At 38.9% G+C, this 72,089-nt stretch overlaps 1 protein-coding gene and 1 long non-coding RNA gene across 3 annotated transcripts; both read left to right on the top strand.

Moving 5' to 3' along the window:
* The first annotated feature begins 26,379 nt into the window (after window positions 1-26,379).
* Window positions 26,380-50,922, top strand: LOC132151949 (rab11 family-interacting protein 4B-like). The gene is made up of 13 exons (XM_059560518.1): window positions 26,380-26,674; window positions 32,756-32,967; window positions 33,136-33,324; window positions 34,404-34,532; window positions 41,141-41,176; window positions 42,593-42,692; window positions 43,477-43,580; window positions 43,797-43,937; window positions 44,517-44,598; window positions 44,953-45,090; window positions 45,617-45,775; window positions 49,757-49,900; window positions 50,521-50,922. The coding sequence occupies exons 2-13, from the start codon at window positions 32,783-32,785 to the stop codon at window positions 50,635-50,637; spliced, it is 1,524 nt and encodes a 507-aa protein (XP_059416501.1). The 5' UTR covers window positions 26,380-26,674; window positions 32,756-32,782; the 3' UTR covers window positions 50,638-50,922.
* Window positions 50,923-58,737: 7,815 nt separating this feature from the next.
* Window positions 58,738-59,945, top strand: LOC132151321 (uncharacterized). Of its 2 annotated transcripts, none has more exons than XR_009436378.1 (3): window positions 58,738-58,912; window positions 59,331-59,476; window positions 59,583-59,945. It is a non-coding gene; the product is annotated as an uncharacterized LOC132151321 (long non-coding RNA). The 2 variants fall into 2 exon arrangements; XR_009436377.1 differs by having other exon boundaries at window positions 59,258-59,476.
* The last annotated feature ends 12,144 nt before the right edge of the window (window positions 59,946-72,089 follow it).

The raw sequence follows: 72,089 nt of genomic DNA, 5'->3' as shown, positions 1-72,089 counted from the left end.
AGTTGCCAATTGTGCTACTGTAGTATCACATTTTCAGTGATTTTCTCATATTGCCATGCTTTTTGGTATTTAATATGTTTGGTGCACGTGTTGTTCATATGCAGTGCTAAGTGTATTCTAGTAGAGCTTTTGTTATTAAGCCTAAGGTCGGGCAGTTATATTACTCTTGATCCTTGACAGCGTTAAAGTTGATTTCATTGTGGGTATTTGACTTTATAAGTGCAGATAATGGCAACTCGCCCAAAAACACAAACTGGTGATTCTGACTTTGACCCAGACATGGACCTTATATGTTTGACTGGGTATACTGTCCCCCAACGCACTACTGCGGACCTCGAAAACCAAGTTCAGGATCTGCAGTCGGAGGTTGAAAAGCTACGTGAGTGTCTGAACGACTCGCTGGAACTACAGCGAGGCTTACTTAAACGGTGGGATGAAATCCACTCTGCCAGTCCTGGTACTCAGCATCTGAAACCAACCCCCATGGCCACTTCAACCCCATTCACACCTGCTGTTACCAAATCGGGCCCCACATCAGATTCTGGTGCTCAAGGTAATCACTCAGGCTATTTTCTGCAGCCCCTGTCAGTCGAGCTGAGCAACACATCTAGAGTGATCGCTGCTGCATTACATCATGCAAAGCTAGAGCCCCTTGTGTTTGCTGGTGATGGTAAAGTGCCCCCTGAAGACTGGTTGCAGGCTGTCAACACCTACAGAGCTTCACTAAATTTGACAGACATGCAGATACTATACGAGCTGCCACGTTTCCTTGCAAAAGAGCCAGGTAAATGGTTTAAAGCTCTCAGTTCACATGTCACCACATGGGCCAAATTCTGCCAGCTGTTTAAAACTGTTTTTCTGCCATCTGACCGCCAAGAACGTGTCGTGAGAGGCATTCTCGACCGTGTCCAAGCACTGCATGAGCCCCTCCCAACATTCGTAGCTCACATGCTGGGGGAGTTTAATAAATTAAGGAGCCCACCACCTGAACAAGAGCAGATTGAACTGATAAGTAAACACTCTTTGGAAAAATATAGAGTTGCACTGTATGGAGCCCCTATCCCCTCAGTGATGGACTTGTTACTGCGTGCACATGAACTCCATGCGGTCCTGGGGCCAAGTGGACACCAGTCTCCTCCCCCACAGATGAGGAGAAACCAGAATAGTGAACCCCATTGCTATAAATGCTCCCGCCCTGGGTTCACGTCTCGCACCTGCCCAACCTGCAACACTGCATCTCAGGTGTCACCACTTCCTGGGTCACAGCCTGTACTGAATTCCTCAACCCCAGCACCTGTGTCTACAGATGTTGGTGTGCAGCGCGTCGAGACAGACAGCTTGTCTTTTGACACACCACCTCCATACAGGCAGTCGGGAAACTTCAGAGGAGGGAGGACATTTCGCAGAGGCAATCCTCCCTCCAGACGCTGACTGAGCCTCATCCACTTGCCTCAATCCCACAAGAACAACACGTCCTATGTCACGTTGAGGACACTGACTCCAAGGCTCCCTGGAATACACCACTGAGAACTAAAGTGAACTTTAATGCTGTGCCTGTGGATGCAACCTTAGACACAGGCGCTTCACTATCTGCGGTGCGCGCAGATCTCCTCTGTGTTAATGACTCTTATCCAAGGAAAACGCATCAATGGATAGGTCCAACAGTTAGACTTGCCAATAATGATTCATGTACACCTGACGGTGTGACTTGGCTATCTATTGGCTTCATGGGGAAACGCTTCTACCAACGTTTTGCCATAATCCCTAATCTGTCATCCCCTTTCATCCTAGGCATGGATTTCATGATTCGAGCCTCCCTGACCATCCACGTCCCATCCAGAACCGTCTTAATGGAGGACATCCCTTGCCCTGTGGTGGACAAAGATGAGGACTGTATCGATGAATCATTCGCTGCAGGGGGAGCCATCATGTCACTGGACGCCTTGCAAACCAGTCTCGGGTCCAAAGTCGCTGAGGCGAGCCTTGATGATGGACAGAAAGCAGCGATGCTCAATATCCTCACCCAGTTCGACGACATGTTTGATGGTCATCTGGGGCGCACTTCAATGGCTGAACACCAAATTGACACTGGGGACGCAAAGCCCATAAAACTCCCTCCTTATCGCACCTCTCCAACAAAGAAAAGAATAATTGAAGAACAGGTTGAGCAGATGTTACAAGACAACATTATTGAGCCTTCCACTGGCCCGTGGGCCGCACCTGTCGTTATTGTTAACAGGCCTGGCTCTGACCCAAGATTCTGTGTAGACTATAGAGGCGTCAACCAAGTCACACAAAAAGACTCATACCCCTTACCACGTATTGACGACTCACTTGACTTTCTGGCGAGGGGGCAGTTCATCACAACACTGGACTTAGCACGAGGATACTGGCAGGTGGCAGTTGCAGAAGAGTCACGATCAAAGACAGCCTTTATTTCACACTGTGGTCTCTTTCAATTTCGTGTACTCCCTTTTGGTCTCTGCAATGCCCCAGCTACGTTTCAGAGGCTAATGAACACTGTACTGGCTGGTCTCATTTACAAAACATGTGCGGTGTATCTTGATGATATTGTCGTTACTTCCCCCACCTTTGAGCAGCACCTGAAGGACCTGAAAGAGGTACTTGAAAGACTCAAAACCGCTGGTCTCTCATTGAAGCTAAAGAAATGTCAGTTCTGTCTGAGTGAACTCACATTCCTCGGCTACCGCATCACACCCTCTGGCATAAAACCTGATGAGGACAAAATACAAGCTGTGACAAAGTTCCAGGCCCCATCCACCGTGAAAAATGTCAGACAGTTCCTCGGACTGACCGGATACTACCGGCGGTTTGTCCCGAACTACGCTCGCCATGCAGAGCCCCTCCATGTACTCACGAGGAAAGATGCTGTCTTCCGCTGGGATGACAAATGTCAAGAATCCATGGAAACTTTGAAAAAGTTCATTACATCTGCACCCGTCCTGAGATTCCCCAACTTCACAAGATCTTTTTTCATTCACACTGACGCTTGTGACCTTGGGCTTGGAGCTGCTCTGATGCAGAAAGACTCAGACGGTCGAGAGGTCGCTGTGGCTTATGCAAGTCGCTCTCTGCACAAAGCAGAAAGGCCATACTCCACCTCAGAAAAAGAGTGTTTGGCTGTGATTTGGGCTCTTGAACATTTTAGACCTTACGTGGAAGGCCTCCATGTCACCATTTTCACCGACCACAACAGCCTCAGGTGGCTCATGTCACGCCCAAACCCCTCGGGCCGGCTGGCTCGCTGGTCACTGCGACTCCAAGACTTTGATTTCTCAATAGTGCACAAGCCCGGCACTCGCAACACTGTGCCAGATGCGCTATCACGCAACCCCCCGCCCCTGACTGACGACGCTCCCATAGACCTGTTGCCCGACTACGCTTTTATCGGCAGTTTGGACCTCCGCGCTCTACCCCCAGTGCTCTTGGCAGATCGCTCGCATTTGAAACAGCTACAGAATGATGACCCAGACATTGGCCAGCTTCTCAGAAATCTAGAGGTGAATCCGCACACTGGCTCAGACATAAACAGCCCCCCACAGTTTGTTGTTCATGATAGTCTGCTTTTCTACTCTGACCCGAAAGCCAGATGTGGTTTGCATCCTCTGAAAGAACTGAAGCTTTACGCGCCTACATCAATCCGTGGCACTTTGCTGTCCTATTATCATGACCACCCTACTGCAGGTCATCTCGGTTTTTCAAAGACATTAGCAAGGCTGCGATTAAGATTTTTTTGGCCCAAGATAGCAGCAGATGTCAAGCGATATGTCATGTCCTGCTCAGTGTGTCAGCTCACTAAACCAAGCCAGAAGAGACCGGCTGGTCTCATGGTTCCCATCTCTCCCCAAAAGCCCTGGCAGTACACAGGCGTGGATTTCGTTGGACCATTGCCCCGGACGGCATCTGGTAACTCCCACTTGCTGGTTTTTGTTGACTATTTCTCTAAGTGGATTGAAGTGTGTGCAGTTAAGGAAGCAACAGCGCAGGTGGCAGCAGGAAAATTTGTCAGTGAGATGTTTGCAAGACATGGTGCCCCAACCTACCTGATCTCCGACAGAGGTTCACCCTTTGTCAGTGAGTTGTTTGAACATGTTGTTTCCACTCTGGGATCTGTACACAGGCTCACCACTGCCTACCACCCTCAAACAAATGCGACTGAACGCGTTAACAGGACTCTCAAAACTGCCATACGTGCCTATGTTGGGGACAAACACACTACATGGGATAAATACCTGTCACAAATATGCTTTGCTCTGCGTACAGCCCCGCATGACAGCACAAGCCTCAGCCCCTCCATGATGCTTTATGGTCGGGAGCTGGACACCCCACTTGACCTCATAACAAACCCATCCAGTGACGGTGTGGATGATCCTGGTGTGCCGTACCCAGAGACGCTCAGAGCCTCTCTACAGGAAGCTCATGACCACGCAAGAGCGGCTCTTGACCACAGTCACAAAAGACAAAAACACTATTATGACTTGAGACGCCGTCAGGCCTCATATGCTGTTGGTGACCTTGTTAGGGTTAAGACACATCCCAGATCTGACTCACAGTCCAACTTTACTGCTAAACTGGCACCGCTGTTCACAGGCCCACTCCGTGTTAGTCAAAAACTGGGAGAGGTCAACTACAGACTGACTAAGCTGGACACCGGTGTGGATGCTGGGGTCTTTCATGTAGTTAACTTGCAACCTTTCCACACTTGGGACTCTGTTTCCCCCGGCAGGCGTACTGCGGCTGAAGAGCAAACTGAAACTTGGGCTCAGGATGACGATGAGCCCATCACCCAGATTGACAGACAGGCTCACCTCCCTGCTGCAGACATGTGTTTTGACTCGTATGGTAACACTGACTCTGGTCCAGCGCCAGTCATGGACTTTGACTCTGTGGACCGTTCAGCTATGAGTGTGTCTGACTCAAACCCTGGTAGCACTGACCGTTATGACCTCAGACCGAGACGTCGCCCCAGAATCACGTCTGGTTGGTCAGCCAGCAGATGGACAAATGCTTACCATACTGACAGACTTGACCTGTAATAAGCAAGGGTTTGTTATGCAACGCATGTGTTAAAGATTGAAATGCAATGCACCTTTCACAGTTCAGAGTTATGGTACTATTTTTTTTTTGCATACCTTGTGTTTACATTGTGTATCCTACTTTGGTGGTATACGTTTTGCTAAAGTTCAAATTTCCTTGCAGAGTGTTTCTGAAGTCTTTATCTCCTCATTTTTGCTGTGTGGTTCAGGCTTTTATAGGCCACCATTAAAAATTTTTTTTTTTGATTTTGCTAAAAACTATAAAATTGGGATATTGCACTGTACTCATTCACCTGATATGTTTACTAGGTATTTCTCTGTTTTAATTGGACACTCTGTTCATTGATATGTATATCTGTAGGCTAGTCATTGTGTCCTTCTCTGTGTGTAACAGCTAACTTTTCATCAAGTTCATGTATAATGAGGTGTTAAGCGTAGCTTGGCTGCTTCTTCATTTGTGTACGGCTGAGGACAGCCTTGTTATTACCAGGGGGGAATATGTAACAGCCAGAGTGTAGCGGAGCATTACCAGTTGACGCCACACGGTGGTGCCTCCTTTTTGTTTTTGTCACTGAGTATCACCTTTAACCCCCGCTCGACTTCCTTGACTCGAGTAATGTGGACGCTGGTGAAAGCTATAGGTCACGAACATTTCTGTCCGGTTATTATTTCTGGTGAATGTAATAGTTTAAATGCCGTGAGACCTGGCTTGTATGGTCTGTATCTGAGAAATAAATATGCAGTGTGGAAATCCCTCCACTTCGTCTCCTGCCTTGCTACTTTATTTCATGCTGGAGCTATGCTAATAGTCTCGTGGATTAGCTTCCCTCCAACTCCACGTTACACACTGCAGTCACCCGGATCCAGTACGTATCCAGACCAGATGGTGGATCGGCACCTAGAAAGGACCTCTACATCCCTGAAAGACAGTGGAGACCAGGACAACTAGAGCCCCAGATACAGATCCCCTGTAAAGACCTTGTCTCAGAGGAGCACCAGGACAAGACCACAGGAAACAGATGATTCTTCTGCACAATCTGACTTTGCTGCAGCCTGGAATTGAACTACTGGTTTCGTCTGGTCAGAGGAGAACTGGCCCCCCAACTGAGCCTGGTTTCTCCCAAGGTTTTTTTCTCCATTCTGTCACCGATGGAGTTTTGGTTCCTTGCCGCTGTCGCCTCTGGCTTGCTTAGTTGGGGACACTTCATCTACAGCGATATCGTTGACTTGATTGCAAATAAATGCACAGACACTATTTAACTGAACAGAGATGACATAACTGAATCCAATGATGAACTGCCTTTAACTATCATTTTTGCATTATTGACACTGTTTTCCTAATGAATGTTGTTCAGTTGCTTTGACGCAATGTATTTTGTTTAAAGCGCTATATAAATAAAGGTGACATTGACATTGACATTGACTGATGCGAGTTATTTTTAGAAAATAAATGTTTCTGTTGTTTCCTGCTAGTTAACTTCACATTTTGATGCAACAACAGTGTGATTACATGTTCATATTTTAACTATTGAAGTCCATTTGTTCTTCTCAGAACTCAAACTAACTTTGGAGTTAAGGACACAGAAGACTGCTGTGTGAGGAGGAGGCGATTTTCGAAGCTTCTTTGGAAGCGAGGGAAAGACAGTTTAAGGGAAGTGAACTTCATAATTTCACGTTATCAGTTTTTTTGATGTTGTTGTTTTTTTTTTGACCAAGAATATATTTTTCATTTTCTCATAATTTTATTAATCCATCGAGAGTCTAGATAATCTTTATTTTCAAGCCTCATAAATACAGAGTTATTGTAGAAGTAATCCATTCCGATATTTATATATGATTAAATCTTAAAATATATGATAGCTCACATGTATGTTCAAAAGAAAATCTCCCAGACTAGCAATGGAGGACAAAAATTAAGAGAATATTAAATATTGTAACGCTGTTCTTTCGTGGGAAGGAGGAGGCGGGAACCAGCGGACAATCAAATAACTTTAATAATAAAATAAAGACAAAACAGAAACCAAACACAACTAAAATCCACGCCTGGTCTTCTCTCGTCCTTTACTATCGTCGCTCCCCTTTCCAATCTCCTCCGTGGGACGCGAGACCTGTGAGTGTCGCAGGTGTCGTTCATTTCCAATCACTCCACCGGCCTCGCTCCGTTCCCACGGCTCTCGGCCCCGCCCCACTCGTCACAATATATTTATTTGTGTTTCAAAATTTGGTGAACTAGCCCTTTGAGGAGCAGCCCTCCACATACATGAAAATCTGTTAGGTATGTGAATGTCATTTCTATTTTAATGTTTTAGTAAAGTAGCTTTCTGAAAGCAATATATTTATTCAAACAATATTACATGCCCGCACACTAGTGCTACCATTATAGCACTCTAGAGCGCTGTGGTAGACAAAGACATTGAACAACCACACAAAGTGTTGAAACTTTAAAACTTTACTGAAGTGAATACACCTCTATCTGAAAATGGATAGTTTAATTAAATGTTTTCTTTTTTCAATTGTTTTTCTCTTTTTAGGCCACTGATGAAGAACAGGTGGTGACTGTGAGGAATGCTGGTCAAAGAAGAGAATGTCCTTTCCCCTAAACTGATGCAGCAGTGGTTTTAAAGGAGGACACTGCCCTGGATGGTGTAAAAGATGTCACATGTTATGCTAATGGGGCTTCTTCATGACTACATCAGTTATGGTGAAGAGATCATGAAAATGTACAGTGATGCATGATCTGTATTCATGGACTATGAAACAAACTGTAAGTGTATAATTTGTAAAAACGTAATGTTAAATGCTTGTTCTGTGTTAGTAGAAATGGAGTTTACACTCTGTCATTTATACACATGCTCACATTCTTTCACACACACAAACATGCGTCTGTTAAATGTTATAATATCAGCGTTAATGTTGTGGTTTATTTGTGTACTGTCATGCCAGAATAGTTTGTAAAAAAACGTAACTAATTGTACAATTATTGTATAATATTATTTTTGTATATTTTTATACACTAAAATTTTTTTTTACAAAAAAATCTAATTTGATCTTAAAAGTTATATTCAACAAATGTTCAATGCTTTCTTTATTAACTTTGTAGCTGTTAATGCCATACTTTTCTGCATTTCTTACATGCATGTTACTTTTTGACTGTTTTTAATAAATATTTACCTTTTGATAGTTATTATTTGTGTGTAAAAGTGATTTTAAAATGAACAAGATTTGCAGGTTTAATGCCTAGCTTAATTTGGGTTCATTTTAGCCTAGCAATGTAGTAATTTTAAACCATTAAAAAAGCAACCCAGCATGCTGGGTTAAACATAATAACCCAACTGGTTGGATTAAAATAACCCAGCGTTGGGTTGGTCCCTTTTTGACCCAGCGCTGGGTTGCCAAAATAATCCAAATTGGGTTGTTTTCAACCCAGCAGTTTTTAGCCTGTTAACTGTCACCCGTCCCCTCTGTGGGACGCCTACATTTACTTCACTATATTACAATTAAATCTAATCTTGACAAACTATATATCATTGGAAAGGTCTAAGACTCTCAAATATATATTTTACCAATATTTTTTGTTAAAAATTATGTAGGAAAAGTAATCGATTCTTTTTCTCTATCACATTTTAGAAATCATCAGAAATTATATATCGACTGAAAACTTTAAATCTCAAAATTCATCCTTTAAAACCCATTTTAAAATCAGACATTGCATTACCATGTAAATGGTACATCAATATCATGTTACAAAATATTTTCATTCATGAATTATAAAAATTTAAGTTTGGATCGTGCACTACAAAGTCAATGTTCAAAAATATGAGTGACAGTTAAGGGGTTTTAATGAGTAACTAATGAGCTCTTATTGTAAAGTGATACCTATTAGTCTTTATATGTTGCACTTTAATCTGTGTAAAACATTTAACTTATATTTTTCTGGATTGCTTTATTGTATTTAAATGTTCAGTTATTTTTGTAATAAGATAAAAGTTATTAAACCTGATATACTGCATTACACTCTAATATTCACAATGAGCAATAGCTACATTTGCTACAGAAGTCTTAGTTCATGTTAATTCAATAAATAACACAGTTGCAAATTTCGATTTTAACAATGTGATATTAAATATTGGAATAACTAAGATTAATGAATGTTCAGAAGAATTTTTAATTGGCAGTTTATGTTAACAAATAAATTAACTTATGTTAACTAATGAAACCTTTAAGGTGCCATCTGTCATATCTGGCAAAAAAATCAAGTCATACTCCACATTCCATACCAGATGGGGGCAGTATGCCTCAATAAAGTGAATTGGTCTACTCTAGAGTAACAAACAAGAAACGGCAGTCTCTATGCTCCGCCCCTACCTTCACAACAACACTAGAGCATAGCCGAAGCCTATAAGACAGCGGTTCTCAATTGCAGTCCTCGCGCCCCACTGCTCTGCACATTTTGAACGTTTCTCTTAGCGCTTCAGACATTTGTTCTATTCGAACATAAGTGCCCTGCGAAGTGGACATCACAGGATATTCAGCCATGATTCCAGTTCGAAGTGAACGTAGCTATATGTTCCAATCAAAGTGCATTAAAGTGTGCAAGACGTGAATTTAAATTGTATTGATTTACAGAGGTATATGATGTCACAGTTGTCCATGTTTAAAGACGCTGCACAGCACAAATCAGTGAATGAATGTTTCGATGTGAGGTAAACTTCAACAGATTTCCTCTGCTCAGAGAGTAGGGAGCAATGCACATTTGAAAAACAGTTCATGCACGGAGTTCATTTCTAACGAGCTGATTATCTGAATCAGGTGTGTTAACAAAGAGAAACGTGCAAAATATGCAGAGCAGTGGGGCGCGAGGACTGGAATTGAGAACCGCTGCTATAAGAGGACGTTTTGCCTCCAGAGGAACGTTGGGTGATGTCAAGTGATTTTGAAACATGACATCTTCAAGCTACTCCCCTTCACCTTTACCAGTGAATATGTTCATATTCGTTTTGTTCATATTACATTGAGTTGTATATACACATTATTGGAATTAAATTAATTTGACAGACAGCATTATGTCAACATCATTGGTCAACATCAGACAGCTGATGTTGACCAAGCTAGCGCCAACCAACGTAACCAGAGCTGCCAACTCTCACAAGCATTCACCGTGAGACACACGCAATTGACTCTTTTCACACGCTTTCACGCCACACATAAATTTTCTCACGTACAGAAAAACCACGAAGCAAAGAGGACACGGAGACCAACAGACTAGACAGAGCAGGTTACTTATGATATAAAAATATGGGTAAGTTATAGCTAGCTAATTATCAAACACAGCTACGGTTAGCCATCGCTAACATTAGCACGTTTATAGAACAGCCTTCGATACATTTCTATGTTATAACTTCCCGAAAAAAAATACACAAACATATAAAACAAACTTCTAGCGAAATACTAACAGCATCTAACTTACCAATCCAAAAGAAATGTTGCAAGTTCGGTGTCGAACCTCATTTCTTTCAGGTCCATCAGTTGTCTCCAGCGATTGAAAGCAGTGCCGATGTTTACTCTGGTTCGGCTCCTTTTCTTATCGGATTTGATTTGTGATTCTGAGCGCGGTTGTTTGCCTGTAGCGGGTGGGGGTCTCTTGCCAAGGGCTTCAACCATCCTTCCGCTTAATTGACATCAGGTTATACGTGCGAGTTATACGTGTATTGCAGGTTGGCTGGTGGTTATGTTGCCCGCATACCACCTTCCATGGCCGAAACTGGTATTACGACACCTGTCGGGCCGGGGCTAGTAATGCTACTGCTAATTAAGGTTGATATCTCTGCAGCACTATAACTTTACATTTTTTTAATGACATCATCGCCCTTATTTCTTCTCATACTTTTGATGCGTGTAGGTAATTTTTAAAATATTTTTAGCTCAATTTTTTGCACATGGCACCTTTAATGTAAAGTGTGAACAAAAAATAAAGAATCAAATCACCATAGCAAATCCACAAATCTAAATGGCTATTTAAATACATTTTATTTATGGGGTTTCTGAGTTAAAGGCTGCATTTTCTGCAGTTTAGCTCCATCTGCTGTCAGAGAGTGAATGTGCTTAAATTTAGCGTGTCTCTCAAGTGTTCTCCATGTAATTCTCATGCGTGTTTGTTTACACGTTTTTAAAGCAGCATACAGCGGTGTTGTGCGTTTTGACCAGTTGATGGGAAAATTATTCTTAAAATGCATTCCAAATTCTGAATAATTTGTAATATATAATTATTCACCCGATATTGGTAAGCTTTGCCCCCAAAAGCAAACCTCATAAAATTCCTCTGTTGTGGAAGGATGGATATGTGGAAGTATGTGTCCTTCAGATCTATCATGACAAACCAGTCCTTGGACCTGATCTGAGACACCAACCCGTTTGAGTGTGAGCATCTTGAACTTCAGTCACATGACTGAGTGGTTCAGTTAACGCAGATCTAAAATGGGACACAACCCCTAAGCCTTCTTTGGAACTATGAAGTACCGGCTGTAGTACCCAGACTCCTTGTAGAGAGGAGGGATGGCCTCGATGGCCTCCATCCTCAAGAGAGTGTTTACTTCCTGTTTCATTACCAGAGCCTGTTCGGGGCCCACCCGAGTGGGAAGTATCCTGTTAAAGCGAGGCTGAGGAGAACTGAAATGGATTCAAATTTTCTCAAGGAAAAAATCTCCCAACTAATGCTATAAAATGTAGCCTACATGAGTGTCATTTGGCCTTGATTCTGTTCAAATATGATTCTTTACCAAATGGCTGTAGGGCTGAGTTTTGAGACAAATTTCATGATTTGATTCTCATTCAGTATAGATTTTTATTTTATTTTATTATTATTTTTTGGATATATATCAGGTACAGTACATCGCAGATTTTCTCAAGGAAAAATCTCTCAACTAATCTTGGAAAATATAGCCTACATGAGAGTCAGTTGTTACATCATTATAATAATGAAGGATAAAATTGACAGATAAAATTAAAATTACACTGAATAACATTTTTTCAAATAATAAATTTACAATTATATTTCTACTTCATTTTTTTATATATACTATATAAACATAAGTTGGCTGTCATAAAACTTGATGGATTTATTCAAACATAAATGAAACATTGAAGAACAGTAACACTTATATTGAATATGTTATTTGGTGCATATATTTAGCAAAACGCCCCTCTTTACAGTTTATTCCTCTATCTGACAAATGAGTTTTTGGTCACCAAATATGCTTTTCTAAAGTAAATGTGACGTTATCTGACATTGTTTACAAGCCGTTATATTGATGTCTTGGCACATCTGAAACATTGATTGAGCGATTACTTGAGACAGGGTATGGCTTGTAAAGTTGTATCCTTTCTTTTAACTTACTTTGTATGTTTAGTCATGACTCATGTTAATTTTGTGCTGAAACTGGTATTAATGTGGAGATGATTAGTTCACGTGCACTACACACTGCGAATCTGCTGAACAGAGGCACTACAGCGATCTGTCACTCCAGATTAAACAATGGCAAAATGGTATTTATTGTTTGAATACTGCAATACAATGGACAGAATTTGAAATGAGACTTAGTTTCATATTAAAAGTACCAAAGCACATGCTTTTTGTGATATATTGGTTAGGAGTTTCTTTCATTGTTCCATCCATTAACTGAACGTTGTGAAATTGTACTCAAAAATATTATGTATGGCAATACTTACAATCAATGTGGTGATTGTCTAAATGATTATTTCAGTCTTAGAAGTCTTAAAACAGGCAATGAGTCTTATGTGCCCCCTACTGGCCAAGTATGGTACTTTCAATTGGGCAGCACCAATGAACTGGAGTTAACTTGTGAAATTTGGGTGACTTCCAAGAATATGACAAGGATGGCACAGACAAGTATGATGAATGGCCGTGAGGACACCTGCATCTAGGGAGTGAGGATGAAACCAAGGTTGAAATGGAAAATGGTTCAAACTAGAAGGAATCTATGATTAGAAAGTTAAACCAAAATGAGAACAAATTCAATGTAGCAAAACTAATGGGGCAAGACCAATCAGAGGCCGAGTTGTCAATTTTTGGTTGAAAAGACTGAACGAGTTATAAATATGGGTGCTTGGAAAGACAAAGAATTGCTGCTTTGTTTACAGCGGTAACAAAGGAAAAGCTATATCACAGTGCCACCTGCTGTCAGAGAGTGAATTTGCCCCTCATTCACACCTGCTGTTTTTTTTCATGCAAATATGTTTTATGTAGCAAAAAAGGTTAAAGTCAGACCATTCTGTTTTTGTTTTAAATCCTGAAATTGTACAGTCTACTCCAAACCAAAAACAACTGTAACATGAGACTGAATTTGCATCATCATCCCCGGGAACACATGATATGATATGTAAAAATTGATAGCCTGAATGTACTGTAAGTCGCTTTGGATAAAAGCGTCTGCTAAATGCATAAAAAAAAGAATTCCATTATTACCATCAAAACATTTCTCAAGATATATATAAAGATATATATGGGTTTATATATTATATTATTTACCAATTAAATATTTTTTTCATATATTTCGACCATTGTGAAAACAGGGAGCTGTTGTTCTCTGCATGCTACATCTCATTTAGACCTACTGATGTTTTTGTTTCATGCAGATGTTTTATTATCTAACCAAAAAACAAAAACTAAATAAAAATAAAAAAAAATAAAAAACAAACAAAAAACAAAGAAACGGCTAAATTCAGACCATTCTGTTTTTGCTTTAAATCCTGATTTTATGCAATTTAATAAAAATCCAAAATAATTGCTCATGCGTCATGCAACATGTGTAGCATCTTTGTTTGAGTCGTGATTAAGATGCAGTGGTTGCCTTTAATTTCAAATGCCTACAGATATTTTTTTAAGACCAGTTTGCTTGTTATAAAGAAAAAAGTAAATAAATGTGCTTAAAAATAATAATAATAATAATTCAGCAACCAGTATGAATCCACCAATTATCAAATATTTTTAACTTAACAATTAAACTCAGCACACCTGACGTCAATAGTTGGTGCATAGGAAACAAAGACCAACAAGATCAAAAACTAAAAAGAAAAAAACAAATCCTATCTATGCAAAAAATCTAAATATTTATTTATTTTCGGTCGCATGACCTTTATCAATAACTTTTTTTAACATGACATCACAAAGTACACACCATTTAAAAACAGATTCATGACCAATCACTGACCTAGGTCACATGACCTTGACCTAGACCAGCTCCACCTCTTTAGACATAATGGGATCCAGAAGTTGGATCCACCATTTTATCCAGAGAGGGGGAGATGGACATTAAGTTCCAAACTTTGGCTCTGCAGCAAGCACCTTCTCATTAAATTTTTGACCCGTGGACGGGGGGGGGGCGTAATCTACACAAAACTGCACACTCTGCCTAGGCTGTCTACTTATTTGAACTTTTATTCACAGTGAGCTATATATCTCTCAAGTTCACATATTAACTCAGAACTCCACACTTCTTGTCTTATTAAAAAAAGAGAAATTTAATATTAAGTCATTTGAACGCTTTTATTCAGTCTGTCCATGTGAATTATACTCTGGACTGCAAAGTCTGAATAGAATCACTGATAGCCTTTACAATGAAATGGGCACAAACCTTTAAAAAAATGCATTGAACAAATAGACTGCTGCCATTGGTTGACCTGTGGCCAAACTCTTTTTGAGAGAGCCCATAAGAGAAAATTCCTTTCCAGATAATTAGCTTTCATTCACCCATCAACCCAAAGAGCCTAATTTCTCTTTCTCATTCTCTTTTTGCGTCTACAAATCTTTTTATTTTTTTTAAATCAAGAAGCTAAAATGTGTAACAAAATCTGAGGTCAGAGTTAAAGAAAACTGACACTACTGTTTTTTTTTTCCTCTGATAAATAAACAAGATACCACTGTTCATGGCAGGAAGAATAAGAGCCATAAACTTACTAGTGTGTTAGTCCTGAACTTCCATCAAGAGGTTTGGCAGAAAGAACTGGCTGTAGTTTTATATGGTTTGGGGTCACTTGTATTAATGTGACGTGAAGTGAGAAACTGAAGAGAGGTGTGGATGAAGAACATTTACGTAAGCTAATGGAGAACACACTGAGAAAACAGGCTTTAGAAGTCATAGGTCATTTGCAGGGACGTGCACAGACATTTTGAGGGGCAGGGGTTCAAGTGAAATAAAGGGCACTTCTCATAATTAGTTTTTTTTTTTTAAACAAAAAAGTATATATATATATATATATATATATATAAACGCAACTCTGACTTCCTTTTAAAAAAAAAAAATTTAAAAAGTGAATTAATTTATCTTCCTCGAACTCACGCAATTGTTTCATTTTCAAAAGATGTCTACAAAATAATCAGTTCACAGAAACCATGGTCTCCTTAGTATTCACTAGGTTTATAGAGCAGCAAAGGAAACCATTCCACAATGTGCATGTTTTGAAAACATTTTCTATGCTACTAGTTTCAAGTATATATGAAGAGTTCAGATGCAAAAGCCTCTAAGTGCCATCTGAAATTTTCTTATGAGCTTTTTTTTTCAAGCTCGTATTTAAGTTCAGTAATTTAACTTAAATGACAATTAATAGGTAGGGGAGAGCGGGGTAAGTTGTCACACTTTTCAAACTGTCTAACATTTAATGAGCACCGTACATCACAATGATATAAATGTCATACCAAATGAAAGAATGAAGTCTTGGGCACATATGTTGTTTTCATTACATTGTCATATCTTATATCATTACGGAGTTGTAGACTGTTGAATAGAGAATGTGTACTTGTGACAACTTGCCCCATCGGCAGGTAAGTTGTCACACTAGACTATCTAAAAATAAGAACACAACTATTTATTCTGATTTTTGATTTTAACTTTAAAATTCAACCAGAACTGGAAATGTAAAAAAAATCATGCCTAGAGAATTTGGAAAAAACAATGATTTAAATCCAAACAATACACATTTAAATCAAAACACGTTTTAATAGGCAAGACCACTTTACTTTGAACTTTAAACTCAAACGTTCTCTGGCTTGCACATAGATCCATGATAACTGAATGAAATACTGCAGATAACTCGCTTAACTTAACATGTTTAACCTCTGAAAAAAACAGATTCCCTGTATCTGACTAATCAGACTCATCTTCAGTCACAATTCTGGCACACCTAAATTGCCTGGACTGAAGTGCAAGCATCATGGGCCCATTTGTTGATTTTTACACATTTTACCCAGGACTCTTTTGGACGAATGTTTGAAAAAGGCTCCACAAAGTTGAGGCAGAAGCACTCTTCATCATCTGATGATGACTCTTCTATTATTTTTCTTCTTTTAACTGCCTTGTTTTTAGTAGGTCCAGATTTTGACTCACATACAACAATTTGAAACCGCTTTTAGCTAGATTCAGCTTTATTCTTTTCTATTTCTAGTTGCTTTTCTATTTCTAAGAATTGCTCTGGAGTTGGTAGTCCGCTGTCAGCAATAGCATTGCTGGGTAAGGGTGAGCTGGTGATAGCAGAAGCATAACTGGGCATGCTAGACAGAACAGATTTGCTGCTGGGGCCTGGCAGGGCAGGGTTCTGAATGGGTCTATCTGTGACATAGGATGGTGCAAAACCAGTTTCCAGAAATACATCTCAATGTTTTTTGAGCATGTTCTATGTGTTTTTTTTTTTGTACTGGGGCAAGTTGTCATATGTGACGACATGCCCCAAAGTCATTGAGACAACTTGCCCCAAACTGACTTGTGTGCTAAAGTTGGCTGAATCTCAAGGTTAGCTCAATATAGCACGTCAGCTAAAGTATCAAAAGACACGTTATTGTCTCCTCTATTTTGTGCAAAATAATAATTTTTAACATTCATACCTAACAAAGTTGTATTGCATAACATTTAGAGTGAATATTTTTAATCTTTAAGCCAAAAAATAAGAAAATTTAGCTAAACTCAGATTAGAGCGATCTTGACCACATTTGAACAGGAAGTTGACTATAGAAGAAGAAGTCACACTAAGTGGCTATTTGATTTTTGAGATAGAGCCTCACGTTTTCGAGTTATGAACAGTGTGACAACTTACCCATGTGACAACTTACCCCGCTCTCCCCTAATTTTCATTGCCAGTAATGTGAAATAAGTGAACATAAACATACAAGCTTGATAAAAATTATCATTATTGAAGGAAATTTCAGATGGCACTTAGAGGATTTTTCATCTGAACTCTTCATATTTAGAATAACCTAAATAACTGCATCAAACAGAGGGGCGTGTTTTACTAATAATTTGTTTATTTTTGCACAAGGCACTACATCGTTTTAATTATTTTGGTGTTATCAGAATACATAACACTTTAAAATTAAACCTACCAAAATAATTGAGTAAAAATTCAATAAAAGCCAATGTCATGTATGTATTTGTGGTGGTATGGAATACTATTTTATAAAGGTTTCGAGGAAATAAAAAAAGTTAAGTTACTTAAATAGTTAACTTATAAATATTGTTATTTTTATAGTTTAATGTTAATTTATTTCTACTCAGTTTTATTTATTAATGTAGCCTACCAGATGCAGTTACTCAGATTTACTACATTTTTTAGAGTGTATCCTCCATCTGTTTGCATAGATTTCTTCTAAATTCACCAATTTAGATTTCTAAATTTCAGGGGGAAAGACTCTTGATGTAAGTCAATAACTGGGGACGTTCTGTATGCAAATTAGGCGTCAACTAGTTAAAATGCGCACATTTGCATCTAATTGGCAGGGAAATGCAGGTAAATAGGATAAACAAAATAACTAAAGCATATCACCTGGTGGTGATATATGCTTATTTTATTAACTTATTTTATTACATGGCTTGGTTGAATTCCAATGTAGAATGCGGTCTGTTATAACCAACAGACTGCTGCGCGGAGTATAACAGACCGTTGCCATGAAAAACAGAGCGTTGCTATGGACTCACATGATTCTAACCGTAGAGACGGAGCGGACTATTTTCTTTAGCGGAAGCAATACAATCGGGTTTAACCAAGCGTGCCGCACAAGCCCTGAAAAGTGAAGCCAAAACGTCTCGATCGCCCCCTGGTGAGTGGTCCTAGTATAGGTCATAAACCCCGCCTCCCCATGTTATTCAATGGGATGCGAGACCAACTAAACAATTAAATTACCCTTCAAATATCTTTTTTCCGAAGCTGTTTTTTGTCATTTACTGTAGTTTGTATCACGCTAATGTAAATTCAAGTGTTCGTTTTTAAAATAAGTTGTTTTTTAGATAGTTATTTAATGCTCTAAAAACGGTGGTGTGACGTCGTGATTGACAGCTGTGATTGACAGCTCTCGAGGAGGCACTGAAGCGTCAACAGGCTTTTTTCATGATCTTCGGAGGACTGAGGAGATTGTATTTACCTTATTTTAATGAGATTGGAGTGGAACGGAGCAGACAGAGTTCACAGGAGCAGGACTCCACTTCCAAAACATAGCAGATTACGGTATGTGCATTCTGCGAGGGAGAGTGAGGGCGGGGCACAGGGGCGGGGCCGTTGATTTCGCGGCTTTAAGGCTTTACTTCCTGCTTGCTACTGCGCATAGCTAATGCGCAGAACTGGTCCCTAGATCGCTATCTGCGCAGGCGCAAGTCCAAGATGTCAGCGCCATATCGGGACACTGGCGGCTTCAGTTTTGACCAATGGAAGAGAGCGAAGGCGAGTCGTCCATCTTTTTTTACAGTCTATGGGTTTAACAATCGGGGGAGAGGTAGTGATGGCAAAATCGAGGCCTCGTGAACCAGTGAAACAGTTGAACCAAATGTGCCATATTGTTTCGAGGCTTCGAATCAATCCGACACCCGTCTCAACGGTGACACCTAGTGGTCACTTGCAGGTGTTGATCTGAAACAACCTTGACGAGCCATTAAAAAAATGTGTTGTTTTTTTATTATTATAATGTTCTAATATGTGAAGCTTGTAACCTATAGGCTCCTCACTGTGCATAATGTTATTTTGGTCATGAAAAATGAATATTAATAAAAGAAATCAAGCCACAATGTCTCACTTTTTTAGAGATTTTATTCAAAAATATTAATTTATCTGCTGTGGAAGGACTTAGCCTACTTCTTTTTTTACAGATAATTTCTCCAGCCTTTGAAAAAATCCTCTCACAAGGGACACTTGTTGCTGGCATACAAAGATATTTTTTTGCAAGGACATACAAATGAGGAAAGATTACTGCTCTCTCTTTCCAGTAAGTTAGTGGATCATGAGTTCTGGGCAAATACGCATCGTTGATGTATTTTTTCACTTCCACTGTGGCATCAGCTGTAGCATTGTGTATCATCTTGGTTTGATGGATGCGAGTATCAAAAAGTTCCCATAAACTGTCCTGTGTTTCTACTGGTGTTGATGTTGATGGTGATGGTGATGATGATGATGATGGGTGTGATGTTGACATTTCTGGGTCTGAATAAAATTGAAAACAGCAATTAGTAACAAATCCTAAACTGACGGCATATATGAAGGATATATTATATTACATGATTCAGATTACATAACATAACACAGACTGAAACTGCTCACCAGGATTTGTGTTTGAACGCATCAGTGAAGCACACTCCAGTGTGATATGCTTTTCAGCTTCCTGGGCTTTGGCAGCATTTCCAAATGCCACATTTTTTAACCTTGGGTCCAGCAGTGTAGCCAGTGCCAAGGCTCTAAAACTCTCATAACCTCCACATCTGGAGTGCAGACCTTCTTGCAGATGTGAGCCTATGAGCCAAAACAGGAGAAACACATATTTATAATAATGACAATAATATGACAGTTATGGCCAATCACATGGGTAGTATGGTCATTGTGGCCTACCTAATTGAACAGTTGATTCCTGCGTTGCATTTCCTTTTTTCTGTGCAAGCTTGTGCTGCAACATCCTGTACAGTGGTATAAGCTTTGAAGCAGACACTCTCTTTTCCTCTGACATCTCTGTTGTTGCGAGTTTGAATGGTTGCAGTATTGACAATGATTGTTCAATAATGTCATAATCAATACTTGTCAGGGGAGCAGTATCATTGTTTAAGTTGGAAAGTGCAGCAGCCACTGGTTCACGTTGGTCATACAAGCGCTGTAGCATGTCAAATGTGCTGTTCCATCTCGTGTCAACCTCCTGTATCAGTTTCAGAGTTGGTCTTCCCATCAAGCTCTGCATCTCCACAAGCTTGTCCTTTGCTTTGCAGCTGGATCTGAACAACCCCACTATCTTTCTGGCCTTCTGGCGTATTTCATTGATGACTGGGGTTTGATCTAGTGCCTTTTTCACAATCAAATTTAAAGTATGAGCAAAACATGGGACATGGCGAAGGTGGAGTAGCTGGGCACTTAGGATCATGTTAGATGCATTGTCAGTCACCATGCACTGAACTTTGGAGGTTATTCCCCACTCAGCCATTAGCAAGGCTTTAGCCTCCATGAGATGCTGGGCTGTGTGGGTTTGGTAAAACCTCCTTACACCCAGTACAACAGTTGCCATTTTTGCCTCTGGTGTTATGTAATGGCAAGTCACACCAAGATATCCATCCATATTAATGGAGGACCACATGTCAGCTGTAAGGCTAACAAATTCGGCCTTTTGTAGGTCCTCCATTGTCTTCTCCTTGGCTTTGTTGTACTTTTCGCTGACCATTATTTTAAGCACCTTCCGGGATGGGAGGACATAGCTTGGATCAAGCTTGTTCACAAATGCCCTGAATCCCTCATCGTCCACGATGGTGAAGGGCTGCAGATCCTTCACCACCATGTTTATAAGAGCCTCATCCAATTCCCTCTGTCTGACTTTTAAAAGAGAAGACAAAACATACTTTCAGACAAATACATTGGAAAAATACAGCTTCAATTAGTACACATCTATTAAAAGTATAGCCTACTGGTTCATTATTTGGAAACCTTCCAGTGTTTATAATCAGTGCTTTATATAACTTATAAACTTTATAAACAGTGTCCCAAAAGGTTGTAATTATATTTCAATTATAATTATATCCCAAACAATGCATACCTTGCTTAGATGGCCCAGCAGTGTCAGTAGCAGGCCTAGGTACAGAGGGAATGCCATCCTCTGCACCCTGCAAAATGGCAGGATGAGTGCTCCTCAAATGGCGCATCATGGATGATGTATTGTTGCAGTAGGCTAGCTGCCTATCACAATACACACATCTCACTTTATTTGGGGTTTCTAAATGGAAATGCTCCCACACCACAGATGTACGGCATCTCTTCTGGGGAGCTTCCATTTTATCTATCTATCCAAATCTATCTATATATGAATCGATCTATGTATCTAGATATGTATCTATAATCTATGTATCTATATATGTATCTATCTATAATATATGTATTTATATATGTATCTATAATCTATCTATATATGTATCTATCTATAATATATGTATTTATATATGTATCTGTAATCTATCTATATATGTATCTATCTATTAATCTAGCTGTCTATATATATTTATATCTATGTATCTATTAATGTGTCACTATATGTATACTCTGTCTGTCTCTCAGTCAATGTGTTGTGTAAATTTAAATGTAAGTCTAAATTGCCTATAACTAATCAAATCGCACTATGTCACTATATCACCAAAAGTCCGCTATCTCAAAGTCAAACTCCTCTCACAAAAACCCACGAGGTCAAAATGCGTTTATTTAACTTTTATACAGATGTGCGATTGTGTGGTCTGTTCCCGACCGTTCCAATCAAACGCTGATTCGGCGGACCACACCTGATGAAACAATTAGTGAAACACTTCGAGGCTTCGTTTGGTCATAGTCACGTGACATGGGTGTTTCGACTCACGCTTCGGATCAGTGTTTCGACACATCTGCGCTTCGGGATCTCGCAAAGCTTCGGAACGACTGTTTCGCTTCAGCCATCCTTAGGGAGAGGGAGAGGGAGCGCTTCAGAACTCCTGACCTGATATTTAGATACTATATTTCAATAAATATATTTGTTTGACAGGGAAGCTGTGTGCAAACAGAAATATATATTATTTTTTAAAAAATAAAAAAAGCATCCCAGAAAAAAGGGCACTTTCTCTCCAGGAATAAAAAGGGCATGTGCTAAAGCCCCCTTTCATGTCTATGTGTGCACGTGCCTGGTCATTTGTTAGATCAGGGTGGGAGGTAACAGGACAGTTCAGTGAAATAAATTAGTAGGGATGTCCAGATCCGATCACGTGATCGGAAATCGGGCCCGATCGCGTGGTTTCAGACTCGATCGGAATCGGACGTTACCTCCCGATCAGGACTCGGATATATATATATATAGTGTTGGGGAGTAACTAGTTACATGTAACGGCGTTACGTAATTTCATTACAAAATTATTGTAACTGTAATTAGTTACAGTTACTACGAAAAAATGAGTAATTAAATTACAGTTACTTATGAAATTTTTAACGATTACAAAGGGGATTACATTTGAATATTTACACACATCCACATACAGATTTAACTGATTTCTTTCCCAAATTGCACTGACTGTTCTGAGGCATACCGCCCTAATAATTTCCGGGATGCGGAAATACAGTCTGGTTCGTAGAATCCAGTCATAAAAACGGAATGCCTAACGCGGACGGAATATGCCACATTTTGGATGACTAAATCAAAAGGTGGTCAGTACACTTGAATCAAAACATGTGATTTCCATGTCTGTGGAAATCAGGCGCGGACTGGACACCGGGAGAACCGGGACAATTCCCGGTGGCCTGGCAGCCGATTTTGCCCCACTATTTAATATCATTGTTGTATATTAAAGCGATCATTTGCGAATCCGCCATTTGATAATTAAATCTCTAATAAGTCATGAATTGTTAGTCATGACTCGCGCGCTCTCCGTGCCTCCGCCAAACGGGTTGGATCAGACTCAGAGTAATCAATGCGAGAGAGAGAGAGAAAAGAGTGGACTGTGGAAGCGCACAGCTGGAGCAGAGAAGCAGAACTACTGTTCAGGGTTTTAGGTCAGTTTCATCTGTAAAGATGCTTTTTTTGTCTTTGTTTTTTTATTTAATTAATCAAGCAGCAGCATGTTGCTCATCAGTCATCACTCAAAATACTATATAAAGGACATCATTATTATCTGTTGTAATGTTACAGTAGGAATTTAGCTGAAAAAAATTCAGATTTTTTTTTATAGGTTTAGGGGGAGCTACACCCTCATGCCCAAGAGAGGGAGGCCACGCTGGGCTTGGGTCGCTCGAAAAAGCCCCTGGAGCTCAGCCTTCAAATTTACAGAGAACCAGACTAGGGGGCGCCATCTCACTCTCATGCCCAGGAGAGGGAGGCCACGCTGGGCCGAGAGACAACACCACAACCCTTACGAAAATTAACATTTTTATATTTAACTATAAATCCAGAGAAAATGGTTACTATAGTTTAACTGTGGTAACCAAAAATGTAAAATTATTTTACAAATGTATTTATTTAAAAATAAATACAAATCCATTTGCAAAAAAACTAAAACAAAACAAGGTTATTTTACTTTTATAGAGGCTAATAAAAGCATGGTAATTTTTTGTTAGGGAAAAACATGACTCGTGTACAGTATTAGGATTTTTCTATAAAGATATTGTAGTATTGTAGAGTATTGTATTGTGAAGTATAGTTTTGTTCAATCTTGAGTATTAAAGTCATGAGAGAGATGGATAACAGGGCAAAATAAAAAGACTGAAGAGAAAAATGGAAGTGAAGGTGCAGTTCAGGAGAGAACTTTAAATTATTTTGCATGTCCCCAAATTAAAGATTTAAACCTTTTTTTATGTCAGGTCCATACAAAAAAATTGTTTTGTCCATGAATTTGTTTGTATGAGTTTGAATTTTCCAGTCTGAATTTTTTTCCCAGTCCGCCCCTCCTGTAAATTAATGGCAAAGACATGGTTTCATTTACTACACATAGGCCTACTGAAGCTCGCAGTGTTTTCAACCTCTGCCATCTCAATATACTGTAGGAGTACACGAGCACATAAACATAATTTCTAGAACTGCTCTGTGTCACTTCATGTGCATTTTACTTATTTTGAGAAAACTATCATCATATACAAAGAGACAGCAGTTAAAAAAAACCACCAATGTTTCAGGAGTTTAGTACACAGAATACGTCACATGCTTATTAGATAAATGTATTTAAGTTGATGTATATGCTTTCATTTATTATTCTTTAATTTTCACAAATTTAGAAAAGTAATCAAAAAGTACTCAAAAGTAATTAGTTACATTACTTTAATAAAGTAATTGAAAAAGTTACACTACTATTACATTTTAAACAGGGTAACTTGTAATCTGTAACCTATTACATTTTCAAAGTAACCTTCCCAACACTGTATATATATATATATATATATATATATATATATATATATATATATATATTCTCATTAATTTTTAACACATCTTTTGTTATGCGGTGGCACAGAGTTAGACCCTTTTGACTCCACACAGAAACAGCGACGCGTGCGGCATGACATCACTTTGTTTTCAAGAGCTGGTGTGAATAAATATAGATTCAAAATCAAAGAGACATGATAGTTTGCGCATGACCTGATATTTCATTCGGACTCAGGATACAGCGAGATGAACATCACAGAGCGCTAAACTCTCATGCAGTGTGTGTTTCATTCATACTCGAAGCTGGAGCGCGCTCTCCCGCTGATATCAGGAAATTCCTAATATGGACAAAAGCGTCCAGCTATGCTGTGGTGCGCACAGGAAAACAGAAACTTATGCAAACACGAAGACATTAATATACGATCACGACAATAAATTGTTCTTCAAGTCATCTCCAGCAGGTGATAAATAAAGTATGAACAATGCAGTGCTGATTGACATAGTATTTATTACAGTATAGAAGCTATTCTGCATTATGTGATAAACAGTGTTTGTAGTATATAAACAAATCATTGTTATTTGTTATTGTCCAGCATTTATAGATTTCTAAGCCAATTAAAAGCTAGAAATTAGAGAAAAAATAAAGTTGCCAATACTACCAGTCAGAAGTTTTTGAACATCAAGCTTGTTAAGGTTTTTTTTTTTTTTTTTTTAAGAAGTCTCTTCTGTTCACCAAGCCTGCATTTATTTGATCCAAAGTACAGCAAAACAGTAAGATTTTGAAATATTTTTACTAGCCTATTTAAAATAGCTGTTTTATATTTGAATATATTTCAAAATGTAATTTATTGAACATCCTGGATCTGTTTTTTCGCTCTTCTTTATTCTTTTTTTATGTATTATAGAAGTATCGGATCGGGACTCGGTATCAGCAGATACTCAAAATCAAATGACCTGGACTCGGACTCGAGGACAAAAAAACCTGATCGGGACATCCCTATAAATTAGCATTTCACAAGTTCACACTTATATATGATTAGATGAGGTATGGAATGCATATTTGCAGTGCTGTCCGGGGAAGGGCTCAGAGCTCGAGAATGGCCCAAACCTAGAGTGCACCCCCCTTCCCTGTCTAGTTGTAAAGTGAAGTCGAAGTGAGGAGATGGGGTGGAGGAGGGATGCTGATAAACCGTCAATGGATAGGGGGGTAAGTCAGCGGTATTTATACTGTGGTATTGATTCCTTGATTGTGGTCCACTGGTGTTGATTAGGCTAAGTATCTGACGTGTTCCTCCCGAACCTAGTTAATAAAACATCATTTAATGCTCTTGTGCATTTAATTTGTTTTTCACAATTAGATTTCAGAGCATATGTAACAGTAGTAAGAGTATGTTTCACTCTAGATGGTTGTAGATATAAGAGGGCTTTTTGAGAGAAGAGATGTTTCCAAGTCTGCAATAGTGCAATACAACCACAAATACGGTTTCACTTTTAATCAAGCGCAAATACAGAATACAAACTTGTCTTGCAAGGACGGAAGTGAAATTGTGAGGTTTGACACTTTTTGTGTGTGATGTGTTGCAATTAATATCATCTCCCCCAACTTCCCCTTTTGTGCCATTTCTGGTCATACAAATCCTTTGAAAGTTATCTTTACATGTGTTTAGATTTTTTATTATAATTTTTTATAACTGTATCTGAAAATGTTTCACTTGAATTAAGTTTTTGTAATGTTTTAAGTCCCAAAGCCCATCAGCTTTCAAACTACCGCACTTCTTGTTGCCACAGTGACTAGGTATGTGTACCTGCATATGTAAATACTTTAGACATGAGCTAGTGTGCAGCTTTTTCAGCTCCACCCACAGGACCTCCCCTGAAGCCGGTTGCCTGGCAGCAGCCATAGAGATAGAGAAGGGGAGAGTAGGAAACCCACAACTGCTGTCAGAGCTTCTGTGAGTGTGTGGAGGAAGGTTGTGTGGTCAAGCAAGTCTGAATTGTGCAGTGTGTTAGCACAAGTTTCAGAAACTTTTAGATTCATTCATGCAATGAGCATATAATCAGATAAGGATTCTCTCTCTCTTCCTTGATTATGGACTACAGTAGCTAAGGACTTTTGAACAGAAGTTTACTAATGGATGAGGCCTCACCTGTTTCGATTTGAGTTGGAGGTCAACAGTGAACTGTGAGGAGTGGAAGAAGAGATCATGGACACTCGGTTGTGAGAGACAAGGTAATAGGAGCTCTTTATATTGTGTTTGACAAAAGGAGGAAAGGACTTATAAAGAATATAAAGAATTCATGTCAAGTGCTGCTCACTCATGGATTACATTTACTTGTTCCCATTTAATTTTTTGTTGTTTCTCACACATCTTTACTACCACTTATATGCCTATACTATGTCTTTTGTTGATCTTCAATCTTGTTCTATGTTGTACCTGTCTCTCTCTTGTTTGTTAAACTGTCTGATTGCCCTGGAGTCAGTTGGTAATGAGATTAACTGTTAATTGAGGGCAGCTGGCAACTAAAAAAAGTAATTTATAGAAGCAGCAGACATAATCAATATGTAGGTCAAATTATGTTTCACCGTTTTTTCTGACCTTGACACTGACTTTTCTGCAAAACATAAATGTAATTTTGCTGTATGTGGAAGGTCCCACGAGAGTGATTGATATTAGAATGCTGTAACATGAATACTTTCCATAAAAACTTTTAGAACCTGCTACAAGCTAGGCTGTTACTATGTTTTGAATAGTTGAATAAAATACTGTAATCTCACAACTTTTACAAATTTACAAATGTAAGCCTTAATAATATAATTGCCTATAATTGTGTTCCTGGAACACGTAGAACACACCTCATCAGGTAACTAGACCAGCTTGAGTCATGACGGATCATTTAAAATGAATTCTATGTGAGTGTTTTAGATATGATTTGAGTGTCAGTGAATATGGGTGTCAGTTGCTTAAATATCTGGTCTGTAATTGAAACCTACAAACATAGAATTACCTTAAAATTGTAGCTGTCTAGTTTATCTCAAATGAAATAATGTTAAAACTGCTGCAGATTTTTTTAAATATGTCACTTTGTATTTTAAAGTTAATTGTTATTGGAAGTATTGTAAATGTGACTGTGGCAGCCCTGCTGTCCCTATCTGTCATCTCGCTGACATTTGTTATATCACCTGTCTCTCACCCTCGCAAACAGCCTTTCATTTTCTTTCTCTCTGCTGTCTCAGTTAGTTTGAGTCTGCTAAATATAGAGACGACAAGACCAGGGCATACTTGAATTTAATTCCCCACTTGACTTTCCCCACAGTTAAAGTATTGTGTAAAATGCACACTCTGAATAGCTGTCCGATTTTATATTTTGACCACTAATCAGACAAAAATGAAATTTGATATTTAGAACTCCAACATTTATTCAATATAAGCATGACATTTAGCAGCAGACGTGCTTTGAGAAATTTTAGCTTTTTTGGCTTTAACAGCTGTGCTATTAAAATTACTCTTGAAATCCCCATTAATCTTTTCTATACCTCTGTGTCAAGATATCTCTCACACAAAACCCTACAGCTTGAGTTACCACTTTAGCACAGTGCAGGGTTCAGTGCACTTTACAAACTGCACAGCATGGTCTAAACAAAGACCAGCTGTATATTTCAAAATGACTGAATACATCTTCAGTATAGCGGCCTGGCACAATCTACGCTATACATATAGCACTACACAGAAATAGTATGTTTATAAATATAATATTTTTGCTGATCCATTAAATAAATACTCTGTTTAAATATGAGAATTATGCATGTGGGACATAAACCTGGCCTTGGCAAGGAGTGTTTGCTATTGACAAAACTGTAATTTGAACACGTTGTGTGTGTGTGTTTTTATTTTGTTTTGTTTTTTTTGTAAAAAAAAATTGCAGTGCATCTCAGGATGGTGACTCATTGGCTCCTGTGCATCAGCTTGGCCTTGAATGATCTTTATTGTTTTTTTCCTGGGTGTGTGTGGGAGTGAAACTGTCTCCTCAGCTAAGTGAGAAATGTGAATCAGTATGATACATTATACTGTTATCATTATAAATATGAAAAATACACTCATCACTTCTGTTCAGTTTCAGTATGTAAGAAAATACCATGAGATGGGCACTTGGTCAAGATTTATATATGGCAATATTAGACGCCCGGTTTTACATGGCAATAAATTTTTACATATGATCTCAGCTCGCCTGTTCTCACACACAGTAGTTCCAGTGTGCAAATGCCTCTTGGGAATATTCTCTCCATCTCCTAAAATGATTTCACTCTTAGCTGAACAGGCCCTGAATCAGTGGTCTGAATATTCTCATTAGAACTTACTGTGTCTAACTATTTTCCCCTTTTCTAATGTCAGTCTCTAATCTGTCTCACATAAATTTATAATATGTATATGAATATGTAACTGTCTATCTAATAAAGGTTTTGACTTTACCCAGTTTAATAGATATTTTAATAATAGATCAATAACAACGATATAAGACAATTATCTTTAAGAAGTAGTGCAGCTAGTTTAGTTGTGACATCATGCTACCTCCCATAGTTCACTTAGTATTGTTCAAAGAGTTTCTGGTCTTACAGCTGACAAACAAGAGCATTCCATAGAAATCACTCCACAAAGTAACCACTCCTCACTTCATGCAATTCAAGTCTTCAAGCTTAATGGAACAGTCAGATTTTCTTCTATTTCTTTCTTAATGTAAAAAAAACAACTACAAAACTTTTTTTTGGAAACAAAAAAGTTACTTGTAAGTATGGTTAATATCAGTTTGGTTTGGCAGGATCAAAAAGTAATATATTCAGTTTTTGCTTTATATTTACTTTTTACTGAAGCTGCATTGATTATAAACCAATTCATGAAATAACAGAAATGTAAAATGTAGACTATAAAACAAATGTTGAACCACTGGAACATTAACTTAACCAACAAGTAACAATATTTTAGTTATATCGCATGTCCAATCCATGGAAGTTATTATAATGGTACATTTTAAGTTGTAATATCTAGTTAGCTATCGAACTTTCACCTCATAACCTCATAGTTTTTGAGATATAGTGACATCTTGATATAGTCTGGTGGTTAATCTGTGACAACAGTACTGTAGATCCGGTCTGCAATACACACATGTTGTGTGTGGACCTATACAGACTAAAAGATTAAGAAAAGTAATTTAAATCCAAGGTAAAATCAGCCATTGACTGTGTAAACTAATGAACTTAACCAATAATTTGAAGAGAGTTTGCGCTGTAGAGCTGTTGTATGTCTGACTTGCTTTAGTTAGTAATGAGGCCTGATGAGGATAGCTATGAATTCTCTAGGCAGTTAGCAGTTTAATGGATCTTATGATGATAAAGTGTTAATATGATGGAAATGAGAACAGGGCCCGGGGGCTCTTTGGTTCAAAGGCGGACATGACACATTACATTCCAAAAAGTATTCAAGAGACCCTTATGTACGCTGTTGATCCTGTCATTGTCTTTAGCTGTACCCATTCTGCCCTGGGGAAGGATTATGTTTTTATCATTTCTCCTTAGTGATATCATATGAGTTTACCTTTCTAAATTCTGTTGTTGAAGTTCATGTAATTACCTGACTATACCAGTTTGTTGTTTTGGGAGCAGTGTTTAACCCTACATGAAACAGACTTCTCTAAAAATGATGTAAGAGGCAGGTGGAGAGGTTTGTGATTGCTAACTTAAGCTTACTCTTCCTTGTCTTACTTAATCCTAGTATTGTGTTAAAAACCAGTCACAAGGTTGTTGTTTTTTTCTCTCTCTCTCTTTTCACTTCAGCTGGTTTCGAGTCATTTAATAATTGGTGCTTATCTTGCTTTCTGTCTAAATTAGAGCCTGCTAACTGTACATGTTCAAATGGTTAGTTAGGCCCATTTTAGTTTTGCTTACTGTATTCATGAAACAGCTGCCCACAGTGGCCTTGAAGCTGTTTGTCGAAAACCCATTAAAGCATTATGTAGGGGCTGGTGGGTGGTATGCTTGTGACTTACCACCCACCATCTGTCGAAGTGGACTGGTGGAAGACTCTCACGTCCTTGACTAGACAATAAGTCATTGCTACTTCACTGATTTTCAATCCTTAACCACATTGTGTTTGTGCTGAAAATAGCTTTAGATATGTACTCCATGACAGCTGGGAAAATCATGAGATGAGAACATAAATGAGGTCTAACTATGTGGTGTAACTATACAGTAAAAAGTATACCCCCCTCCCCCCCTCCCAGCATTTTTCTGCATGACTTAAAATATGCCAAAAAATGCACTCGTTTACACTTTCTTTTTTTTCTTCTTTGATATCAACATATTTACACACACACACACACACAAATATATATATTATCTTACATCATCTGGGATATGGAAGTTTAGAGAGAATTGACATGAATTTTTTTTTTATAAATGAATCGATAAATTATAATAAATGAGCATCACAACACTGGTACTGTGTTGTGATTGAAACATTTATATCGAGAGAAACTCCTGATCACTTTTTTCCTGATATCCTGATATGGCTACTTGAAGTGCCCTCATTCTCTGTTTACCAACTGGTTTCAGTTGATCAAAGAAAACGGTGGAAACTTTAACAAACTACGTCATCATAAACACAATTGTTATGTTTTCATACAGTCATGTCAGGTATCAGAGGTTCACAAAGAACAGCATGCCTTTTCAGTTTCATGTATGGTATATTGTCTGAGGAAGGGATTACGTAATGCTTGCTAATGAGAAGTGTTCTCAACATATGAACAATACACTTATATTCTGAATGTTAAAATTATTTGTATACCATTATGCTATCTTATTCTAAAGGGGCATTGAAATGTGAAATGCGATTGCCTTTTGTGCGTTTCACACATGCATAATAAAGCATTCAGTGTGTGCATGTACAGATCACTTTCTAGCATTTTAAGAGTGGATTTGTTTAAGAGCTTCCTGCAGGGCTTTGAATGTCATGTTTCAAGTTGCGGCGAGTTTTGTGCATTTATAATAAGGTGCTCAAGCATACAATAGGTACACATACTCATATGCTGCTGTTATGAGGAGGAGGATATCTATTCACAAATACAAAAGCACATAATTACCTACATTTTGTGACCTGTTTTGATTTTATCCTGTGCTACAAAAAGAAAAATGTGTGTCTTTTGTTTCTGAAAAAGAAGGTGGGAGAATAAGTGTCTCAAACATCTGTGTGTGTTTGTGTGTGTGTGTGCTCACTGCTTCTGTTCTGTGAATGTAGGACCACTCACTGTTCAAGCAGCCTGACCACACACTGGCATTTTGTATCCCTACCCCCTCATGTTCAGCACAACAGAATACTAAAGAACTTTTTTTTTTCTTTTTTTTTTTCTCACACACGCACACCCACCTGCTGTTTGCTCAACTTACAAAAGTGACTGTTTGAGTTGTAGAGCCAGTTTAGTAAACCACAGTAGCAGTGTGTGATTGATTAAAAATTGGGACGAGATTATGCTTTTGCAGTTATGTCCATTCTGCCCAAGTTTAGCCATTTAGCTTTTGTTTTTGTTATTTTCATACCAAAACATATTACGAGCAGTTTACTTCAATTTCTTTGTTGTATTTTCTTTATTTGCTATTCAGTGTCAGGGTGACAAAAACTTTCCTGATATCAGAATGAATAAAACCGCCTCATAAACAGAATGACATTTTATGATATTTAAACAGCATAATCTTTTATTTATATTTCAAAGTCAAAGTCATGTGTTCCAAAAAAATTAAATAAAAACATAAAATATATTTAGAATTATTAACCACATGACTGTATCAAGGTCAGTCATTTTCTGAAACGCAATGATGTAAACATAATTTTGTAAATTCATAAACCCTTGAATACTATATTTAAAACTTTTTGGAATATAATGATTATGATTTTTACTTGATGGTAACACATCATGCAGTTTTTAGTTACATTTATGTGGTATAAATGGTATGAAAATTTTTCAAAACTGTATCATACCAATATGAATAGAAGGAATATTTACATATTTAACACTAGATGTTTAATAGTTTTTTTTTCTTAGCTAATTTTACTAACATCAAATGGGAACTGTTGATATCCAACAGCTTGTGAGGCAACAAAATATGGCTAGGATTATCATAGATGAATTTAGTTGTCACTCCCAGAGATTTTATTTCTGTTAGACATCCATGCATCCATGATATTTTCATCAATGTTTCTATTCTTATGTAAACCAAGTTGGGTGTTGTGTGACTTTTCTAACAGTTTAATCTCTGACCGTACAGTCAGGACAGGTCAGGATACCAGTTATCATGTCCATCCAGGAGTGCCCAGAGAGTCCAATGCTCGAGGATGAGGAGGGTGAGGAAGGCATAGGGGTGGAGAGGGAGTCAGACAGAGACAGTGCAATAGACAGTGCTCTGTCGTCAGAGATCTCAGATGGAGGCAGAACTGCAGAAAAAGAGGATGGGATTGGACTTTGCCTCACAGGAGAAAAGTAAGTGTTTTTTTGTATACACAAGGGTGAATTCATGGACTTGCAAATTAATTCATGAATTGAATAATTATTGCTTTCACTGATATTAAGTGAAAAAACTAAGTGTACGGAAAAGTGCACAAAAAATAAATGCTTTTAGAATGTCCATTCCTTCTCTCATTTCTCAAGGTGTGGTCAGATGTATAATCGCTCCGAGACATCTGATCATTCTACGCGTTCATCTGCCTCATTAAATGAGGGGCAGTTTGAGGACTATGGAGAAGGAGAGGATGGAGACTACATTCCAAGCAGCCCCTTTCCAGATGATGAGATCTGCATTAATGGATGTTCAGATCTGGGCTCTTCTGTTTCCTCCAGGTGTGTTGGTTTGTGTGTGTGTATTACTAATTATTATTATTATTCATTTATTTATTTAATTTTTTATATATCTAACTACAGCAGCACTGTCTCTCCCTCTGACTGCTCCAAAGCCTGTTTTCAAAGGGATTTACTTTAAAATGAAAGAATGATTACTTTAGAAGTCCACATATCTGCCTTCATTACACAAGATTTCTTTCAGCATGTAGATATTAGTCACTGTATATTAATGGATGGAGCTGTCTGACTGTGGGAAACTTTTCCACTCACAAGAGATACAGCGTTATGGTTCTTTTTTATCCTGACACACTAACCAAAACACTATCCAAAAGGCTGGATTTTCAATGCCCCCAAAAAATAAAATAAATAAATAAATAAGCACAGAGTAGAAAACAACTTTTGTGCATTTAATTTATTGATCATATTTACTTGTTCTAAACATGTTTACCTGTCCCCCAAAACTACTACCTTCTATTTTCAGTATTTGAATTGAAAAAGGAAAAAAGGAAAATTTTACCCAACCTCATTTTTTTTTTTATCAGGAAGATGTTGATTTGTAGTAAAATCAAATTAAAATAATCTGCTTCATATGATACATGTTCTGTCATCTAATATGCATATCTGACTGCAAATCATATTATAACCCAGAAGTGAAATCTCGAAAGCTTTTTTCATCATATAAATGCTTTATATTTGTACACAATCTACTACCACCCTCAAAGGATGGTGGTCATGTATTATAACAATTGCATTCTTATACCCAATTTCTAAGTGCTCAAACTGATGGTGTTACCACCATCCCCCAGTCTTGGGAGAGTTGCATATAATCTACTTGGCTCAAATAACTGTTGAGGCATGTTTGAATAGGCATGACGCTTCTATGGGGGAGAGTTTTATTTATTTTTTTATCAGACTTGGCTTACTAGAAATTTTCTTTTTCTTTTTGTTTCCTTAGTTTTCACTATTGTATTTCTTTCTCTCTACATTCTAATTATATTGTTTATTGAATGTTTTCATAATGCTCATTTAATATGCCATAAATGTGTTTGACCCGGTTTCCCTCTACCTGATTCCTCCAGTGCTGGTCAGACTCCTCGGAAGATGCGCCATGCTGGTAACCAGATGGATGTGTTTTGCTCTCAGTGTTATAAGAGGGTCAGTCTGCTCAAAGACCTGGAGAACAGGCTGAAAAATCTCAAAACCAACAGGTGCTGCAAAGGCTACAGTTTACATCTGTTATGAAAGATAAAGTAATAAAATACTTTTTACTGGGTATAAAACTGGGTGTAGGCTCATCTTCAGGAAGACTTGTTGTTAGAGTTAAACCTTTGTTCTCTTACGAGAGTTCTCTCGTACTGCGTCTTAGCTAAGACGCTACGGGAAAAGTCTCTTTTCACGAAATACTGAAGCAAAAAATTATCCTTAATTTTGAATTTTTGTAAAGCGCATTTGCAGCAGTACACAGCCATAGGCGAGACGGCTCGCTCGCTCATTGGCTGCTCTGCGGCAAGTGCACAGCCTATCGAGCGCAGGCTGATGCCATATCAGACCAATAACGAAACGGGTGTGGCCCAACCTTATAAAAGGAGCTCGAAAAGGCTGACTCACCTGATTTTTCATCTCTTCAGCGAAGCTCACGCATCCCTGGATCACGAAGGAAGCAAGCGCCGTCTGATAGGAATCTCAGCGGGACGAGCCACTTCTGAAGCTGCTGGCCTTCGCCGCCTTCCACTGCCGTTCCTGCTGCGCTCTCCGGCGCACATATCCTTTCAATTCTGTTATATGCAACTGTTCTTTATGCGTGTGTGTGTGTTCGCCCTGCGACACACACTCGTAAAAGAGCTTGCGTCTTTTTTAAGATGCCTTCCTGCGGCTCGTCAGAGCCCCACTCAGCAAGGGAGACCGGTACGTCATCTGTGTCTCTTGCCTGGGTGAAGATCATGCAGTGCTCGCGCTCACTGACGGCGGATGCCCTCACTGCAAGCTGTTGCCATGGTGACTCTGAGGACTCGCTTGGCCTTTTTTTCTGAGCCTGCATTCTCCGCTGCGCTGAGGCGCCGTATAAGCGCCGCTTCCAGCGGATTCCGGAACCGTCTTCAGCTCAACCGAGCTCGCAGGTTCTCCCTAGAGGACACGCGCTCTCTGCTAGCTTCGGGCAGTGAGGGCTGGGCGAGCTCCGAGGATCTCGCGCCTTCTGCTCAGAAGCCCAGCAAACGAGCTGACATCGAGAAGGAGCCGAGGCGAGTGCTCACGCTGGCCGCGACGAGTCTCGGCCTCGAGTGGTCTGCACCGGCGCACCTCCTCTCGTTCCCGGCTGGATGGTAGTTTCCTTTCGGATGAGCGTACTTCTCAAAGCCCGCCTCATTTCTTCCTGAGCTTCACGAAGAGGTGGCAAAGGCTTGGAACGCTCCATATTCAGCGCGAACTCGTTCGCCTGTCTCACTAGCATTCTCCATACTGGATGATGCTAAAAACAGGAACTACCAGTCACTTCCGCCAGTGGAACAGGCGATAGCGACGCACCTTTGTCTTCGTCTGCTGGATGGCAGACGAAAGCGGTGTTGTCATCTAAAGCCTGCTGCATGACGTCACCTCTGCTCGCGCGAATCTTTTCTGCTGCTGAGCAGGCTGCGTCTGCACCACACACGATAGCTGCTTCATCGAAGCGCCGGTGTACGAGTTCCGCTGTGGCCGAGCTCTCACCCAAGCGCGCCGCTGTTTCAGTTCCAGGAATTGTGACTGTCTCAGCGTTTTCTGCAACGCGCAAGCCTGCACGGTTGCCCGCTTGCCTGCACACAAAAGCCGGGACCGCGGCAGAGGATTACGGTGAGGCCGGGAGCCCCGAAGCCGTCCTAGGAAAGCGCCGGTGTACGAGTCGCCGCTGCCGAACTCTCACCTAAGTGCGCCTCTGTTTCAGTTCCAGGGATTGTGACTGTTGCTGTACAGCAGATGCTTTCTAGGGGTCTCAGGCACATACTGGATCTAAGACAGCTGAACAAGGCATTGGTGAAACGCAGTTTCGGAATGCTTACGACCAGGAAGCTCCTCGTGCATATTTGCAGAGGAGACTGGTTCATTTCAATAGATCTGAAGGACGCGTATTTTCAAATACAGATAGCGTCAAGTCACAGGGGATATTTAAGATTCGCCTTCAAGGGCCAGGCATACCAGCTTACAGTCCTGCCGTTCGGCGTGTCCGTAGCTCCTCGTACGTTTACGAGGTGCATGGACGCAGCGCTCGCTCCTCTCAGACTCAGAGGCATGCGAGTGCTGAACTATTTGGACGACTGGCTGATTCGGCTCAATCACAAGTGGAGCACAGGGCCGTTTTACTCGATCACCTCGAGAAACTCGGTCTCAGTGTCAACTGGATGAAGAGTTCGCTGAACCTCATTCAGACGATACTGTTTTTGGGTTTAGCTCTGGACTCACGTTCCATGACGGCGCGGCTGTCACCACAGCACGCGTTGGACATTCAGCGCGTGGCGAGTTCTCTCCGCTGCGGCGCGACCGTTTCGCTCAGGGAATGTCAGAAGATGCTGGGTCTCATGGCCTCAGCATCTCCGGTTCTGCAGTTGGGCCTGCTCCGCATGAGCCCCCTGCAGTTCTGGCTGAAAGCACGGGTATGTGGTCGTCTGCGTCTCAAGGTCAATCAGGGCTGCGTTACAGCCCTGAAACCCTGGTCAGCAAACGACTGGTACCAATCAGGTGTAAACCTGGGGACTTCCTCGAAAGTGAAGATGGTGTCGACGGACGCCTCCACTTCGGGATGGGTAGCGCTGCTCGAGGACAGACCGTCCTTTGGCCTGTGGTCAGAACGGGAAAAGCTCCAACATATCAACTGTCTGGAAATGCTGGCAGTGGAGAACGCGCTGACGCGCTTTTATCCCCGAATCAAGGGCCTCCACGTCTTAGTCCGTTCGGACAACATGTCTGTGGTGTCCTGCATAAATCGCCAGGGCGGTCTCGGGTCCCGAAACCTGTAAAGGCTGACGGAACGCCTCCTGGTTTGGGCTCAGCGCAACTTGCGCTCGCTGAGGGCAGTTCATGTGCCTGGGCTACAGAATCTGGGTCCAGTCAGGCTGTCCAGAAGCAACATTCCCTCGGGCGAATGGTCTCTACACCCGCAAACAGTCCGGCTGTTGTGGGAGAGATTTGGCAGGGCGGAGATGGGCCTCTTCGCGTCCCACGAAAACGCTCACTGCCCCGCGTTCTTTTCCAAGAACAAAAGCGCGCTGTCACGGAGATGGCCGTGCTGCCCGCTTTATGCTTTCCCTCCCGTCTCCCTCCTTCCGCAGGTGATAGAACGGGTGAGAGAAACAAGATGTTCTATACTGCTTGTAGCACCTTTTTGGAAGAACCAACCATGGTTCCCAGATTTGATGCGGTTAGCAGGCATCACCCCGTGGCCAGTGCCATTGAGGAGGGACCTCCTCTCGCAGGCCAGGGGCTCGATTTGGCACCCTCAACCGGAGTTGTGGTCCTTCCATGTGTGGGCGCTCAACGGTTACCCGCTGATCTCTCAGTGGGAGTGCTAAATACCATCACTCAGGCTAGAGCTCCATCGACACGACGGTTGTATGCCTCGAAGTGGTCTGTGTTCTCCAGCTGGTGTACAGCTCGGGGATGTTCACCCCTTAGTTGTGAGGTGGCGGAGGTTCTCTCCTTCCTACAAGATCTGTTGGATAAGGGCAGAGCCCCATCCACGTTCAAAGTTTATGTGGCGGCCATCGCAGCGTTTTCTGAAACAGCGCTCGGTCAGTCAATAGGAAGGAACGATTTGGTCATCCGCTTCCTTAGAGGAGCTAGGAGGCTGAATCCTCCCAGACCTCCGTCAGTCCCTATACGGGACCTTGCGGCGGTTTTGGAGGCCATGAAGGGTCCCCCTTTTGAGCCTATCCAATCGATTAGCCTCCAGCATCTGTCGTTCAAGACGGTATTCTTGTTGGCTCTCGCTTCAGTGAAGCATGTGGGTGGCCTGCACGCGCTCTCGGTGAGCCAGTCGTGCTTGGAGTTTGGGCCTAATGACTCAAGGGTCATACTCAAACCTAGGCACGGTTATGTGCCAAAGTCCCTCAACACGCCGTTTCGGGCTCAGGTTATTGCCCTGTCTGCCCTGTCGGTGTCAGGAGAGGATGGAGACTCGAGTCTTCTTTGCCCTGTTAGGGTTTTAAGAGCTTATGTGTCTCGCTCCGCTGTCTTTCGACAGACTGAGCAGCTGTTTGTCTCATTCAGTGGATGTTCCAAGGGAATGGCTGTTTCGAGACAGACTCTATCCAGATGGATAGTTGACGCCATAGCGTTGGCTTATGCTTCCAGGGGCCTTCAGTGCCCACTGGGCATCAGAGCACACTCCATGAGGGGCGTCACCTCGTCGTGGGCGTGGTCTACTGGGATCTCCTTGTAGGATATATGTATGGCGGCAGGTTGGGCCTCGCCGTCTACATTTATCAGGTTCTATAACCTGGAGGTTCCCGCCTTGCAAGCAAGACTGCTGTCGGTATAGCCAAATCAGGGCCCTGATGGGAATTCTGAGTTCGTGAGCGTTATGCGCTGCCGACTGTTATATGGGCAGTATTGCGTAAGACCCGCATTGCCACATTGGTCAGGCCTTGCCTCGACTGTGTGATGATTGTATTGCCGCATCTACGGGTGCTGCTAGATATGGGACGGAGGGCTCCCCCCCTCTCCTGTCCTGGGCTCTCTGTGAGTCCCTCGGGTGACTGTGCACTGTAAATCCTGGGCGTTTTACATGGGGTTCCCGTAACGTCTTAGCTAAGACGCAGTACGAGAGAACTCTCGTAAGAGAACGTACTCGGTTACTAACGTAACCTCGGTTCTCTCTAGAAGAGGGAACGAGTACTGCGTTCTCTGTCGTGCGTACGATTCACTCTGGTTCGCTTCGGCGATGAAATAAATCAGGTGAGTCAGCCTTTTCGAGCTCCTTTTATAAGGTTGGGCCACACCCGTTTCGGCGGGAAGTGGCGTGAAGGGCGCGAAGCGCCCTTATTGGTCTGAAATGGCATCAGCCTGCGCTCGATAGGCTGTGCACTTGCCGCAGAGCAGCCAATGAGCGAGCGAGCCGTCTCGCCTATGGCTGTGTACTGCTGCTAATGCACTTTACAAAAATTCAAAATTAAGGATAATTTTTTGCTTCAGTATTTCGTGAAAAGAGACTTTTCCCGTAGCGTCTTAGTTAAGACGCAGTACTCGTTCCCTCTTCTAGAGAGAACCGAGGTTACGTTAGTAACCGAGTACGATATAAGGGTTAAATGGTTATTGACTTGTCTAGTTTCTATTCAGTAATGTAAAAGAGTGATCCCTCACATCTGGGAAATAAGCTTTAAGTGGCTTGGGATCCACATTAGAGACACATTGGGAGGATTAGTGGTTATCAGTTCTTTATTGTCTTCTTGAGGGCTACAATAGACAAAATGAAAGTGACAGTGTAATAGAGGCAGTGTGTTCCTCAAGGAGTTAATGTGAGTATATGAGAACAAAACTGAGGTGGAGGAGCTCTGATATCTTGCTGCAGCCTCTCTGCACCATTAATGATTCACTTATTTTCCAAACATCATTCTGCCCACCACTTAGGAGCCCATTAGAGCTTTATTAGGCATCTGGAAGCAGACTATACACATATCCTCATGTTTATCTGACTCGGTGCATTCTGCATTTTGAATCATTCTTACTCACATTCATACACGAACAAACAGGAAAACCCTTCTGAGGCTTTGGATACTTTCGATCCTTTTCTCTTCTGCCAGTTTCAAAGATTTCCAGTGAGTTTACTTTAACATTTTAGTATTTTTATTTTGAGAGGGCTTGTAATTGGCTCCTCATATCTTACCCTCTCAAAACAGAGTATCAACTAGGAATTGGATCAGATAAACAGAGGGATTTTGGGGAAGAGAGTGCCATACTATACAAAAAAACTACAGAAAAAAAAGACTGGGCTACATGATAGAGAGGAGGAATGAAAGCTGAATGCCCTGTCAGCAGGCTGCTTCAAGAAATGCATTAGTTCACACCTCATTCTGTCACTGCTAGAAAAAGCTATGTCGGCAATAACTCTGTGTGTGTGTATGAGAGAGAGCAGGAGAGAGTTTTGTGTATGAATCTTTAGTATGTGCTTTCCTGTAGAAATTATTCATATTTGTTAATAGTTTTGAGTGGACAGTGAAGACTTTAACAGTTTTATAGTTTTATAGAAAGGAAACCATTAACAGTCACATCCTTCAGTTGCTTTCTGCTTTTGTTGTGTTGATCTCTTCTCCAGTAACTTGAGTAACTGCAAGTTTTATATTTGTAGCAGTTGTATATTTAAGCAATGTAACAAACTCTATTCAAAGATTTTTTGTGAGCTTTAAAGCTGGAGGTATGTGAGCTGATGTTCAGGGCCGACACTACTGTATATTGAAATATGTTGTGAGTGTATCTGGGTTAAATGCCTCTAATAAAGGTATAATTTGGTGTCCCATTACTTTTTAAAAGCATTAGATACACAAATCTGATGTTTTTGTTTGGAGAATTATTATCATATATAACATATAATTAACAAGCATGTCTGTAACACCCTATAATTTGGTGATTTTGATCTGTTCCACATCAGAGCACTTGACCATCTTGATTAAAATCATATATGTTATCATATAGTATATGTTGAACTGCCATTCAATTAATTGTTGTACAAATATATTTTTTTATTATATTTCTTAACTTTTTTTCAGCAAGAATGTAATGTAAATATCAAACTAAGGGATTTACACCTGTTAATATGAAGTTTCTAATTGGCTATCTTCTGTTTGTTTTCCAGCCCAAACAGAAAGATCTCCAGCACTGCATTTGGAAGGTAGGTCAATCAATATCACTCTGCTCCGTGTTTGTTTGTGTAGTCTATGCTGTTAATCATTACTGTGCTTGTTTCCAACTCCCTCGCTGCTTTGACTGTGAGCACCATGTGGTTAAATACATGTTATATGAATCTGTGATGTCAATATTAAGCTGGCAATATTAACCATGAGGTAAAGACAGTTTAAGAAAGGAATATCAGTTCTAATTTAATTGAGATGGTTTTAGTGAAACTTTATACTCCAGTGATAAGTCACTTGAAGATTTACAATACAGTAGAAACACATAACCATAGAAAATTCCCTGAATATGTGCTCTAGATCTGCCCTGCTTTTTTGTCTTATGTACCACAGCAGCCCCTCAGTAAGGGTACATCAAATCGGAACTGTTCCTCATATCAGCACAAATGAAATATAGTATGAAATCTGACAATTGCGGTAATGAGAACACCATATCTCTCTCATTAGTCTGAATCTGCTTGAAAATGATTAATTATTAATATTATAGATATAAAAAAGATTTTCATTAAGGTTCCAGGCTTAGCCCTGGATGGGTATCACTGCTATTGACAGTTCCCTTTGTGTTTAATTGCAAAAATCTGATCAAATGATGTGTGGGAGTGTAAACGCTGGGTGGTAAAAATTGTGTAGGTGAATGATGGTTTTTCTTGTCCCTTTGGCAACCAGTCTCCTTTTCTAAATCACAGTGACAAGATGAAAGTAGCCTGCCACACCTGACCTGAGTTTATGAGAGCGGGAGAAAGCAGAACCACAGAGAGAAACCAATGTGTGTAATTTGTATAATGGTTCCTCATGTGTGAAGTCATTGCTTTTAATGAGTATGAAACACAGCAATAAAATAAAGTGACAACCAAGATTGGACTCTGCAGAAGAGTTATGTAAATGTTAATTTGTGTACACGAAAGATTACAGCTTTCAGAAGCTAATGCAAGTGGCCCAAGAGAATAGTGTGTGTGTCTGCGCATGCACTTTTGTCTTTTAGATGAGTGCTGTTTGGTTCTGTGTAGGTGGGTCGACTGGATCGGACACTTCAGTTCTCACAGTGCCTGTACTGGTTAGTCCCTTCTCTCCCTAGTCACTGCAGTACTCCTATAGATGCTCAGGCATGGAATATAGAAGTGTGGTCTGCTGCAGTGATGCAGCATGGGTAGTGTAGTTTGTAGTAGTATTGATACTGCAGTGTAGTCCAATCCATCCATAGGTCTGAGCAGATAGGTAAGTGGGACGTTCCTCTTGCAAAATATAGCTCTCAGCATGGGATCTGAATGGTGAGGGTGCAAATAATTAACTGGTGCGGTGTGGGATGAAACAAAATATAAGGTAATTGTAATGTCATTGTGATGCATTATATTTTATCACTCACTTATCTTGTTTACATGTGTATTTTGGACCAACAGGCAGCTGCTCCACAACAGTAACCTCAGCAGTAGTAACGGCAGCACAGAGGATTTGTTCCATGACAGCATTGACTCCAGTGAAACAGATATTACTGAGAAGGTAAAATCCCCTCACAGCACACTCACTTCCTTCCTGAACACAGCCCTGTGCAGACTGCATCAGCAATGCTGACTGTCTTTAGAGTGTCTTTTAAAACATGCTTAGTCCTGACCTGCGCTCAGGAAATCACATCCGTAGATGTAAGCTTCTTAATCCAGGGGGTCAGATGGGTTTAGGTGATGCTGATGAATTAGATTGGATTTTGTCTGTATCTGGGTGTGCATTATTATGTCCCAATGGTTGGTTTTAATTTTACTTTAAAAACCGATTTCAGGATTTTTCCATCTTTTCAATCTTGAAATATAGAACATTTTCAGAAAATTGTTTCAATGAAATGTGTGTGTGTGTGTGTGTGTATGTACACACACACACAGACCCACCCAGTGTATATAATTCCACAACCACAAATAATACATTAAAATGTAATGTTCATTATAAAGACAATACAATACACAAACATAAGTACATAATTGAAGAAACGGTGGAAGTAGCGTTGTAGTGGAAATCGTGGATTATGATGTTTCAGAAAAATTACAGAATTCAGCTGCGATACATGTCCACTGTTGGACCATGTTAGTATACACATTAAATAAACTAGATGGTGTGTGAAAAATTTGTTTATTTTAAATGTTCAAATGGCCAAAAGTGCTCATAGTTGAAAATAAAATTTCCCCTCACCCCTTTTTATTTGAATCAGGATCACTATAGGTTTGTACACAAACCTACGTGCAGATCAACGGTTATGCTTACTGTAAGATTGGCATATATTGTTACTTTGCTACAGGTGAGTTACTTGGACAAGAAAGTGACAGAGCTGGAAAATGAGATTCTGATGAATGGGAATGTCAAGTCGAAGCTGAAACAGGAAAACATACAGTTGGTTCACAGGTAAATGGCTAATCAGTCACCCACTTATTCATTGGAACTATATTGTATGCACATCTATTTGAATACAAGTCTCTTTAAAGAGCAGATTCTTTCCACAAGCAAAACCTTCCATGAAAATAGTCCTAACAAAAGTTTTGGATTTGTTAAATGTTAAAAGTGGGCCTCAGCATGACTGACAAAATATTCATGATGTTGATGAGGACTGTGCTTCAACAGGATTAACGAGTTGGAGGAGCAGCTAAAAGACCAGGAGGTCAAAGCGGAGAACATGATGGACGAGGAGCTCAGGAGACACAGAGAGGCCTACAGCCGACTGGAGAAAGACAAAAACACACAGATAGAGCTGCTCACAAATCGGTTGGCTCATCCCAAGACCAGAACTGCATTTTTGTTTCTTGTTTTCCAGTTAAATTATCCAAACATCTTTAAAACAAGATACTTTTTCATATATCTAACGAAACAGGGAAAATTAAAACTAACTAAATCTATTATATAAATTTTAATTTATTTGCCTGTGGGATAAAAAAAAAAAAAAAAACTTAATTGTGTGTTTTGAAAACAAATTAGAATTAAGTAAATTTGTCTTGGTGTATTTTGGATGTTTAGAATTTTTTTTTTTTTTTTTGGAAAGCAGGGCAAATAAATATACTAATAATACTATTATTTTTTTTCATGCAGTAAATACTACAATGCTTTTCATTTTATTCTGAGGTTTTATACTCCATTGTCTCACACTTCTTCCATTGTTAGTGCATTATAAAGCAGTCTCAAAGGGTCCTTCATGAGGGTGTTGAGCCACTGAAGGAACCATTACATTTCATCCAGAAATCTCCATCTAGAGATTTTGATTCTCAGGGCTACTGTATATAGCAGTCAAGGTTTATTGCAAAAGTATGATGGATGGCTCATTTTATTTAATTTTTTTCCCACTGGCAGAGTATACAAGCTAGAGGAAGAAAATGGAGAGATGGCAATAAACATGAACAGACTTAAAGCCCAGTCAGAGAAACTGGATGAGGTAGGATATTTTTATTATACATAAACTGATTTAATGTTTTTTTTTAAGAGAAAATTAGACTATTGACTAAGATTGTATGGTTTTGCCAACTGAAAAAAAAATTACAACATGAACATTTGACTATGAAAGAAGTATAGCATGTGAAAAGTGTTTTTCTAAATAAACATAGAACCAAAAGTGCTCATAGCTGAAAAAAAAAACAAAGTTTTGATTGTATCTAATAAAATATTACATCAAGCTTATTTTTAAATATTGGGTCACAAAAAAATTACCCAGTAGTAATATATAGATAAATGAATGACCAGCAATTGACCTAACTGACTATGCATACAATTTTTGTTTGTGTATCTGAAGGAGAGACAGCGGTTGACGGATAAGCTGGAGGATACAAGCCTACGGTTGAAGGATGAGATGGATCTGTACAAGAAGATGATGGACAAGCTACGACAGAACAGAAATGAGTTTCAGAGGGAAAGGGATACCATGCAGGAGGTAAGATTGTATATGATAGATTGTACGTTTTCAGTGGACAAAATTGCAAAATAATTCTGAAATTAATTTCAGAAATGGCAAGCAAGTAAATTATTCAGGATTATTATTATTCAGGAAGCTGTCAAAAGCTCAGGTTGTCTTCTTGTGCCAATTGTTTTAAAATGTATGAAATCACACAAAATTATATGTACAGATAGAAAAAGAGTGGCAGAGCATTGGGCACCTTTATTCGGCCTCCCCTCAGTACACAGGATTGTGTATTTAAAAACCACAACTGAACATAACCTTAACATGCACGCATACAAGTCAAACACTGAGAAGTTGTTCCACAAACATAGAAATGACAATTCACTAGTATATTGAAATTAATATATTAATTTAGTCCAGAGCTATACCTTTATGTTGTATTCTGCCTAAAGGCTATACAGCAACCATGACCTTGACTGTCATGTATAAAATAGTAATGTTATCAGTTCAGTAGCCTAGTGCTTCTTATTTTTATGTTTTCTCTTTTATTGATGTTTAGCTAATAGAAGGCCTTCGGCGAGAACTGGAGCACCTCCAAATATACAAGCTGGAGGCAGAAAGAATGGGGCATGGCCGCAGATCTTCCATTAGCCTATCAGAATACAGCACACGAACACGTGAGAATGAGCTGGAACAGGAGGTCAAGAGACTAAAACAGGTGAGAGAGATGGAAAACCGGTAACTTTAGCAGATCTATTTCCTATGGCTTTGGCTATGGTAGTTCTGTGTAGTCAGATCTCTTAGAAACGAGTGCAAAAATGAGTGCAAATTAGTGGTCAACCGATATTGTTTTTTTGACAGCCGATATCTTGGAAAGCTGTCTAACACTCATTTTACCTACAGCACTCACTTATCTGACAGTGAGCAAATGCATAATGCGCAGCATAATTTGAAATCACGAGTTTAAAGTTTAATGCATTCAATTCACACGGACCGACGGTCACATAGAGAACACGCGGTCATGCTGGATAAAAATGCACACTTCACAAGGTTTGTGAAATTAAACGTTCATTAGCCATTCAAAGATTTGTTTAAATTATATAAATGCTTATTTGCTTAATGCTGACGGCAAACTAGAAAGTATTATAATGTTTGCCTTTCTGTTACTAATAATATAAAAGCAATCGTTATAATACTTTTGTAATACATTTAATTCCTTTTTTAAATGTTCTATCTGATTATTTGACAGACTTCTATCCATATTAGACAGAACTGTTAATGACGACAGCGAACAAGAGGGAGAATGTGAGCACTGTGCGCTCAGGCGCTGCTTTTCTCAGCGTCATCAAAATAAAAGTCCTCGAACACATCTGCCAGGCAGAAAAACATATCAGCCGATGCCGATATTTGAAAAAAATGCCAAATATCGGCCAATATATCGGTCGACCACTAGTGCAAATTATTTAGCATTATCATTTAAGAAAAAAAAAACCTTTAAAGGATTACTTTCTTTATAAATGTTATTACTTTTTAACCTCTTGGAACTGGATGTGATATAACTGGAAAAGTATATTTCCTCTAGAAACAGTCTCCACTTTTTGTTTTAAAAAGCAAAGAAAGCACCAGAAAACAATGATACCAAAATAAACTTTTTTTTTTTTAATGATCTGTCTCTTATTTAATCTTGTCCACTCTGTGTACATGCAGAGGAACGTATCCAAGGACATGCCCTTTGACCTTCAAAAGCTTGTGACACAACTCTGTCCGAGTCTGATGGTAAACTTTTATCCCTGTGCAGACTTAATATAATTTAATTAACCACTAATTTGTTCATTCACAAGGAGTCTTCTCATATAACATCTAACATAGCCACACTTATTTTGTAGGTGATAGATTTTGTAGTTCCGTGTTCCTGTCAAAAGAAGGGGATAACTACACAATACCACAGAATGCTTTTATTCTAAACATCATCAATATCACCTTTCACCCACAGACATGTTTCTCAGAGCTTTCTGTTTTCATACAGCTCTAATTTTTCATTTCCTAAACTCCACTGATGCTTCAGCCTTAAAGAAAACAAAACCCCACTCCTCACCCATGCAAAACTCCATTCACATAAGTTGGAGTGATACAAATAGTGAAATGGCCCAGTGCTATTATATTAAATATGAGCACACTTGGACACCACTTGACCAATCAAATTAGGGGGCTTGAACTAATTGTGGTATAAAGTAATGTAGCTAATGCTGCCGCATTATTGTAAAACTAAAGATTTAGTATAGTATCAAGTTTGGCTTATGTCTGTTGTAATAAGATCTGGTATTTTTTCTAATCTACAGTAATTGCATAACCATCTCAAACAAGATTTTCATAATTTGCAAACTTCTGCTTTCTTTTGCCAGCAGAAGCTGGCCTAACCAACTTCTCTTGTTTTAGTTAACAAGGCCACAATAAGCCCTTTCACACATACAGACTTTTCCGGAAAATTACCGGTAAATTGCCGTAAAGAGATCATGTGTGAACAGGATCTTTTAAAAAATACCGGTAAATTCGTTCAGGCAATTTACCGGTATGAGAAGTTGTAACATTACCAGTAAGTTGCCGGAATTCTGCTCTGTGTGAACACAGAAGGAAAATTACCGGTATGAGTACGTACGAGTTCAGAACGCGGTGACGTAAGACGTCTACTCCGGGCCAATCATAACAATGTGACGCATTCACGCACCGTTTAAGAAAATTAAATAAATGTCATCCAACTGAAGCGACAGTGAAATTAAAGCGCTCCTCCTTATCCGGGCGGATGAAGAAATTTGTCATCAATTGAGAGGAACTGTTAGTGATGCAGTGACGTATGATAAAATAACTGTTAACTGTCTCCAAGAGCAATGCATTCACAGGACAAAGTCAGGTCATCAATAAACTGAAAACATTGCGTCTTAATATCTAAAAAATAGACGACCATCACAAACGAAGTAGTAGTGGAAGTATTTCTTGTTCCTATTATGAATTTTGTCAATCTATTTGGGGATACTGCTACTCCACAAATCATGTAGCTCTAAACCAGTGGATCTCAACCCGCGGCACGTCATGAAATCACACGCGACCCATCATGTCGAACACAATAATAAAAAATAAAAACTTTTAAGTTTTACAACTTATTTTAGTTTGTACCTAGGGAAAAACACATAGGGTACAAACGAGAAGTCGGAGCAGTGACGAAGAGTGCTGGACATTCGGCATCAACTTTCAGTTTGCCCCGCAACACTTGAGGATGTTCAGCCCGTCTTTTTCCCCTATTCTCCCAAAACAGCTAATACTGTTTCAGCTATTAAAATAGTTCAGTTTTGTATGTTTGGAGCAGTTTTTGATCGTTAAACAGGCCTATAAGTTTTGTTTTTAAAGTAACAAGCGGCCAGCACAGAGAGGGAAAGTTGATCATAGCCTGTTTGATCAGTTTAGCCTTCTCAAATCATCACGAATTGTCTAAAATAAAATCTAAAGATATAAAACAGTTCAAGCATGTAACGATGTTTTAACGTTAAACCCATATAAATGTACACTATATCGAATATTTTGTGCGGAAATTGCAAGATAAAGCACGCTTTTTTGGGACATATAGGTGCCAGCGAGATAATAATATAAAATAAAGAAATATAAAATAAAGAAAATAAACATGCTTTCTGCCGTCTTGTCTTGAACAGGAGCGCTTACAAAAATAAACCGAAACTCAGCGAATACATGCCTCACAGACATGATACATATATCAGTAGAAAGCTTTAAATTACTACTTAACGAAATAATAAAAACAAACAAACAAACAAAAAAACTATTTTATTACAATCATAATCCATATAGAATGCGTGTCTAATAAGGAGATGACAAGTCAGGCAACTTCATCCTTGGGACACAGACTCAGAAAACACTAGTTTATTAGTAAATAATTCAAATATATATATATATATATAAATATATATATATATATATATATATATATATTTTTTTTTTTTCTATTTCCCTCTGTCACATTCATGGTAATTACTTTTTTCCGGTACTTTGCAACATATTTTTAACTCAATTTGAACGCAGAACTGTTTATCTGCGCTGATATACTAGCCTATTTGATATTAATTTGGATCAGCATATAGTTTACATTTGTGAACGCACCTTTTCTGCCATGTCGCGCGTCTTACAGACTGCAATTTACAATCGCCGCTTCATTGTGCTATTAATCCTTTCAAGACGAATTTCACTAAATTGGTCAGCTCCCTACAGCATCAGGTGTTTTATTAATGGTGAGTATAATTAGGCTATTCAAACCAGTCGTCTATTACGATGTCTCTGTAACAAAAGCAGTTGCAAGAATACTAAAGTTTGAAACAAAAAATGAAGCCATCAACAGAAATACTGACCATGTATTACCCTCCATGTTTAAAAATACAAGCGCAGCTGTTTAGAGGTTAATGACGTCACAGAATTTACCGGTATTTTGGAATGGATGTGTGAATGGTGCTTTTCCGGCAAAAAGACGGAATGTTGTTGACTGTGTGAACAGCGCATTTTTGAATTTACTGGTAAAGTCGTTCCGGTAATTTTACGGCAATTTACTGGTATTACTGTGTGAAAGAGGCTAATAAGGAAAGGGAAAAGCAAGACAACTCTTTTGATGTAAATTTTAACTCTACACTCTTTCCTATCACAGGAGAACCAGAAACTGAGGGAACAGAATGAAGATCTAAATGGTCAGCTTCTCAGTCTGAGCCTCCATGAGGCCAAAAACCTGTTTGCCACACAGACAAAAGCGCAGTCTCTGGCCATGGAGATTGATCATGTCTCCCGTGATCAGGTAAAATAAGTGAGGACTTTGATTTGAATATTGCACTCAAAGAGTACATGACTTTGATCTAGTGATAAAAGTAATCCTAGAGGAAGTCCATGAATAAAAACATCCGTTAATGTGTACCCTGTGAGTAATAAAAGAGTATTAAGCACTTTTTTTTTCTGGAACATTCTCTGAAAAGGGCCTCTGGTGCCATTTACAATATATGAATTTTGTGAGGTTCTTAAAGGAATAGTTCACACAAAAATATAAATTATGTAATTTACTCAATTTCATACCATTCTAGTGGAGGAGGAAAAAACAAACAAGCAAACAAAAACTAAACTCTACTAATGAATGAGCTTTCTGTCTTCTGAGGAGCACAAAATGAGAAATCAAATAAAATGTGTTCCAAAATGTCCATTAGGATAATTGGGACAAAAGTTTTCTGAAACCACCAATAATAGGAACATGTCAAAAAGTTGTATGTGTGTGTTAATCTTGACCTTCTCGGAAGTTCTCAAATCTCATTCAATTTTTTTTATTTTTTTTTCAGTGAACTTTCCATTTTATTTGAAACGTATAATGCATTGACAGGTCCAATTAACCAGTCCAGTAAAATTCTAAAATTGTTTTGATTTCCACAGTTGATGGAAGCCCTCAAAGAACAAGAGGAGATAAACTTCAGACTCAGGCAATACATGGACAAGATAATTTTATCTATTCTGGACCACAACCCTTCTATTCTGGAAATCAAAAACTAAGCTGTTTAAAAACTTAACTGTGGATCTAGAGCTCCCCCTGAGGTAGCACTGAACCTCAAATGACTTGTACCGCTGAATGCACAATAACTACAATGTGCTGGTGTTCTGTGCACCTTTCTCATGCTACAGAAATCTTAAATATACTGGTTAATATTTCATGCACTTTTTAAGGGCATTTTTGCTGCTCTGTACAACAAAAATGAGTTTTAACTGGAATGTAATTACTGAATTTCACCAACTAATATGCGTATACTGTATATGATACTGGATGATACTGTATGTTTTCTGAGTTTGCACTGGGATGTGATGAGAAAGGTTGAATGATAAAAAAAGAGAGAAATAACTACCTATTTGATGTCAATCGAAGCCTGTCCCATTCATAGTTGCTAAGTATGATCAGAGGACAGAGACATATTATATATGTTATGATTTTGGTGAGAGAGATTTAGACTTTTTGTCTTACTATTATACGATATGGCATGTGAGGGAATGATCAATTAGAAGAATAGGGGAGAGGTAATTGAAACTGGAACTGGAGCTTGATAACACTGCCTGTAGTAAAAGACATACATTTTAAAGCAGGGCAGTGCTAGTCTATGTTTGCAATGTAAAGGTGAAATGTTTATTCTGACATTATACATGCAGTATCTGTGATCCACAAAGGAGTGATAATTCAAGAGGATGAATGTAAAATGTCATTGTAAATGTACAAAACAAGTAGTATTTTGTAAATAGTCAGTTCATCAGCTGAATTATGTTCTTAATAGCCTTAAAGAACTTGCACTTGGTATTTTAAACTAAAATAATATTTAGTTAATAATTTCAAATGCAACATTTTCATGATTTTCTATAATGTGATTTAAATACAAATAAGCATGTACAATAGATAATGCAAATGTAAAACACACAGAAAACTGACATATTCCTATACCAAGAAGTTTTCATATTTTGAATGTCAGACATTTTTTAAATGTAAAATTAATCTGAAAATGGCAACTTTTTTTGAGTATCCTAAAAGTGTCCCCCACATTTATCTTATTCAGTCAATAGATTGTATGACAATATCAACCATCTGATTTATTCTGTGCTGATCTAGGCCTACGTTCAGAATCTGTAAATTAAAAAAAAAAAATAATAATTCTCACATAAATGCCTCCTTTTTCCTTGAGCATTGTGGCTTTTCACTCATCAGTTGAACCCTCAAGTAGACCCTTTATTCAGTCACACATTAAATAACTGCTAAGCTATATTACACTTTATACATGTGTGTAGGATTTTAACAATTTGTAAATTATGTAAAGAAATGACCTTTTTAATGTGTCTATTTTGTGAATAGTTTTAGTTTGTCGAAACACCATGAAAAGTATATGATTATTTCTTATTCTCTATATATTTATAAAAGGCACTGGAGAAGGTGGCAGTATTCATTTTGCTTGTTTATGAGAGAGCAGACTTACTCAGGCTCATAATGTCACAACATGCTGAATGGTGATTGGTGACACACATTCATCTAAAAATGGGGTATCTGTACACTTGCACAAAATGTATACCAATTGCATTTCGTGCATAATAAATGCATCTGAAATGCCTTGGCAATACTTATGACGGTGGGCTTATTTCTGTTTCAGATCTAAATTAGATCAAGGTGTGCATATAGGCGTTTTTGCATGTCAGGTGTTACTGAAGACTGTATTTGAACATGAGAGATTAACAAACTGATCTTTTAAAATAAAACCATACAAAATCTCATATGTGGGTTAAAGGGTTTGGTATGTACATGACATTGTATTAAAAACTGATGCAAATAGAATCGGCAGAGAGTAAGAGATTTATATAATATGAAAATTACATTTATGAATCTTGTAAGTGATGTACATTTGTCATAAGCATGGAGCAATAAGAGTCATATAGGTTATGATACAATGGATATATAAAAACAAATAATAATACCGAAAACCAAATAGTTAATCACAAATAACAGGAACAATGAACACCTGCTTTTGTCATGCCTACAATCTGCGTGAGCTTTTTATATTTTGCATAAAGGTGGAAAGATACATGGTCAAGGTATATGTACACTGGGATAGAACTGTTAAATGGCTTTAAAACAAATATCCTTTGCTGGAATACAACTACTGTAGATGCCTACAAGGCATATTTTTACTGCATACTTTGAATAACAATCTTAATACTTTATATTGTTACTGTTACTTGCTTTCATCACAGCAAAGAAGCTGAAAGGCAATGGTGAAACACTCTTGCTCTTGAGCTGATATTCCTGAGGCAGGCCTAACTTATGCTAAGTTCACACTTCACGACTATAATCGTCGGCAGATCGCTGTGCTGTTCAGACTACATGACTTGATTGTCTGTTTTAAATCATTATGGTGTTCACACTATGTGACTATGTAACTGATCCGCAACCGTGGGTTACACTACACAAGCTGACAACAACTCTGTCACTATCACCCAATGACTCTACAAACCACGTTTTGTCACGAAAACACACACGACAATTGGAAGGGGATTTACGCAAAGACAACATTTGAAACAGGAGTTGTTTATTTGAAAATGGATTTCGGGAAGAAATAAGCACTGCAATATGTTTGCTCAATTAAAATGTATTGTGTCCAAACTTTTCTTTAAGCCACGTTGCTGTTTTTTTGTGTTTGTTCGTTTTTTTGGTGACTTCAACCAAAGTCCCTTACTTCAGCCCATGCCTTGCTCTCTCATTGGCTGTACGTGAGCTGGTCACGACACCTGACACCACGTGATGTCGAGTCAGCCAACCGTTCCCAATATGCTAGATATATGTTTGCGTCAATGAGTGTCTTTGATACGTCGTTATGTAGTTCACACATAAAGCTTGCCAAGCGCCGATCACCCGCTGGATTACAGTCCGTGTTGTGCAAGTTCCGATGCAGTCGCGGGAAAACTTCTGGCCAGGTGGATGAACACGCTGCGTGGCCTTGTTTTCTTCTCTTTTTTTTTTCTTCTTTTCTTTTTAGTAGTAGAAGTAATAATAATATTAGATTAGTGTTGTGAAAAGTAGGTGATAGTGGAGGCCTATGGCATCAGGGAGTAGAAGGGACGATGGTGATGATGGTGGTGGGCATACGGTGGTTAAGGAAAAGGGGGGTTCTAAAAGGGAGGCATCAAGTGAAAGACCTGAAATGTCAGGAGATGAAGGAAATAAAGTTAGGAGAACGAGAGGTTCTGAAGAGTTAGTTGTGCTGTTTAAAGTCAAGGGAGCTAACCAAGGAGATGAAGGATTCAGGTTAAGGTGGAGACTTTGGTCCCAAGAGGAAGCAAGCAGGGTGTCAAAGGAGTAGTATATGGAATGTTTGCTGGCTTATTTGAAAAGGAAATCTTAGAAAATGTTAAGGGAGCCCAAGTAACGGATGTGGTAAAATTCAAGCGTAGAGATGGAGGTGGGGATCCGCCCATCCTGTTAACGTATAAAGATGGTGTACTGCCACAGAGAGTGTTTCTAGGGAGTATGGCATATTATGTAAGGGAGTACATTAAACAACCGTTGCGCTGCTATAATTGTCAGATGTTTGGGTATGTTGCTGGGTCATGTTGGGGAAAAAGAAAGTGTGCAAAGTGTGGTGGAGATAATATAATACAAAATTGTAAGTCAGAGACTCCTAAGTGCCCTAACTGTGATGGGATTCATGCAGCAGGGTTTCACGGTTGTGTGCACTTTGTTCAAGCTACGCGGGTGCAGGTTGTGAGGGATCAGAACAAGGTAACGTATGCAGAGACGGTTCAAAGTGGCTAGAGTGGAAATCGAAGTTCTGGTGAAAGAGAGGTGCTAAGAAACCAGGTTCCTATGTCAAATCTACCATCTGTATCTACATCTGACAAGTTAATTTTTAGTAAGGTGTCATTTTTGTCTTTTGTTTCTGATGTGTTGGTAGGAACTAAGAAAGCAACTAATCGGTCGGATGTCATTAGGTTAGTAGTTGGTGCAGCTGAAAGGTATCTGAGTATAAAAAAGTTGCCAGAAAAGTTGCATCAATACATGATGGAGAGTCAATTTATAAACAGATCGCAGATGTTGAAGGCTAGCGGTATGGAGGACGTTTGTGAAGTGGATGATGAGATTCTTCATTAATATTTTAATGTGGTATATTCTTCAATGGAACACCCAGAGTTTGATAGGAAATGGTCAGGAGTTAAAAAGGTTTGTAGATGATTTTAAAGAAGTACCAGATTTGATGATATGTATCCAAGAGACATGGCTAAAGCCCTGTTTAGATTTTGTAATTCCAGGTTATGAATGTTTGAGATTAGACAGGATAGATAGATCAGGCGGGGGTTGTGCAACCTTTGTTAAGAATGGGTTTCAATATAGAAAGGTTGACATTATTTCTAATATTGAGTGTTTGGCTGTGGAGGTTTGGAGTAGTATCAGTTCTATTATGGTGATAAATTATTATAACCCCAAGGTGTCCTGTTATATGGATTGGAGATTTTAATGCACACAATCCAATATATGGGAGTGATCACATGGATAAGAATGGTGTAATAGTAGAAGAGTTTTTAGATAAGTATAAGTTGGTAGTGTTAAATGACGGAAGACCGACTAGGTATAATATTGGGAGAAATACTTACAGCCATATAGATTTATCAATTTCTTCATCAAACTTAGCCAGAATTGGTGAATGGGATGTTATAGATTCATATACACTAGGAAGTGATCATTATCCAATCTTGTGCAGGTTTGGTAGGGATTTGAGAAGGGAAGTTGAAAAGAATGTCCCAAGAAATAACTTTTCTCAGGCCAAATGGGATAAATACCAGGAGAAAGCGCAAAGCTTAGTAGGAAATGTTGATAGTGAGGGTTCTATAGATAACGGGAATACTTCAATTAGTCTCATGATACATGAGGCTGCTTGCTATACTATTCCTGTGAAACAGGAACCTAGGTCACGTGTGCTGGTTCCTTGGTGGAGTAAAGAATGTGGCGAAGCTGTTAGGAGTAGGAATATAGCATATAGAAGATTAAGAAAATACCCAATGTTGGTTAATGTAATAGAGTACAAACGTCTAAGGGCAGTAGCAAGACAAATTATAAAGATGCAAAAAAGAAATAGTTGGAGGAAGTTTTGTGGTACGTTAGGTCCTGAGATATCAGTAAGGCAGTTGTGGTCAGCGGTACGTAGAATGTCAGTGTAATGAATTAAACCTTCATATTCATCCGGAAGAAGGAGGCGGGAACCGGCAGACAATCAAATAACATTTTAATAATACAAAATAAACACAAAACAGCGCACCAGCCCCTCACGGACGACTGGTGCGCTCAAATAAAAACCAAAACACAACTAAAAGCCCAGGCCTGGTCCTCTCTCGTCCTTCACTGTCGTCGCTCCAGTTTTATATCCTTCCATCTCCTACGTGGGACTCGAGACCGGCGGTGGGTCGCAGGTGTCACTGATTTGCCCAATCATTGCCGGCCTCACTCCTTGTTCCCACGTCCCTCGGCCCCGCCCCACTCGCCACAGTCAGGAGTATATAAAAGAAGATTGATACCAGTGTTACAGAAGGGAGAGGTGGTAGCAGTTTCCAATAAGGAAAAAGCAGACATGTTTGTTGAGAGTTTTCAAGCTGTGCATAGATCAAAGAGAATGGGGGTTGAGAGGTGTAGGAAGAGGGCTGAATTGATGGAAGTTAATCAGTGGAAACTGGAGAGGAGTTTAGAAAATGAAAATCCTATTAATTTATTCTTTTCTTTAAAAGAGTTAAAAGATGCAATTATTTCTGGGGCAAATTCTACCCCAGGGAGAGATAGGCTGTCTTATGAGTTATTCAAATATCTGGATAATTTTGTACTTGAAGAAATCTTAGCTTTGTTTAATGCTGTGTGGGCAGAAGGTCATTTACCAAAGGAGTGGAAACATGCAGTTGTGGTCCCTGTCTTGAAACCAGGGAAAGAGGCATCTGACCCTAATTCATACCGTCCTATAGCACTCACAGCAGTGACCTGTAAGATTATGTAAGATTATGGAGAGGATGGTTACTAACAGATTAGTATATTTTTTAGAAATTTAAAAGCAGGAAAATCAAAAGCTTGTCCTGACATTGTAAATGATATTTTGATTGTGTTATTTAGAATTAGATTTGTCTTCAACATCAGGTTTTGCTGGGTTCCCGGACATGCTGGGGTGAGGGGGAATGAGCGGGTGGATAAAATTACAAAGGAGAGCTTAGGATGAGAAGTAGATGTTCATGTATTATTAGGAAGAGTGGAACTGAGGGAATGAATTAAAGAGGGCTTAATAAATGAATAGCAGAGAGGGTGGGAAAAGGAAATTAGGGGTAGGCACTACTTTTCCATACAACATATAGTAAAGAAAAGATGTTCATGTATCATTTTGCCCCGCAGGGATTCAGTTAAAATGTGTAGATTGAGGTTGGGGCACTGTGCATTAAATTATTCTTTGTGGATTGTAGGAAAGCATGTTTCTGGATTGTGTGAATGTGGGAGTCTTGAGACGGTAGGGCATGTTTTCATAAAATGCAGAAAGTATAGGGCAGAAAGAAATATATTAATTTTTAAACTAGCAGGACTTGGAGTTGAGGCTTTTTGTCTTTTATCTTTGTTTGGTCACAGTAATGAGCATAAAATGATCTCCAAGGCAGTTCTTCAGTTCTTGCATGATACAGGACTGTATGAAAGAAGTTAGGTCAAACTTTGACCTGTGGAGGGCAGTAATACGCTCAGCAGCATCTAAACTGCCGGAGTTAAACCACCGTTAAACCACACATTAAACAACCGTTGCGCTGCTATAATTGTCAGATGTTTGGGTATGTTGCTGGGTCATGTTGGGGGAAAAGAAAGTGTGCAAAGTGTGGTGGAGATAATATAATACAAAATTGTAAGTCAGAGACTCCTAAGTGCCCTAACTGTGATGGGATTCATGCAGCAGGGTTTCACGGTTGTGTGCACTTTGTTCAAGCTAGGCGGTTGCAGGTTGTGAGGGATCAGAACAAGGTAAGGTGCAGAGACGGTTCAAAGAGTGGCTAGAGTGGAAATCGAAGTTCTGGTGAAAGAGAGGTGCTAGGAAGCCAGGTTCCTATGTCAAATCTTCTACAAGAAGAAGAAGAAGAAGATCACCCGCTGATTTTCCAGGGGGGCAGGGTTTCATATTTTTTTGAAGCACCCCTGGGCGCCGCCATTGGCTAGCGGACCCCCACCTGCTGTTAGCATTCCATTGACTCCCATTCATTTTGGCATCACTTTGACAGTGAATAACTTTACATCTGAGGCGTTTAAAGACTCCATTTGTCCATTCATTATTTCTAAAGAAACACGAAAATGTATAAAAGGCCCCATTACCTTGTATCTTACGTTGTGGCCCCGTAGAAGCAGTGTTTGTAAAAATAGGCTAACGATTGCGTCATAACCTGCGACTCTCTGTCGCACAGTAGAGAAATTACCGTATGGACAGGAGTAGAAGCTCGCAGACAATCTTTTACTGTTTATGAGGATATTGGGTTGGGGGTCATGGAGGCGTGAAGTCAAGGGAGAAGCCCATAAAACCAACGGGACACAATTATTCAACAACATCTGCAAGATTCGGTGGGTGATTCAGATTTCTCTTGGCACAGCGATTAGAAGACTTACAATTGTCAGACAGGTTGCTCACTTGACATTTACGTCATCAAGCTCAGTTTGAGTCGACCCTCAGGAAGTGTGTGCTTCTAATTGACTTCACTTGTCTCCATTGAATCCAATGGGGTCGCTGTGTCCATTTCTTTTACTGTCTATGGATTTTCTCCGATCACAGATATAACAGTTACCTGTCGTGAGCTTGTGAGGCCAGGACCCGACAGGCTTGCAGACCTCTGCTCTCCATCCTCGTGACTATTAAGACGTTATCTCTGGTTAAATGTTATAATGCTTCGATAGCACTTCATACTATTCATAAATTTTTTTTTTAAATATTAGAGTTCAGAGTACCCAGGTGTTCCTGTTCTCAATGAGTCTTTACAACACCCTGCAAAGTAAAACACTGGCAAGAAGAGCGTTTAAAGCCTACCGCTTTATCATGTGGTGTTTGCTTTGACCATTCGAGGGCGCTGGTTGCTTTAACAGTTTCAACTCGTTTTACCTTAATTGTTTCACTCAAAGTCAGTACTTGCTCGCGGTTGTTTTACCTCCGTTTAAACTGGACCACATTAAACGGCCGCCGCAAGAGAATCGTCTTCATTCGCCATCGTATCACTGATTACGAGCAATAGTTTTGAGGGAAAAGAGGTCGCCGCCGTGAGTTTAAATATCTGATTACTTAACAAGTTTGTTAATGATGACAAAACGTTTAGACAATGACAGATTGTCATACACTATCACAGTAACGTACAAGGGAGACAGGGATGTTTGGCACAGGGATAACAACTAATTAATGTCAAATGATGCAGGAAACGTCAACAAAACCCTGTCCAAAAAACAAACAAGAAAAAAATATTCTACGCCATAATTAGACAATTTTGAAAAATAAAAAACGAGTTAAATCAGTTGCAGTTGGGATAGTCACGATGACAATTTGAAATTAATGTCTTGTTTGCCTTTCACGCATTTTTAACATTTAACATTTCAACACATTTAACATAGGCTTAGCAACCGGAGGAAGAACATATCTCAGTTTCCTTTGAAGAGGTCAAAAATAAGAAATGCACCCAAACAGATGGAGACCAAAAAAAGTAAAAAGAAAATTCCCTCGGATGGGTAACCACAGCATCAAACCACAGCCCCCTGGTGAGGAAGAGGACTGGGAAAAGGAGTTAGAGGAGATTTCACAATGCATTGAAGAGCAGAAACAGCCTCCTTATGGTAATTTAATTCACAAATAAGGTTTTATTGAATCTCTGTTCCTTAAAAATAAGTTATAATAAACAATTTCTGTTGATCGACATTCATATCTGTATTTCAACCACAGATCCTGGAGATGATTTGACTACTGAAGTAAGGGAGATGTTTCATTGTAACATCCAGAAGGGCCCAAGTTCAAACCAGGGACACTACAGCCCAGCAATTCACCACATTCAACCTGTGAAATGGGTCTGGTTTATTTATGCTGTAGTGGACGACCTGTTTGCTGATGCCGAAGAATAAGGCTGTTGGTACCTTGTATCTTCTTCCTTACAGAACAAATATTTCACATTTGTTTATAATCTACTCAGCTCAGGCTAATGTTTTAAGTAGTACTTTTGTTGTTTTTAGTATCTGATGTTAATTTATAGAATTTTTTTTTCCGCCAGTTTAAACCAATTTATGTTTTAATCTCTGTCTAAACAATTTTTAATTTGATTACGGTTTCTGTATAAAAAACTGTATTACAATCTTACTTTGTATTAAAACAAAGTGATGGGAAGGAATTGTGTTCTTGTGTTGACTTAAGGCACAGTAAAAGATTTTTGGAATTTAACTAAAAATGATCACGTGTCATTTCACATGAGTTTACACTGGGTGGCAGTATAGGCTCAGTCTTCAGGAAATCCTTTGCCTTGTCCAAATATCCACACTTGCGCTTTTTGCACTTGATCACTTGACTACTCAAGTTACGTATTTCCTGTATTTGGCTCAAGTGAGCATAAAGACCACAAGTGTGTGTACAACTTTTCATTACCTGATGGGACACCCTTTCATTTCTGGTGCTTCTAAATAAGCGATAAAAAATATAATAGGATTAATGTATTCAGTTTTGTGAACTATCTGTGATCAAATAAACATAGCTTGGTTGAGCTTCTTTCAAAAACTATACTTATATATATATATATCTTACTGACCCCAAACCTTTAGTGTAATGTATGTGTAAATAAACTTATATAAAGACTATAAAAAATATAAAGAATAATTAGAAATTAGAATCATGCAAATTATATAAAGATTTTAAAATATTATTTCAGAGTATTTGTATCAATAGATTTAACCCCATTGACCTTAAAAAAAAGAAGACATCTGTGATGAATATCAATATGGTGGGCCTCAGTGTTTGGTCAAAAAAAAAAAAAAAAACCTCACCACATCCTGCCTAAAGACAGCAAATCTTTCTGACATTTAACCATCAACCGGGACAGCCTCTATATTGTCTTGTTCATTTTTGGTCCATTATGACTGTGAAGATCAGACAGTAGTATGGAACAAGTAGTCAGAAACTCTATTATTTTTAATCAAGGAAAGTTTTTTATTAAAGAAGACTTACATTTTGTACAATGTTTTTATCTTACTCTCATATCTTACTGGGATTTAGTGCAGCTGGCATTTTGGGCAAAAGTGCAACAAATACTTAATGTCTGAAACATTTAGGGTGTGATGTTTAGAAATACATGGCAAGTCTAAAGGCATGTTTATTGGTACAATAGGTTATTTCCTAACTCAATTGGACCATAAAATGGTGCAATGCTGTTCTTTTGTGAAAAGTGATGGCCTTCCAAGTAGGCCAGCCAGCCTTTTGCACAGTCATGATGGTGCATGTTTCAGATTAAATGCAGTTTCTATCTTATAGGAATGGATGGTTTGAAGTACTTCTACTTATGGGCTTTTTCAAGAGCCTTGTGTGACTTAGATATCTAATTAAACACCCTTTTATCAGAATCCTAGTTGTTGGCAGGTTAACTGTAGTTCACACGCAGACCCAACAGAGGGTGGTGTTCTACAGGTCTGTGCCCCTGAGATGTTGAGATGCAGAGTTTGTCTGCTCAGGGAGCTGTGACGCTTGTCTCTATCACTGTCTAGACCAGCACCAGGCAGCTGTCTGGGTCAAGCTATAGACTACTGTTACTCATGACTGTATGGTGTGTGAAAAAGATGCTGAAGTGTGAAGAATGTAATACTGCATACTGCTCATTATAATGTTATTTATTTATTTATTTTTATATATAATCATAGGCAACGATTTCTTTTTCATGCTGGCTTACATCCTTAACTGTGTCATCCAGTATATCCATGACTGCTGTCCAGGGCACTTAATGTAGATGTTCTCAGAATCTAATGATCTGGAAGGTCAAGAGGTCACCCACTGCAGAAGGCTGGCTTTGATCACCAGGAATAAACCCACATCCTCATTTCTATAATCACTTAGACCTCTGATAAGGGCATTTCCACCCACAGACACCTTAAGGAATAGTTCATCCAAAAATGAAAATTCGAAAAAAATGTACTCACCCTCAGGGCATGCAAGATGAGTTTGCTTCTTCAGTGAAACAGATCTGGAGAAATTTAGCATTACATTACCTCTGCAGTGAATTGGTGCCGTCGGAATGAGAGAGTTCAAACCGCTGATAAAAGCATCTCAATCACTCACAAGTAACTGACATGACTCCAGTCCATCAATTAAATTCTTGTGAAAACTGTATGGTTGTAAAAAACAAATCTAGCATTAAGATACTATTCAGTTTAAACAGTAGCTTCGGGGCTAAAAGTTATTTCTTCTGTAAAAAAAATAATAAATACTTGTCTCATCTGGACCAGGACAGAAATATGCACAAATCAGTTATGAATATATGTAGGTGGATATTGATATGAGAGGTCAACAGGGGATGGACTTTTTCACTGTAGGAAGCATTATTACATGGACTCAGAAGCATATCTTGTATTGTGAAGTGGCTGTTTAAAGTTAAAATGCCTTGATGGATTTTTTTCTAACAGTGATGTAATGCTAAATTTCTTTAAATCTGTTACTATGAAGAAACAAACTCATCTACATCTTGGATGGCCTGAGGGTGAGTAAATCTTTGGGAAATGTTTAATTTTGGGTGAACCATTCCTTTAAGGACAGGAAGAGTTTATTTAAGAATGCCCTCTTGTTTTAAGAATGTACTTCAGTCATAAATCTTTGTGTCAGTACTAGGGCTGATACGTTCTTTTTTTCTTTCTTTTTTTTTCTTTCAGTGACTATGTCATTGAATTCCTCTAGGAATATTACTTTAGTGACAAAGTATAGCAGGTAGTCAGGTTCTAGTTCCCTTTTACTGATATCATCAGTCCCTATGTCTTTTTATGATTCTAAGCAGGATTCCGTTCTGTAATCACATGACATTGTCTGCTCTCTGCATTCTGTCTTCCTGATTTCAACAATAAATGTCCATGGTCTGTCTCTGGCACACTTTTTGGCCTTGGCAACCCATGGCAAGGTCAGTCCTTCCAATGCAGTGCTGAAAGGTGTGGGCAACCTCCTACATTCACACAAAACAAAAGCAATCATTGGGTGTGTACATGTATTAAAATGAAATTGACAAAAAGCGAAGAAGAAAAGTTCAAGGGGAGGTGGGTGTACACATGTGAGAAAGAGAAATATATTGAACAACATCAAATCACTATTTCAGTTGACTACAGTGTTAAAACAACAACCACAAAAAAACAAAAACTCTCATCAAAGAGCATCTCATCAAAAAAAAAAAAAAACAACTTGACCCCAAAGATCTAGTTAATTATAGACCAATCTCGAATCTCCCTTTTCTGTCCAAGATACTAAAAAAAGGTGGTATCCTCACAATTATATTCCTTCCTAGAGAAAAATGGTATATGTGAGGATTTCCAGTCAGGATTTAGACCGTATCATAGTACTGAGACTGCTTTCCTTAGAGTTACAAATCTGCTCTTTTCATCTGATCGTGGTTGTATCTTTCTATTAATGCTATTGGATCTTAGTGCTGCATTCAACTCTATTGACCACAACATTCTTTTGCATAGACTAGAACACTTTGTTGGCATTAATGGAAGTGCATTAGCATAGTTTAAATCGTACTTATATGACTGCCATCAATTCATAGCAGTGAATGAAGAGGTATCATATCGATCACAAGTGCAGTATGGAGTACCTTGGGAGATATCATCAGGAAACATGGTGTTAGCTTTTACTGTTATGCTGATGATATTTAGGTCTATATTTCTTCGCGGCCCGGTGAGACACACCAATTTGAAAAACTAATGCAATGTATAGTCGATATAAAAAACTGGATGATGAGTAATTTCTTACTGCTAAATTCTGAAAAAAACAGGTGTTAATTATAGGACCTAAAAACTCTGCATGTAATAACCTAGAACACTGTCTAAGACTTGATGGCTGCTCTGTCAATTCTTCGTCATCAGTTAGGAACCTAGGTGTGCTATTTGATCGCAATCTTTCCTTAGAAAGCCACGTTTCTAGCATTTGTAAAACTGCATTTTTCAATCTCAAAAATACATCTAAATTACGGCCTATGCTGTCAATGTCAAATGCAGAAATGCGAATCAATACATTTATGACCTCAACGTTAGATTATTGTAATGCTTTATTGGATGTTGTTCTGCACGCTTAGTAAACAAATTACAGCTAGTCCAAAATGCAGCAGCAAGAGTTCTTACTAGAACCAGGAAGTATGACCATATTAGCCCGGTCCTGTCAACACTGCACTGGCTCCCTATCAAACGTATTGCTTATTACTTATAAAGCCCTGAATGGTTAAGCACCTCAATATTTGAATGAATATTTGAATGAGCTCTTGTTAAATTATAATCCTCCATGTCGGCTGCGTTCTCAAAACTCCTAATAATACCTAGAATATCAAAATCAACTGCGGACGGCAGATCCTTTTCCTATTTGGCTTCTAAACTCTGGAATAACCTACCTAACATTGTTCGGGAGGCAGACACACTCTTGCAGTTTAAATCTAGATTAAAGACCCATCTCTTTAACCTGGCTTACACATAACACACTAATATAATCCTAATATCAAAATCCGTTAAAGGATTTTTAGGCTGCATTAATTAGGTAAACCGGAACCGGGAACACTTCCCATAATGTACCGATGTACTTGCTACATCATTAGAAGAATCGCATCTACGCTATTATTAGTCTGTTTCTCTCTTATTCCGAGGTCATCGTAGCCACCAGATCCAGTCTGTATCCAGATCAGAGGGTCACTGCAGTCACCCGGATCCAGTACGTAACCAGAACAGATGGTGGATCGGCACCTAGAAAGGACCTCTACATCCCTGAAAGACAGCGGAGACCAGGACAACTAGAGTCCAAGATACAGATCCCCTGTAAAGACCTTGTCTCAGATGACCACCGGGACAAGACCACAGGAAACAGATGATTCTTCTGCACAATCTGGCTTTGCTGCAGCCTGGAATTGAACTGCTGGTTTCGTCTGGTCAGAGGAGAACTGGCTCCCCGACTTAGCCTGGTTTCTCCCAACGTTTTTTTCTCCATTCTGTCACCGATGGAGTTTTGGTTCCTTGCCACTGTCGCCTCTGGCTTGCTTAGTTGGGGTCACTTCATTTACAGTGATATCATTGACTTGATTGCAAATAAATGCACAGACACTATTTAACTGAACAGAGATGACATAACTGAATTCAATGATGAACTGCCTTAACTATCATTTTTGCATTATTGACACACTGTTTTCCTAATGAATGTTGTTCAGTTGCTTTGACGCAATGTATTTTGTTTAAAGCGCTATATGAATAAAGGTGACTTGACTTTGCCAACATTTTCCCTTCCTTACTTTCTCTCTCTCTCTCTCTCTCTCTCTCTCTCTCTCTCTCTCTCTCTTTATAAAAATAAATTTATGATTGGAGGACAATAACTGTCATTATGTCGAAACAGATGGGTCCAGGCAAGTTAAATGTGAACTAAATGTGGTGTGCAAGGGTATTTTCTTTGGATTAAGTGATGTTCTTTGGTGTGTTTTTTTCAGAGACAAGTTATTCTTAGTTAAAAAACAAAAGGGAAAAAAACAGGAAAACAGGAAAAATAGCAAGCCTTTTAATGACAAGCCAAGGCTAGTTTGGAGTGTAAAATGTCATGTAATAACTTAATGCTATTTATGTTTGAATATTTTGTGAAATTTGTCATAAAAGCAATAAATAAATAAATATAATTTGCCTTGAATATATATATATATATATATATATATATATATATATATATATATATATATATATATATATATATATTATTTTTATTTTTCTGATAATGATTAAGAAGGTGTAAGGAAATTATGTTATTACTATATGATATGTACCACATGCCACTGTCAAAATGTAAAGTTTGAAAATGTTTTGTGAAACTGAATCCAACAGAAAAACAAAGTAGGCTCTCAGTTCATGTGTCTAGGTATGGGCGTATCGATCCGAAGTATAGAACTAAAAAAATATCGATACTAAGGTGTGTTTTATTTACCAGATTTTGTTTATTTAACAAAAAAGAATGCATTGAATTGAACCTATGTTTGCAAATAACTGTATAGGATAGAACTATTTTCCTGCTCATCTGAACACACGCAAATGTTGCAAGACAGAAACAATCCATCACAGAGAGCGTTTACTTACTTCTGACAATGCATTCAAACAGGGCTGCGTTTCCCAAAAGTATCATAAGCTTTTGGGAAGGCAGCCCTGAACAATGCTTATCAGAGAATAGAAAAAGAGAAAAAATATATATATTTTGAGTTATTTCACAATAAAAAAATTGAAATTGTAGCCTACATCGTTTGTGCAGTTACATTTATTTAAATTGAACGTTGATCATGTTCTATTCTGTAATGTTAAAAGAAATCATACACTGTCAGAAAAAAGGTTGCATTTATGCATGCAACAGCCTTTTACTGGTAGTCCCTTATGAAAATGAACCATGTTTTACTAAAGCGACCGTAGTTCTACTGTATTAAAATTATTGTGTTTATCATCACCTTTTTGTAGATTTCCAGTGTTACCACTACAGTAAACAAATTTTAACCACGTGAGAACAAAAATATGATATGACAAAATAATTCAAAATAATTCAAAAATAATAATTCAAAAACAAAATAAGTGGTATCGTATATATATTTTATATATATATATATATATATATATATATATATATATATATATATATATATATATATACATATATATATATATATATATATATATATATATATATATATATAGTTGGTTTCCTGTAGAAATCCCTTCTAGTTTCATCTGGGAATATAACACATATTAGCTGTATTTGCATTACTGTAAGGATAGGTTTAGGGTTGTGGTAGGTGTAGCAGCATTTTTCATTGTTTTAAAGGGAGGTAGGAAAATCTGACAGGTTAGGACAAATTGACTGAACCGTAACAATATTCTCCCATTTGCATTGCATTGTGATCTGTATTTTTACATATGTATTTTTATATATTTTATGTATCCCTCCATGGCATATTTAATCCCACTTGAAGGTCCATTTGTGTCCCAGATTTACCAGAAACACCTCGGAAGAAGGTTTGCACTTACAGCTGTCATTGTAAGACAGTGAGCAACTCCGTTTGTTTGTCCAATTGAGCAACAGTAACTAAGGGGGGCAGGGCTTACCAATAGGTCAACCGGTAGAGATGACCTGACCCACTTACTATACCCATATACTTTTGACTGGCTGTAAGCAAGCACTGTGGCTGGGTCATGAGTCTGTCTTTCCATTGAAATGACTCTGAAGCAGCAGAGTGGTCCAGGCTTGAGTTTCTGTATCAATTTTGTCCAGGTGGAGAAAATAGAACCTGTGCCTCCTCTAAATCTGTCACCTCTGGCTCGGAGCCATGAGAGAGGGGGAGCGAAGGACAGATAAAGAGAGATAGAGAGGCAGCAACATGCAAGAGGAAAGAGAGTATTTAAAGACCTCACATGTATACAAACTGATATTCCTTAACTATGCCACAAAACGATCCTGTAGATTCAAGACTTGTTATGTGTACTGAGAGAGGCCTAACTGCATAGTCACTTGTAGTTAGTAACTTCTCATTCTGGCCTGCTCATCTTGATGGTTGAGTGGCAACATAATCCTAAAGAAGGAATCATGTTTTCATGTGAAACATTGTTAAAAGTTCAATCATACCAAGCTTTTGCTTTAGAAGGATTATGGGTAAACAGATGTCTCTTACCTTCTCCTGGCCCCTGAAAATTCTCCAGTTTGTCTCCTGGTTTAACTAAAAGGGTCTTGGGCAAGAATGTTTTGATGGTGCTTTAAAGTATAGTGGCCACTTGAAACTTGAGTGGGGAATGACAGATATGTGCTTCCTCTTTCACCTACAGTTCTTAGAGAACATTCACAAGACCATCTGTTCCATTGTGCTGGAAATGACACTGTAAAGTGAATCTTTGCCTGGATGAATCTTTACACCAGCTGGCCCTGGTACCAGCTGCAATACAATACAATAACAGACACATTTAAGGCGATTTTAGGACATTGAAATGAGAAGTTAAAATTATGTAGATAAGAATTTAATGTATACACGTTTTATGTAAATTCAGTCACATTTCATTTTGGGTAAGATTTGTCACTCTTAACTAACTATTAACTACAACTTTTGCCTCAATAAACTCCTAATTTACTGCTTATTAATAGTTAGTAAGGTAGTTGCTAGGTTTAGGTATTAAGGGATCTAAAATATGGTCATTCAGAATAAGGCATTAATATGTGCTTTATATCTACTAATAAACAGCCAATATTCTACTAATATGCATGTGAATAGCTAATGCAACAGTTTCTACCCCCATAATCATATAAATACACTAAGTAAGGGATAATGTACAGTCAGCAAGTAGTTTGTTAAAAGATTAACCAAACAGAACTGATTATAATCTCAGTGTTTGTACTGCTGATGGCAGTGTTGTATCAAGTCACAATGACATAGAGTATATGTTTAACCAATACAGAGTAATATATTAAAATGATTAAGGTTTTTAAGTTGTAACTAAAAACCTGCATTAAATAATCTCTCTCTCTCTCTCTCTCTCTCTCTCTCTCTCTCTCTCTCTCTCTCTCTCTCTCTAATGAGTGTTAATTGTCCCCCATCACATATTTTATTAATCACCATAAATTAGATATCATTTGAAAGCTTAAAAACCCCAAATTCATTGTGTGCAACTCATTTTGAAATAGGACATTGTGTTATCATAGAAATGGTCAAATCTTGTAACTTGTTAAGACATAAGGCTTTAATTTTATAGCAATTTTAAAAGTAAAACATTCTATCAGATATTTATTTAATATAAGATTAAAACTTTTGTAGGACAGTACATTTTCTTTACAGTAAACTTAAACCTCTCTAACTTTTTCTTACTTTTGTGAAATTATTTTACTTAATAATCTACCGATTGTCATCTTTAATTAAAAAGAGACCAACCATAGGAATGTATTCCAAAGCGTTCATGAATTACAATAATTTAATTTTGGATAGTATGTTGTTAAGTCTATGCTCAAGGGGAGGTGCGCGACAGTTAAGGAGTTAATAGTTAAGGATCTATGTAACACAAAGGTTGCATTTCAGTGCCAGGTAGAATGATTCCTGAACTCAAGAGAACTTTCTCTTGTCTCAAATGTTCCTTTGTAAAAGTTTCCCCTAGCAAAAGTGTATTATTTGGATTGGAAGTTTCTTTTTAATAATTCAATCATATTTATAAGTCAGTGTGTGTTTAATGTTTTGGAATAGAGTATTTTAAGCACTGGAAAACAAAACACCAGCAATAGAAAATAGCAGGCAAACCAGTATACCCCTGCCAACCACTGCCACAGTTTTTCCAATAATTTTGCCAAAGTTTTGAGTGTATTTCAAAGATTTGGTTACCACTGTATAATGAATAGATACTGTGTTTGTAAATTTTACACAGTTCTTCAGCCTTAATTTCATCCATAAATTTGATCAGATCTTAAAATTTATAATAGTAAATAAAGTCTTTTTGAAAGCTGCCAAAATATTGGCTACCTCTCCACATCATTGGCAAGTTTATGTAGGTGTGTTGAGGTAGATCCCATCCTTGCCTCTAGGATCCCGCCACTATGACAAGTTTGAACTGCCACCCGTGTTTGATGTTAGAGTCTTGTTGGAAGATGATGAGTCATCAAAGCTTGTCTTTGCTCATATCTGTTTGCATGTAGACTCCTTGTCTCAGGTTTATATTACTGCTTGAATCTGAATGTGCATTAGTGTAGTTTTAGCATTGTTGAATGCTAAACAATATTGCAGATGACTTACTAAAGATAATTTTTATTTCATTAAATTTTTTTTATCTTAGCCATAGAGCAAGTACAGTACACTATACCTGCAGTATAGCATAGAAACACAGAGAAAGCATCTCTCTGAGGGCTATGTGATAACTAACTCAAAAATGTGTGCTTCGGATTGTTGTGACTCATAGAATGTGTAGTTACCTGTTCACAAAGTCCTGTGTTATTTAAATACCTCCACCCAATTGTAAACTAAAACTAGATAGTAAAGTTTGTGGTCAAACTTTAAGTTGGCTTGAAAAAGCCTGGCCAGAAAGTTTGAAAAATTTAGAAAGTTTGAAAAGTTTAAAAAGATTTAAAAGTTTGAAAAGTTAAGAAGTTTAAAAAATAAAAACGTGATTAAGATACTAATTGCATTTAAAGCAAGTGACTACCATGTCATTAGCATGATTAGCAAAGTTGCTAGCATGTTGCTAGCATGATAGCATGTTTAGCATGTTGCTAGCATGTTTCCAACATGATTAGCCTGTCGCTAGCATGTTGCTAGCATGATTAGCATGTTGTTAGCATGTTTCTAGCATGTGGCTAGCATGTCTCTAGCATGATTATCATGTTGCTAGCATGTTTCTAGCATGTCTCTAGCATGATTATAATGTTGCTAGCATGTTTCTAGCATTTTTCTAGCATGATTAACAAGTTACTAGCATGTCGCCAGCATGTTTGTAGCATGATTAGCATGTCGCTAGCATGTTACTAGCATGTTCCTAGCATGATTAGCATGTTGTTAGCATGTTTCTAGCATGATTAGCATGTTGCTAGCATGTTCCTAGCATGATTAGCATGTTGCTAGCATGTTTCTAGCATGTTGCTAGCATGATTCTAGCATGATTAGCATGTCTGTAGTATGTAGCTAACATAAGTAGCAAGTGATTAGCATGCTGTTAGCATGACTAGCATGTTTCTAGCATGTTTTTAGCATGATTAACAAAATGACTAGCATTTTGCTAGCATGATTAGCAAAGAGACTAGTATTTTGTTAGCATGATTAGCAAGTGACTAGCATGTTTCTAGCATGACTAGCAAGTGACTAGCATGTTGCTAGCATGACTAGCAAGTGACTAGCATGTTTCTATGCTAATCCAGGTAAAAACAGTTGATTCAGTTAGAAACGTACTCGGTTACTAAACATAACCTCGGTTCTCTCTAGAAGAGCGAACGAGTACTGCGTCTTAGCTAAGACGCTACGGGGAAAAGTCTCTTTTCACGAAATACTGAAGCAAAAAATTATCCTTAATTTTGTATTTTTGTAAAGCGCATTTGCAACAGTACACAGCCATAGGCAAGACGGCTCGTTCGCTCATTGGCTTGTTCTGCGGCAACTGCACAGCCTATCGAGCGCAGGCTGATGCAACATCAGACCAATAGCTTGCCACTTCTTGCCACTTCCCGCCGAAACGGGTGTGGCCCAACCTATAAAAGGAGCTCGAAAAGGCTGACTCACCTGATTTATTTCATCGCCGAAGCGAACCAGAGTGAATCGTACGCACGGCAGAGAACACAGTACTCATTCGCTCTTCTAGAGAGAACCGAGGTTACGTTTAGTAACCGAGTACGTTCTCTTACGAGAGCTCTCTCGTACTGCGTCTTAGCTAAGACGCTACGGGAACCCAATGTAAAACGCCGTGCGCAGGGGTCACACACCAATAAACCTGAAGCAACGTCCAGGATTTACAGTGCACAGTCACCTGAAACTCACAGAGAGTCCAGGACAGGAAGGGGGGAAGCCCTCCGTCCCATATCTAGCAGCATCCGTAGATGCGGCAATATGACATCACACAGCCGAGGCAAGGCCTGACCAATGTGGCAATGCGGGTCTTACGCAATACTGCCCATATAACAGTCGGCAGCGCATAACGCTCACGAACTCAGAGTTCCCTTCAGGGCCCTGATTCAACTATACCGACAGCAGCCTTGCTTGCAAGGCAGGAACCTCCAGGTTATAGAACCTAATAAATGTAGACGGCGAGGCCCAACCTGCCGCCATACATATATCCTGCAAGGAGATCCCAGTAGACCACGCCCACGACGAGGCGACGCCCCTTGTGGAGTGTGCTCTGACGCCCAGCGGGCACTGAAGGCCCCTGGAAGCGTAAGCTAACGCTATAGCGTCAACTATCCATCTGGATAGAGTCTGTCTCGTTTCCCTTGGAACGTCCACCGGACGAGACAAACAGCTGATCAGTCTGTCGAAAGGCAGCAGAGCAAGACACATAAGCTCTTAAAACCCTGACAGGGCAAAGAAGACTCAAGTCTCTATCCTCTCCTGACATCGGCAGGGCAGACAGGTCAATGACCTGAGCCCGAAACGGCGTGTTGAGGGATTTCGGCACATAACCGTGCCTAGGTTCGAGTATGACCTTTGAGTCATTAGGCCCAAACTCCAAGCACGACTGGCTCACCGAGAGCGCGTGCAGATCACCCACA

Source organism: Carassius carassius, chromosome 10 (assembly GCF_963082965.1).
Source record: "Carassius carassius chromosome 10, fCarCar2.1, whole genome shotgun sequence".
NCBI lineage: Eukaryota > Metazoa > Chordata > Actinopteri > Cypriniformes > Cyprinidae > Carassius > Carassius carassius.
The sequence above is the reverse complement of the archived record's forward strand: the minus strand, read 5'-3'. Positions and strand labels throughout refer to the sequence as shown.

What these genes read in the sequence shown, in the direction of transcription:
- LOC132151949 (XM_059560518.1), top strand. Translation starts at nt 32,783, where the DNA reads ATGTCCATCCAGGAGTGCCCAGAGAGTCCAATGCTCGAGGATGAGGAG. An exon ending in GGCTCTTCTGTTTCCTCCAG is followed by an intron (nt 33,325 to 34,403) that starts GTGTGTTGGTTT and finishes TGATTCCTCCAG; the next exon opens with TGCTGGTCAGACTCCTCGGA. An exon ending in AGGTCAAGAGACTAAAACAG is followed by an intron (nt 45,776 to 49,756) that starts GTGAGAGAGATG and finishes TTCCTATCACAG; the next exon opens with GAGAACCAGAAACTGAGGGA.